Source organism: Pleurodeles waltl, chromosome 9, assembly GCF_031143425.1.
Source record: "Pleurodeles waltl isolate 20211129_DDA chromosome 9, aPleWal1.hap1.20221129, whole genome shotgun sequence".
In the NCBI taxonomy this organism is placed as follows: Eukaryota; Metazoa; Chordata; class Amphibia; order Caudata; family Salamandridae; genus Pleurodeles; species Pleurodeles waltl.
Genome location: NC_090448.1, coordinates 1136711809 through 1136783897, shown reverse-complemented (window position 1 = coordinate 1136783897; position 72089 = coordinate 1136711809).

The window sequence follows — 72089 nt, the reverse complement described above, 5'->3', positions numbered from 1 at the left end:
CTAGTGGAAGGCACAGATTAGAGGTGCAGACTAACAGGAGCTGACCGAAGCAACCCCTGCGTTCCCCATGGCCACCAAACATGTTATGACTTGTGTATTGGGATGACACACAGGGAGTGGAAAGGGTAGGTCAGAGGTTGGCAACAGAAGTCTTGTCTGAGCCATCCCATAAGTACACCCCTACAAAGACGGGCAAAACACTATGCTAGTTTGTGCGGCATGAGGCCATGGAATAGCAGTGCCGGCCCAACAGAAGCACCTGGTGATGAAGCATGACACCCATCTGGGTGCGTGAGGGCCCTTGCTTCTGATGAATCGGATCCCCTAATCCGCCTGATCAGCTTCCCACTAATCCTGCTTCATCTGTTGTTTTTTTTTCCCTTCCCCTTTTCCAGGCGGAACAGCACACTCCTTTGGTAACTAGCCACTTCTGTCATACCTGGTACTTTTGTGAATCTGCATCTAGGAGGAACCTGAAAATGCCTTCAAATATAGTGGGTGCAAAACAGGCTAATGTGCGCATTTATACAACTCATTCACCTTCAAATGGTGTGTATACTGCATGTGAATGGGAAGGTGGGAGGAACTATTTCCACATGAGAAAGAGCCAGGAATGTATCCAGCACAATAGCTACTGAAGAAGCGAACGCCTCCCCATCAATCTAAGAGTTTTTTACACTGGAGGTGATTCATCGCTCTCCACAGATCAGTCTTCCATCCACAGCTGCCATTACCGCCAAGGTATGAGTTAAAACCCATTTCACAGTCTACTTTTTTCATTTTAATTTGACATTTTTTACTTCCCATCTTTAGCATGGATTAGCAAATAATCATTAAAAACTCCCATCAATAATATGATTTTAGCTACCTTGCAGAATTGTTCAGACATTACAGCTTTTATTTCACGTTTGTGAGGACTGCATTGGAACAGTGACTTTTCGGTGTGTGGCCTCTTACACACTGATTTAAAAGGAAAGACTCGGGAATAATATTTAGATTACCTGGTATTACCTCCACACTATTTGGAAAGCATTAAGGACTGAGGGCTTTCAGAATAAATAGAGTTACCATGCAACTCCATGTCACCGGGAACACTAGGGGCTCGCTTTACTAACAGGTTTTTCAGATTCAAGTCTTAAATCTGCCTTAATCCATGTAGGAAGACCTGATTTACAGACATCTGGCATTAAACAGTCTTTATTCCATCTAAGAAAACATGATTTAAAGAGGTCTAGCACAAGGCAGTCTTAAGTCTGTCTTAAATCAGGGAACCCCAGTAAATCAGGCATTGGTATGTGATGTAAGACAGTCTTGAAACGGCCATAGAACTGGAAAAACCCTTAGTAAATCTGGTCCTGTGTTTTCAGTGCTGAGCTTTCATATACACACTCTTAAGAGAGATTCATACAGACGGAATATGCCTCAGTACACCATCCAGTTCTACATCTGTCCCCTCAATAAACAAATAAGCAACCTACAGATGTAGCCAATGCTTGAAATGAAAAAGTGCAGGTTCTTACACCCCCAGAGTACCTGTTGACTACTGAGAAGTGCACATGCTTACACTCCCAGAGTGCCTGTTTCCTACTGAGAGGTGCAGGTACTTACACTCCCAGAGTACCTGTTGACTACTGAGAAGTGCAGGTACTTACAATCCCAGAGTGCCTGTTTCCTACTGAGAGGTGCAGGTACTTACACTCCCAGAGTACATGTTGACTACTAAGAAGTGCAGGTACCTACACTCCCAGAGTACCTGTTGTTTACTGAGAAGTGCAGGTACTTACACTCCCAGAGTGCCTGTTTCCTACTGAGAAGTGCAGGTACTTACACTCCCAGAGTGCCTGTTGACTACTGAGAAGTGCAGGTACTTACACCCCCAGAGTGCCCTGTTGACTACTCAGAAGTGCAGGTACTTACACCCCCAGAGTCCCTTTTGACTACTGAGAAGTGCAGGTACTTACACTCCCAGAGTGCCTGTTGACTACTGAGAAGTGCAGGTACTTACACCCCCAGAGTGCCTGTTGACTACTCAGAAGTGCAGGTACTTACACTCCCAGAGTACCTGTTGACTACTGAGAAGTGCAGGTGCTTACACTCCCAGAGTGCCTGTTTCCTACTGAGAAGTGCAGGTACTTACACTCCCTGAGTGCCTGTTGACTACTGAGAAGTGCAGGTACTTACACTCCCAGAGTGCCTGTTTCCTACTGAGAAGTGCAGGTACTTACACTCCCAGAGTGCCTGTTTCCTACTGAGAAGTGCAGGTACTTACACCCCCAGAGTGTCTGTTTACTACTGAGAAGTGCAGGTACTTACACTCCCTGAGTGCCTGTTGACTACTGAGAAGTGCAGGTACTTACACTCCCAGAGTGCCTGTTGATTACTGAGAAGTGCAGGTACTTACACTGCCAGAGTGCCTGTTGACTACTAAGAAGTGCAGGTACTTACACTCCCAGAGTACCTGTTGACTACTGAGAAGTGCAGGTACTTACACTCCCTGAGTGCCTGTTTCCTACTGAGAAGTTCAGGTACTTACACTCCCAGAGTGCCTGTTGACTACTGAGAAGTGCAGGTACTTACACTCCCAGAGTGCCTGTTGATTACTGAGAAGTGCAGGTACTTACACTCCCAGAGTACCTGTTGACTACTGAGAAGTGCAGGTACTTACACTCCCTGAGTGCCTGTTTCCTACTGAGAAGTGCAGGTACTCTCTTATTAGAAAGCATTTCCCCTCTACTGAGAAGTGTACGCACTCTCACTTTTCAATTGAAAGAAGTGCAGGTACTCAGTGCCTGACAGTGCCTGCCCATGCAGAAGACCGGATATAGCCATGCTTACTTTCTGTAGTTTGCACTACTTGCCCTTTCACTGGCTGCTCAGCAACAAGTGGGAGGCTGTTGAAGGGGGGGGGGGTCATTGGTCAACCCTGCAGTATCTTCTTGTGTCACAGAGTGTGTGATGTCACTTGAGCAACCCCTGGCATCTTGGTGAATCGGCGTCCATGCACTTCTGGCAAAATATTATTTGTTTCCATTTTAGATACAAGTTATGCAACATTGTAAGCCAGAAGTCTGTCAATTTGCCTCCGCTGCTCTTCCGACCCACCCTGCAGGGGACATTATTGATCTGGTGTTATCTGACTGCCCTTTGATGATTAGCCCCCTGAGCCTGTTCTCTGGTTCGAGCATTTTCTGATTCCATTTAAGTGGATACTAGAGAAGTCTACTCAGCAGCTCGGTCCTGCTGGCTGTACTTTTTTTCGTGCCTGGAATAAGGTGCAGGTTGCTGCCTGGGTGGAGCTCACAGCTAACACCTCCCCTCCTCCAACTAATGATGCGGCCCTGGGCATTGAGACTGTCAGCTCCTGGCTTGGTGGCGCCCCTGATGTTTTGGGGCCACGGCAATAGGTACCGGAGAGGTGAAGAGTGTGCCCCCTGGCTTTCTGCTTCTCTGGTGGCTGAAGGGAGAGCCTGCAAAAAATGGAGAGAGTTTGGCGACGAGACTGTTCTTAGGATAGCAAATGTATCTATAAATCTGCCCCTAGGACATATCGTGCCTCTATTAAACAGGCACAGATCTCACATCTTTCGGGTTGCTAAATCATTTCTATCTCCACGGTCCTGCCATAGGGGGATCGTGCCCTCACAGGAGCTGCGCAATGGGTTGGTGGCTTTTCTCGAAACCAAGATTGACAACATCCAAAAGACCCGTCCTGCCTGAAGGAGCACCTGCTGCGTGATTTGGACAGTAAGCTTGTCCAGTTTGGGTCAATTTCTCTTGAGCAATAGGTTGAGGCCATTTTAAAGTGCAGACTAGCAGTTGCAGCTGCCACTGAATAGGGGGCTGGGGGTTAAAAAAAACACACACAAAAATAAACACATGCTCCTTTTGGAAACGCATTTGTCTCTCCGCCGTCCTCGTCCTCTTCCCAGCAGCACACAGGCTACCTCACTCACCTAAGCCAATCACGAAGCTGTGGTTACCAGCATGACAGCAGCGTTGTGATTGGTGTGAGCAGCCTGGTCCTGCGCTCACACCCGGGAGTGGAAACCTGTGCACTTTCTCCTCCCAGCTGTGCAATACAGCTGGGTGGAGAAATGCAAAGTGTGCATATCTGTTTGGCCGGCCCAAAACGGCTGGCCAAACAGACATGCGCACTTATGGTGCACTCACCACTCCTCCTTCAGCCCTTACCCAGCTCCCCCCCGCCCTAACCTGGCTCCAATTGAAAAATAAAATGATAATAACATTGCGTTATTGTCATTTTATTTTTCCTTTTACTGAATGCAGTGGGTGACGCTGCTGCACCTTAGCGGAGGAGCTGCCGCTGCAGACCAGGATCCCGTTTGGGTGCCTGCTCTCCTGCATTGCTGGCGGCTGTGGTAGATGTCATCAACTCAGTGATTCATAGAATTTTCAGTCTTTCTCTATCTTACGGTGTTATGCTAGCTGCTTGGAAAGTTGCCAAAGTGACACCCCTTCTTAAGAAACCTTCTCTTGATCCTAATACACTCAGCAACTAAAGGCCCATTTCTGTGTTGTCTGCATTTGCTAAAATGCTGTAAAAATTGGTTACTGTTCAGCTTTCTGACTCCCTACAGCAGGATAAATTGCTGCACCCGGGCAATCAGGGTTTCGTCCCCGCCATAGCAAAGAGGCGGTGCTACTAGAGATTTCTGACCACATTAAGTGGTCTTTAGATCAGGGTAAAAATGCAACACTTAAGCCTTTTGATCCATCTTCCACATTCTATAGGGTTCCCACTCCATGCTTTTACAGCATCTTGCTAAACTGGGTGGGGGAGACACGTCATAGGACTGGCTTAAGTCCTTTCTGGACTCTGGAGGACATTCAGTCTGGGCAGCACCTTTCACCTCTGAAGTTAAACCAGTTAATAAAGGTGTTTCTAACAACTCTTCATTGAGCCCTACCTTTATTTAGTGTTTTCATGTCACCTCTGGCCTCCTTAGTGGAGTTGTTTGACTGTGAAATAATCTCATATGCCAATGACACCCAACTGCTTTTTGCTTTCGAGAGGCCCCCATCTTCAAATGAAACGACCTTAAAGGATTGCATGTTTGCTATCTCTGAATGGATGCAGAGCAGTCAGCTTACATGTAACACAGATAAAATGGAAATTCTTCCCACTTGATGAATTGATGAGAGGAAATTTGGCCTTCCACCCTGCCGGCCCTCCCCTTCCATGGTTGCAAAAAATCTGAAGGTTACAATGGAAAATCATCTGTCCATGCAACCTTAGATGTCTGCGGAGGTGGTCAGCGCTTTGAGATGCTCTGTTCTCCTAGAAATTCACCACTAGGTCCACCTGTCCTCATCCCCTTCATCACTAGTGAGATATCACGCTCTCACGTACAGAACTAAAAAGGAACAGAGGAATGCTCATAAGTTCCCCTCCCCCTCTAAATGGGGGCTATATAGGTGGCATTTATCCAGCATTTCGCCTGTTGTTTTTCTGTCCTGCATCAGGACAAAGAGGACGAGGAGAGGTGGTAGCTCTGGCGGGGCCTGGGCGTACCGTTGGTTCGCTGTGTTTGACCGGCTGACATGACAGCTTGGCGGACGTGCTGACCGGGGATTGAGGAGTGGTGTTCCAGTGTTGTCACGTCTCCCGGCCTGCGGGCTTGCCAGGAGACACAGTTTTAAGCCTGGATGGACTTGTGCATTATGGCCATGTCTGGTCTTGACCTGGAGCATGGTGCCTAGCTTCTGGGTGATGGCAGCTTGCGCATGCGCCACTGGGAGGTGCTGATGCTGGCACAGGATGCTGGTGGTTTCTAGTTCATGGGGCAATGGAGCTTTTATCTGCCCAGTGGCATGTAAGTGCAGCATAGTGTTTTTTCTTCTTCCTCGCTTCTACTTTTTGGCTGTACGGTGTCGGTGGGGTGTGACTGCTGTTGAGGAGGTGACATGGAAAGTATTCTAGGAAGAGGAGGCATTTGGAGCCCTCTTCCTAATCTTCATGGGATTCTTCTTCCTCCCACTCTCACCCGAAGCATCTCAAGGAATCTTTGGATTTCATGTTATAGAGCCTCATTAAGGAAACTTTGGGAAAATTGCAGTCTGGGCCCATTCCACTCAGAGAGGTGTTGTCCTTGTCCTCTTCTCAATCCTCTGAGTCAGAGGAGGAGGTACAGGGGTCAGAAGAGCAGAATGGAAAGTATATTACCAGGGAGATGTTACCTGATCTTTTGGGCACGTAAAGGAGAACATGGGTTTCCCTGAGGAGGAAGTTCCGGACACTTCTTTGGGCTCACTCCTTTGCCAGTTCCAGAATTCAGAGCAGTTGGATGTTCTGGTGTATCCTTGTGTCTCTGAGGTCCTTAAGCAGGAGTGGAGGACCATAAGATTATCCTGCCCTGCTTCATAACAAAATTGTATCCTTTGAAGGAAATGCAGATTATGCAGCTGAATCTTCCTGACTCCATCTCCATCCCCCTTGGCCAGTCTGACGGGGCATACGTCCTTGGTGGAGTATGCTTTCATTAACGACTAAGATAAGAATGTGAATGCTGCTTCAAAGAAGGTGTTTTGGGCATGCGTTTGGCACTGCGGGCTGGGATTTATGGGATTTATGTGCAGCAATCTTTGATTTCTTATTTTAAGGCTCTCTACGGGTTCATGGTGGATGGGTCTGATTGCACTGGGGTGATGGAGGTCATCGAACATCAGGTGGAATATTTCTCTGATATCTCTTTTGATGTCATCAGGGCAGGGTCTCTGTCTGAAGGTGCCTGCATCTCGGCTCGGGGTAATTTGGTCTTGAAAGATTGATGCACTGATTCAGCACAAAAGGTGTCTGTTCTTTGGCTTCCTTTCCAGGGGACTCAGTGGTTTGAGGCAAAACTGGAGGAAAGACTGCACAAATTGTTCAAGGAGAAGCACTCCTCCTCCCTGAAGCAACCGGCCTCCGATAAACCTTCTGGCAAGCGCAAGTCGCCTTTCCCCAGCCTTCTCATCAATTCCCTCAGCATAAGTTCCTTAAAAGTAAAAACAAAAAGGCCAGTCGCCTCCTAAGCCTTGCTCCTGACTACATGGTGGTACCCTGGGAGGGGACTGTGGGGGTCGTCTTCGGCGGTTCCTTCCTCTTTGGGAGGCCTGTATTAGAGACGCTTGGGTGTTGGGTGTCCTGAGGTATGGTTACAGGCCCGAGTTCTCTGTTTTGCCAGCCCCCTCTGGTGTAACGCCCACTCCTTGGCCTTCAAAGGTAGAGAAGCACCTGGCCCTTTCTCAAGGCAAAGACTCTCTTCTCTTAATAGATGCCATTGTGGAAGTCCCTAGGGCACAGCATGTAAAAGGTCTTTATTCCATATTATTTCTGGCACCAAAGTTCACAGGGGATGGACTTGAAGGCTTTGAACAAGTTTGAAGTGACAGACTCTTCAGAGAATCATTCCTCTGGTTCTCAGGGATCACTGGATGCGTACGCTGGATCTGCAGAATGCGTATTACCATACTCCCATTCATCCTCTGCACCAGCACTACCTGATGTCCTTGTCCCATTCACAACTAGTGAGATATCACTTCCTCACGTACAAAACTAAGAAAGAACAGAAGAATGCTCATAAGTGCTCCTCCCCCTCCTACTGGAGGCTACGTGGGTAGCACTTACCCAGCATTCCGCCTGGATTACCAGGCCCCCAATCTAAGATGGCCGGCAGCTCGCGTGGGGGGGTAGGGGCATGATGAATGAGATGGGGACATATGGACCAGGATTAGTTAAGAGTACTGGTAAATTATACAAAATTAGTACCAGGTCCCCCTGTCCTCATCCCCTTTATCACTAGTGTGAATACCCAAGCAACGTTCCCAGCCTTCATATAGAAACGCAGAAGAAAAACAGGGCAAGAAAATACACCAGAAACCACTTGAACATTGTAGCATCATCAGTGATTTATTCAAGATAGACAAAGGAAACAATCAAGACACAACAGACTGTACCACCCCAACCCAAGGTTGGTATCATCACATAACACATTCTGCAACCCGTAATGTCTCACAAAAGAATTAGGGGAAGCCTAGGTAGCAGCCCTACAAATTTCTGAAATGGACACCCCTCTCAACTCCCCCCATGAAGCAGGACCGGCCCTGAACCCCAGCTGGAGGAGGACCAATGGCCACAGTATAAGCCAAAACAATCAACTGCTTGATCCAGCAGCTGATAGACAAGGAAGAAGCCTTGCACCTTTTTAAGAGGAACCAAAAGAAACAAACAATCAGTCTTACAAAAAGACTTTGTCCTATCCAATTACACCAACAGGGCAAGACACACATCCTACAGGGACCATTGCATCTCTGAATCAGACTCAGTGCCATCCCCCAAAGCTGGGAGAAGCACATCCTGTGATCAATGAAATTAGGAGGCCACCTTAGGAACAAATGAAGGACCCAACAGGAGAACCAAACCATGCCCTGAGAAAGAAAGATATGGCTCTGAAGCCATCAAAGCCTCCAACTCCCCAAGCCACCTTGCAGAGGTAATGTCCACCAGGAAAACAACCTTGAGTGTGAGAAACTTAACATCCACCACCTCCAACGGCTCGTAAGGGGGAGAAACCAATGCCCTCAGAACCAAAGGCAAATCCCAAAGGGGAAGCAAAAGCCTAACCAAAGACCATGCCAGGCAACAACTGTGCAATAAACGAGCCACCAAGTCCTCAGTATCTGTCAAGTTCCCCCAAGGGGCCCTGAAGTCCTGGAAAGCAGCCAATTGTGCCCTCAAAGTGGAGACTGCTAGACACTTCTCAAAATTGTCCCGCAAAAAATTGTAAAACATCACTCAATTGGCAAGCCAGTGGGGACACCTGGAGAGGCGTACATTACTGCTGTAAACAACCCCATACGACCTCAAAGTGGAAGGCTTGCAAGAATTCTGGATGGCCACTGCTAAGTGCCAGGGCAACATCTTTTCCTGCAAACCCTACCTCTCAACTTACAGACTGACAGATGGAGCTTCAGAAGGGACAGGAGGGGGATAGACCTGAGAGGAGAAGGAAAACACATGAGCAGCCAGGGACCCTGGATCGCCAACAGCTTGAGCTGGGGAAACCACAACTTTGGGGCCAAAAAGGAAACACCACAATCATGATGGTCTGATTTACAACTTGGCAGATAGGTTACTCCATCACAACGGTGACAGATATCCCATCTGCCAAAATCTAAATCCCATTATAGCCTATGGCATTTAGATTTCGGCGGACAGGAAATCCATCACTTTTTTGACAGAGTAACCCGTCTGCTAATTTCTGAATCAGTCCCTATGTCTTCCACCAACAACCTGGCCAACAAAGGCACTTTTAAAGGCACCGGGAGAAAGGCATACAGAAGACGATTTGGCCCTGGGAGAGTCCACGGGAACCACCTGCCCCCAGGCCCCTTCCTGAGCCCCCAACAAGAACAAAACCTGGGAACCTGGGCATTGAACCAGAAAGCAAAGAAGTCGAGAAAATGCACACCAGACTTCCAGATCAACTGATGAAACACCACCCTGGCAGTGCTTAATTTGTGCTTGTTGTTTCCGGTGCTGAGCACCGGCACTTGTTTGTGAGGGCCGGGGCTTATTCTTATGCCTCAAGCATTTGCTGCGAGCAAAAGACACATATGGGAAAGACGGAAGAAGGAAAAACTAAAAAGCGTCATAAAGGGAGAAAGTAGAAAGTTGCAGGATGAGCTGAAGGGGCAGGGGTGGCCGTAAATGGATTGAAGAGGCCCGAGATGGCTCACTATTCAGTGCTGGCAGATTTAATTACAGCAGCCTCGTGTTTAAGAGAAGGGCTTTGAGCACCGGCATCTCTTTATTTACAAATTAAGCACTGCACCCTGGTCAAGGACAACTCCTGCGAAGGAGGAAACAACCTGCTGATACTTTCCGAAGCTTTGCAAGGTCGTCTCAGGTGGTTCAGAGCACTGCTGCCCGGCTTATTATGCTTTTGCCCAGTCAGACTTCAATTTCTCCTATCCTTAATTCTTTACACTGGCTGCCTGCTGGGAAATTGATTTTATTTGAATCCCTTGTTCTAGTTCACAGGGCAGTGCTTCAAGCCAGCCGACGCTATCTCGCGTGGATTTTTCTGTTGTACTACCCCTCCAGAGCGCTGCATTCGGCTTCTGATGCTCTGCAGGCTGTGCCCTGCATTGATCGTCTAAGGAAGGGAGGCAAAGCGTTTTCGTTCCTAGCAGCCAAGGTGTGGGATAAGCTTCCACAGGATCTTCTGAAGCTTCCTCTAGAGGACGTCTTCCGAAGGAAACTGAAAACTTGACCCTTCTCGACCAGTGAATACGGTTTTGGGCTTTGGGGGGTATCATTATGCTTTCAGTACCAGGACACTCTTCAAGTAGCCTTGCGCTCTACAGATCACCAGCATTCATTCATTCATTCATTCATTCACTAGACTGAGATACTTAAGGTATTTGCAGCTATAGCGTGAGCATCAAGGATATAAACTCCCCCGCTTTACTTGTGTCCCTAATGTAGGCCTTTTGTGGAGCACTTCCAGTGAGCCAGCGTGCAGCACACATTCCATGTGTGAGTTGTGTCTATGCTGACAACACCACACAAGAAGCATACAGGTGCAGTTGCCTGTGCAGAGGGGCTCCCATTTGCATGAAAATCTTAGGGAGAGGTGGGATCAGTTTTCTCATCCGGCTCCATTTTAGAATTAAAATCCACTGAATTGAGATAGTACATGTGTTTTCTGGTGTTATCTCTCATGTAACAAGTGAATCTTCTTAAGTAGTGTAGACTGGATGACATTGCCAAGAGTCACCTAGGGTGCCCCTGATGGAGGTAGTAATCTGTCCATGCAGAGGCATAAGGATGGCAGTAAGGGCCATATATACGAACACTTTTTCCATAGACACAGAATGGGTAAAAACCTTTGCCACATCTGGCCCTAAGTGTTGTCTCTCACTCCAACCTACTGGCCAAAGAGTCATGGGGTTTGAAGAGGCAGCTAAATCAGTATTAAAATTGTGTCCATGTACGAAAAGCACCACCCTTCTTTTTTAAGCTTCAACACAACACTGACCGTGGCAAAAGAACTCCAGCTAAATTAATTGGGGAGCTTTTCAGTGTTTTTTAACGTAAGCAAAACACTTTGGGGGTCATTACGACCTTGGCGGTCTTTTCAAAAGACCGCCGAGGCCGCGGGAGACAGAATACCGCCATTGCCGGCGGTATTTCTGTCTCCCTATTATGACATTTCCTCTGGGCCAGCGGACGGTAACAGTGTTACCGTCCGCTGGCCCAGCGGAAATGTCACATCAACATTGCAGCCGGCTCGTAATTGAGCCGGCGGCAATGCTGATGTGCAGCGGGTGCAGTAGCACCCGTCGCACATTTCACTGCCCGAAATTCGGGCAGTGAAATGCGCGACGGGGCTATGCCTGGAGGCCCCTGCACTGCTCATGCCAAGTGCATGGGCAGTGCAGGGGCCCCCAGGGGCACCCCAAGTCCCCTTACCGCCGGCTTTCCATGGCGGTGTGTACCGCCATGGACAAGCCGGCGGTCAGGGACTCATAATCCCCAGGGCAGCGGTGCATGCACCGCTGCCCTGGGGGTTATGACCGCCAGGCGGAATCCTGGCGGCAAAGTGGAGGGGCCGGCGGTATGGCCGTGGCTTTTCCGCCACGGTCATAATTGCTGGCGGAACACCGCCAGCCTGTTGGCGGTATTACCGCCAACATACCGCTGGCCGCCAGGGTCGTAATGACCCCCTTTGTTCCACTTCACCTAAACAGAAACATTGATTTTAGTTGCAGGAAAACAGAACCGAGCGCTGCAAAAAGAAATGGAGGAGTGGCACATTTTGTTATATGTAAGATGCTGATAATTAGCGCCTCGGGACGGACTAGCACTGCATGCGCCGTTTATGTAATCCGGTCCTTACTTTCACAGGCCACCCTACCCACCCAGCCCCAGCCCGAAGAGCATCAGGTGAATGCTCGGATCTTCGTTTTGTAAAATGTCAGACAAGTAATGAAAGTTCCGCGGCTCCCGCCTCGCCTTTCGCAAACTTTATTGACTGAATTTAACAAATCTTCTTGGAAGTAATTATCGGAGGGGGGGAAGGCATTAAAAACACATCTTTTCTAATCTACGATCTGAGAACACCGCTCCTGGAGCTCTTAAGAGCAATCGACATTATATCAGGCGCTGCACAAATGTGCCAATTATTCAAAGAGCGCCTCGTCTCCTCGCCGCAGCGCTTATCTCTCTGTACCTCTTCCAGCAGGGAAAGAACTCAGCAAGAGCAGGCGGCAGAAAGCAGACCCGTGGCAAACAAAAAGATTTCAAAAAAATCTGAAAGAATTAAAACAATCTACAGGTGCGTGGGTAATAGGCCTGTTTACCTCACAAGATTTTTAATTCTATTTTCATAGATACATCATTTTCCCTTTTTAAGTATACATATCAGATTGTATTGGTGTGTGCACTGACTGACTTTCTAGACTGTTCTGTGTGCACAGAACTCATTGGCCCAAATTTAAGAAGGGCCTAGCGCCATCTTAATTTTCCTGGCGCTAATGTGGCGCTAGGTTGGCAAAAACGCTGCGCCAAACTTACAAAGTGGTGAAATGCACGCATTGCACCACTTTTTAACCCCTTGCACCACATTGTGCCCGCACCAGGCATAATGTATGCAAGGGGGGGCTTTCGTCCATTAGGAGGCCCAGAAAAATGGCGTAGTGGAATCTACGAGATTCCACTGCACCATTTTTTGCGTAATTTTTAACGCCTGCTCGGTATAGGCGTTAAATTGATGCACACCATTGTTTATAATGGACCACTATGTACTTTGCAGGATTAGCAGCAACATTTTTGGCACTAATCCTACAAAGTACCACAATAGCGTCAGAAATGGTGACGCTATTGATCCTAACGTGCGCCATGGTGCGCCGTATCATTAATATAGCGCACACATGGTGGTGTTGGGGGGGGGGCACAATCTGGGCCAATGTATTCCTGCATGGTGAAAGAAACGAAATGACAAATTAAATTCTGTCTTTATTGCATCAGTAGCAGGTGGTGTGTCATATATTGCACCGAACATGCTCACGACTCTCTTTCTGCTATCAGCACGCTGTGTGTTATTGAACTTTAACAAACATACAGGTGTTTGCATGCTGGCACAGGCTCTAGGAATTGTTCTTCTTGATGGTGACAGAAGTGCAAAGATTTGCACCTCCATCCATCAAACGTCTGTCTAGCAGGGGCGGCTGCTGACTTTCTAAATTGGTGGGGCACAAATTCTTACACGTGCCGTCCCCTTTTTGAGAGGGCTCCAGCTTTATGGAGGAGGGCTTCTCACAGAAAATTTAGAAGTGGCAAGGCAAAAAACGGAACAGGTAGAACACAATAGACGGTGGCAAGAAAGGGGTGAGAATGGCACATGGATAAATAACAAGGAAAATTGCTCAGTTTGTTACTTTTCCCAAAAACACTATTATTTGCAGTGCTATCAATGCTACAAGGAGCAGACCGGACATTGCTGCCTATATTTAGATCTCTGGCCTAAAAATGTCACTGCGCCACCATACGAGGGTGCTCAACAAACAATCTGCGCTGACCGGAGATCATAGATGGTACGTGGCACATACCCAATGGCAGAGGCACTCGGACAGCGCTGCCACTGCCCCTTCTAGTGGAGGGGAGTTGAGGCACTGTGTATATTACACCCGAATGGCCAAAATGGGGTGGTCGCTAATTAAGCTGGCCACCCCAATCCGAGCCGGCCCTTGCTCAGAGGACTCACCTCAGTGTAAAATCCACAGCCAAGGTGTGCTGCATGTATTATATAAAGTTTAGTGTGTTCTATCTGCTTTACATGCACTGCATTTTAAGTGAGCATTGTGAGAACTACTGCACACGTGACCATTTTACGCTGTTCATTAGACATGCACTACTATGTGAATTGTGTACAGCAAGGTTTTGCGTTGTGTAAAAGTCCGGCTGTACTGAATGCAGTGTGATATGTCCGTACTGATCACCATGCGTTGTGATCTAAATAGATAAGAAGTTGTGGGCACCACGCGTGTACTTTGAGCGTGCAGTTTACAGTGCCCATTGTGCACAGCGTAGAGGATAATTGTTGCTTAGCGCACTATACACCATGATCTGCAGGCTGAGTGCAAAAGCTGTGTGCACAATATTTAAAAGGCACCACGTTCACGGTGATTGTTGTCTCAATTATTTCACTGTGCTTTGTGCAGGGCATGCTCTGCGCAGAATGCAGTATTCCTCGTGCCCAATGTACTACACAATCAGCGGGTGCAGCATCCTGTGTGTGCAACAAGTCAGGGGCACACTGCTTACTCATACTTCTGGTTGCTGTTGTTCCAATGCACGGCCTAGCAGCCGGCCACCGCCTAGGGACTTGACTCCTGAGCTTGCCCTGCTGCCAAACATTAGCCAACGATTTGCTATGCATGTGCTAACACACAATCACGTCTACAAACATTCCTGCACACACAGTCCCTGGGACGCATACAAAGACAGTTACACAAATACACACGTGCACTCCCCGGCACACAAAAACACACTTGTACGAAGTTGGAGGCTGCCGCACAACACATACGTGTTCCTCTTCGACATGAGGGCGCACTCATTCTGCAGGCCCAGGCCCACTCATCTAGTCCTAACGCATCAAATGTTGGCCTTCACTGGCGCTTCAAATTGCTCCTCTGCTGGAAGTGCTTAGAAACCTAATTAACAGTATGCTATTTAAACACGCAAATATTAACTTGCATGTACATCCGTGACTCGGGCAGTATACCGAGTGGTTATTCCTCCACTGAGGGAAAACGACAATAACATTTCAACATTTTTTCATTTCAATAACTTAAATGGTCTATTAGCACTGAATCCATCACATTGGATACCGCGGCTTGAGACAAACGGGCAGCTCTCTCTGTACCAGTACTTTCACTTGTATTCCCTCATGCACAGTGTCGTTATTCCCTCATGCACAATGTCGTCAGCTGTGCAGCCCGAATCAGTCCAGCTTTCAGAACCAATCAAGACACTGCTCTCATGTTTTTTTATGAAAGCATGAAATATGAGAGTGCTACCAGTATGAATTGGAGCGGGCAAATCCTCCGCTCCATAGCAGACTGGGGGCTTGATACATTTATGACCCCAGCGCTCGTTCCTCCCATCATGCGAGCGTCTGGGAGACGGACAGTAGACTTACCGGTATTTCCTTTGGTGTGGTAAGTTTGGAATATGCTTTATTATTATTATTTTCCCTTATGCGGAGGCAATTCTTGCCTCTCTTGATTCCCTGTAGCCATTCTTGATTTTAAGCAGAATCCTTCCCTGTATTTTGAGTTGAGATAGTGATCCCACTATTATTTGAGGTGCTTGTACATCTTAACGCTATCCCCTTCTCTTGCATCTTGTAGTTTTTGCTTCAAAAATGCCACTGTTCGCTCTCCTAACAGAGTGTGACTACAGGGGATGCCCTTCCTCCGGCAACTCCCAGACCAGAGGCAATTCGCCTTATTTTTCAGGGTAAGTCCCCCTACCGCTCAGTGCATGTTTGTGTGTCACGTGATTTACACTGCATCTGATCACCTCGTGTGCTGTGTTGTATGCTGTGTGTAGTGACACCTATTCACCACATTTAAAAAAAAATCTTTTTATTCTTTTACCAGACCTACCCTAACATGAACAAACAGTTCAGGTAGGCCTATTATTCTATTTCCACTACCCGACAACCATGCTGCCATGCTTTCACCCTTAGGGGATCCATGACCCTGACGAATGCCACTGACCTTCCAGCACATAGAGAGGGCAGAAACATGTTGGTCCTTGTTGTTTTTTTAGACTCTGTGAGTCATTAATCTCAACTGAGTCCCAAGCATAAGTTTTAACCTTACCTACATACACCTTTATTAAAGTATCCTACTAACTGTGACAGGTGACTTGTAAGGTAATTTTATTCACACCCCATCTGGATCCCTGTAAAATATCCAGTTAGATTCACATTTCAGCACTCCCTCTGTAGTTCTTTTAACAACGAGGTTGAGTCCGCCCAGGTAGTATCATCTTACCTGGGTGGGGCTAGGTGGTCAAATGATGAAGCATGACACTAGTATGTGAGACCACCTAGTCCGTAAAAGGAACTCCCTCTTGTAGATACAGCCACAACCATATACACCCTATACTCAGCCCTTTACCTAGCAATTACGCACTGAGCCAGCGCCTCCAGATTAGGGTTCACTATTCCAGTCCACCCTAACTGATCACCCCACACCTTTAGTGGTATATGAGCAAATTTATTAGACTGATAAGTGACCAACAGAAACACGACTGAATAGCAAAAGACCATTTTCTCCTGTGGGTTATTGCAACTTTGACATGGATGCATTTGCATTTGCAATTTTGCATAAGTAAGAGATATTGGCTTTGACAGTGCTTGTTTATTTTACTAATAAATTTGGCGTAATAGGCCTGTTTATTTACCTCACAAGATAGGGATAAGAGTGGATTCAATTACATTTTATATCCCAGGACAAATTGTGTCAGTGACCTTCATTTCTCATTTAAAGAGAGAGCTCCGAATTCTGACAATATTAACATCAAACACACTAATAACATAAAATATCAGGAAGTTGCACCTCTTTTGAAAGGGGTGTCATGCAATATCCGATTCTGGGGATTAGGCACACCTCTGGATCGAGGAGTGGACATCACACTGGGTTTAAGGGTTGGAGTTCCTATCCTTTAGCAATATGTTCTAATGGTATTTGCTAGTGAGCGGCCAAACTCTTCCTTAGGAGAACATCTGACCAATCTAAAAGCAGGAGCACATAACATCAATTTGAAGAAGGATGAATTATTTATCAGAAGATAAACTGAAGAGCTTGAGGTCTTTGGTATTACATCTGACATTAGAAATGCCTGTCTAGTAAATTTAATTTGAGAGTCCATCCTGTATCCAGCTCAATTATGATGTACTTGCTATTGTGGGAAGGGGGGACTCCACAATGTTTACACCCCAAAACTTTACTTCAGAAGAACACCCACAATTTGAAGAAACAGAGACTGTGTAAACCCTCAATTTCATGAGGCAATGTGTCCCTGAAATAATACACCCCCAACACATCACAAATACCAGACATACAGTCAATTTAAGTAAAAAGGCCCAATCAATTACTGAGTTCTAGATCAGCAGAATAGTTTAAAGGATTTATTACAAACATTAAAAAAGGAGGGACAAAATAATTGCCATAAAGGCTTGCAACAAATAGAGCAATACAGAGAAGGGAATAATCAAAAATGTCTGAAGTCCCAAGTGGGCAGCAAACTCAAGAAAGAAATGGACAGCATCTCTAGCAGCATCTAAGTCTTCAGGAAATTCTTGTGGCTCAGCCTAACATCAAGGGTTCATATACACTATTTTCACATATGAAAATAAAATCACTAAAACTGCAGAATCATTGTGGTATGATCAAAAGTGTTACATTCTAAGCAAATAAGAGCATCGTTTTATTAAGCGCCATACTGCCTTACCATCTAAGTACTATCCCACCACATAAATACCGATAATTCCCACTCAATTCTAATGTCATCCGGAGATGGTGGAACACAAATGAGAGCAAACTATAATGAATTAATACAGTGAGCTAGCCGAAAGGCCCGTAAAGTAACGTTACAGTTTTGTGACCAAGTCGGGGAAGATTCATTGAGAACACCATGAAAAATGCTCATGGAAATGAACACACATGACTCTGCTTGCTACAATATTAGTGTATGTATGTGTTATAAAGTGTAAAACCACACTCTGGTCATTGCTAATAATGCACCAAAACGAAAAATGCGCAAAATCCTTAACACTATTAATTGGCATATTCACTTTTTTTAGGAGAATGAGTCTGATTCACACTGATTAGACCATAAGACTTACACCGTGTAGCACACCTGGCTTACTCCTGAATTCTAGTAGTATATCTGAAGTACAACAGAGGTCCTTCAGGCTCACTATTGAAGTCCAGAAGTACGGCACACCTGTCAACAGGCACACCTACTGATAGCTAAATCTTTGTGAATCCAGCCTTTTCCTGTCTCTATTTCCTGTCCTTGGTTGTAAGTTGTGTTGAAATCTTCTTTAATTGTTTTCTTTGTTGTGCATTTTTATGTTTTAATTTTGTTGTTATTTTGCATTGTGTATATCATTGTGTAATCTTCTGTTGTTTACTTTAGGTTTGTCAACAAATCCTGATACCTTTCCAGCCAAAAGCATTACAAACCTTAAAGTGCCCTGTGAGCAGCGGCCTTTAATCCCTGTTTAAAGTGGTACAATAGTTCGGCTCCAGGTCTTCAAATATTTAAGCTACAAGTGAGACCTGAAGGGCCTCTGCAACCGGTGATAAATTAGCACTTGCAGGACTAACTTTATGTGAAATGGCCCTCTGTGTCCATTGCACTCCAACGTTTAAAGCAGCAGCCAAAAAGTGCTTAAAAGACTTGTCCTTATTTACATGTAGATAGGTAGACAGCCTCGTACCAGCCTTCTCTGAAAGTAAAACCATCAGTTCAAGGTCTCGTACTCTTGCATCTGGATCGTGGTAACACTCTACTCCATGGTCTCCTTCACTCCACATCCAGCTAGAACTCCATTGGCTCCCTTTGCCAGCAAGCACCAGCTTCAAAACCAGCCTTATCATTTACAAAGCCATCACAATCTGCACCCCCGCTGATCTTGCATACAATCTCACTGTCTTTGGTGGTTCCCATATCACCTGCAGCCAGGACACCATCAGACTGCACATTAAGAAGTGTAAAAAAGAAAAACCGAGGCAGCAGATCTTTTTCAACTGTGTCCATGATCAGTTACACCATCCACATCTGGTCCACCCAACGCTGCTCCAATTTAGGATAGACTTGAACACGCACTCTTCAAAGAACACTGCATAACAATGCGTTAAACGCCAATAAACCACATACCTCTCCTATCAGCTGACTTTATGCCTGTCTTTAACAATATACAGTGCTCCACTGCCTTTTGGCTTGATTCACACTCTTAATATAGCACAAACATACATGCATGCTGCAAGAGTAACAAAAATCGGTTTATTAAAGTGCTGCCCCAAGTCAATCTGAAAAGGCAGGATCCAGTTCTAGACAGAAGATAAATTTGCGTACAGTGATGCAATTAACCTAAACTGAACACTTTTACATAGCCAGGGAATCAGATATTGAAAATAGTTTTAGCCTGCCTGGCAGTCCATTTCTCAGCTTTTCAATAAAGGGTTTGTCAAATATTTAACCCCTTCGCTGCCAGGCCTTTTCCCCTCCTGTACCGAGCCTTTTTTTGGTTATTTTTGGCAGTTCGCGCTTAGGCCCTCATAACTTTTTGTTCACATAAGCTACCCACGCCAAATTTGCGTCCTTTTTTCTAACATCCTAGGGATTCTAGAGGTACCCAGCCTTTGTGGGTTCCCCTGAAGGAGACCAAGAACTTAGCCAAAATACAGCAAAATGTTTTTTGTTTTTTTTTAAATGGGAAAAAAGGGCTGCAGAAGAAGGCTCGTGGGTTTTCCCCTGAAAATGGCATCAACAAAGGGTTTGCGGTGGTAAAATTACCATCTTCCCAGCTTTCAGGAACAGGCAGACTTGAATTAGAAAACCCAATTTTTCAACACAATTGTGACATTTTACAGGGACATACCACATTTTTACTATTTTTTGTGCTTTCAGCCACCTTCCAGTTAGTGACAGAAATGGGTGAGAAACCAATGCTGGATCCCAGAAAGCTAAACATTTCTGAAAAGTAAACAAAATTCTAAATGGGGTCATTTGTGTAGATCCTACAAGTGTTTCCTAAAGAAAATAACAGCTGAAATAAAAGAATATTGAAATTGAGGTGAAAAAACCAGCAATTTTTCTCCACGTTTTACTCTGTAACTTTTTCCTGCGATGTCAGATTTTTTAAAGCAATGTACCGTTATGTCAGCTGGACTCTTCTGGTTGCGGGGATATATAAGGCTTGTAGGTTCATCAAGAACCATAGGTACCCAGAGCCAATAAATGAGCTGCACCTTGCAATGGGTTTTCATTCTATACCGGGTATACAGCAATTAATTTGCTGAAATATAAAAAATGAAAAATAGGTATCAAGAAAACCTTTGTATTTCCAAAATGAGCACAAGATAAGGTGTTGAGAAGCAGTGGTTATTTGCACATCTCTGAATTACGGGGTGCCCATACTAGCATGTGAATTACAGGGCATTTCTCAAATAGACGTCTTTCTTACACACTGTCTTACATTTGAAGGAAAAAAAATTGAGAAAGACAAGGGGCAATGACACTTGTTTTGCTATCCTGTGTTCCCCCATGTCTGCCGATAAAAATGGTACCTCACTTGCGTGGGTAGGCCTAGCGCCTGCGACAGGAAAAGCCCCAAAACACAACATGGACACATCACATTTTCACAAAGAAAACAAAGCTGTTTTTTGCAAAGCGGCTAGCTGTGGATTTTGGCCTTTAGCTCAGCCGGCACCTAGGGAAACCTAGCAAACCTGCACAGTTTTGAAAACTAGACACCTAGGGGAATTCAGGATGGGATGACTTGTGGGGCTCTGACCAGGTTCTGTTATCCAGAATCCTTTGCAAACCTCAACATTTGGCCAAAAAAACACTTTTTCGTCTCATTTCGGTGACAGAAAGTTCTGGAATCAGAGAGGAGCCACAAATTTCCTTCCACCCAGCATTTCCCGATGTCTCCCAATAAAAATGGTACCTCACTTGTGGGGGTAGGGTAGGCCTAGCGCCGCGACAGGAAAAGCCCCAAAACACAACGTGGACACATCAAATTTTCTCAAAGAAAATAGCTGTTTTTTGCAAAGCACCTAGCTGTGGATTTTGGCCTCTAGCTCAGCCGGCACCTAGGGAAACCTAGCAAATCTGCGCAGTTTTGAAAACTAGACACCTAGGGGAATCCAAGATGGGGTGACTTGTGGGGCTCTGACCAGTTCTGTTACCCAGAATCCTTTGCAAACCTCAACATTTGGCCAACAAACCACCTTTTCGTCTCATTTCGGTGACAGAATGTTCTGGAATCAGACAGCAGCCACAAATTTCCTTCCACCCAGCGTTCCCCAAGTCTCCCGATAAAAATGGTACCTCACTTTTGTGGGTGGGCCTACTGCCGGCGAAAGGAAATGCCCCAAAACACTATCTGGACACATCAAAATTATCAATTACAAAACTACCTGTTTTTGCGGGGGCACCTGCGTTTTTGGTCCTGGGCTCAGCAGCCTTCTAGGGAAACCTACCAAACCCAGACATTTCTGAAAACACCAGAGGGAGTCCAGTGAGGTGTGACTTGCGTGGATCCCCCAATGTTTTCTTACCCATAATCCTCACAAACCTCAAATTTAGCTAAAAAATCAAATTTTTCCCAAATTTGTGTGTGGGCTCACCGCACTGGGACACATTTCATACCACCCAATGTTCCCCTCAGTCTCCCGGTAAAAATGATACCTCATTTGTGTAGGTGGGCCAAGTGCTTGTGAAAGGGAAGAGCCAAAAACATGTTGATACTGAGGGGGAACCAAAGGGGATCCAAAAGGGCAGTTTGCAAAAAAACCTTTTTAGGCTGACAAGTGCAGCAGAATTTTCATTGGTATAGATGAGACAATGCTGGGTGGTAGGAATTTTGTGGATTCCTGCAGATTCTGGAAGGTTCCATCACAAAAACACGGGAAAAATGTGTGATTTCCAGAAAAGTTGGAGGTTTGCAGGGGATTGTGGGTACAAAAATGGTGCGGGGTGCATGTGGAACACACCACCCTGGAATCACCCAGATGTTTAGTTTTCACATGTGTCTAGGTCTTGTGGATTTTACTACATGGCAGCGTCCCAAATTCCATAAAATGCAGCCCTCACCATTTCAAGAGGGACGATTTTGAGAGTTAGCCAAGCTCTCAGGGCCCAAATGTAAAACTAAAACCCAAAATAATCAAATGTCTTCTTGCTTGCTGTGGGATAAGATGTTTTAGAGTGCGGGGGAGAGCTGAAATACTGTTACCCCCTTGAGTTGGGGTGGGGGCATAACCAGGCCAATACTGGTTGGTAGCCACCACCCCAACATTTTTTTTTTTTTAATTCCCTGGCATCTAGTAGACTTTCTGCCCCTGGGGTGTGGATCAGGGGTAATTGTCCCATCTGCCCACTAGTGGGCAGAACAACTTTGTCCCCATTTATTTGGGGTGGGGTATGGCCATACCCCCACCCTCTTATTTTTTAAAACAAAACTTCCCTGGCCTCTGGTGGGCTTTCTGCCCCTCCCCCTTGGGGGCAGATGGGCCTTCCAAAAATAGGGCCATCTGCCCCCAAGGGGAGCAGATATGGCCAACAGTAATGTGCCCCCAGGGGAGCGACCCTTACCCAAGGGGCTGCCCCCCTAAAGAAAACACACGCATACACACACACCAATCCCTGGTGCCTAAGTGGTTCCTGCCCCCATGGGGGCAGATTGGCCTAACAAAAATCGGTCGATCTCCCCCCAGGGGGGGCAGAAATGGCCTAAAATAAATTCCCCCCCCCCCCCCCCCCGGGAGCGTCCCTTGCCTAAGGGGTCGCTCCCCAACTAAAAAAAAAAAAAAAGAAAGATTCTCCCTGGCGCCTAGTGGATTAAGGGGCAGAAAAGGCCTTGAAAAATATTGCCCCCCCCCGGGGAGCGACCCTTGCCCAGGGGATCGCTCCCCTCATGCCAGTTTCCATTCTAAAAGAAATCCCTGGTGTCTAGTGGACATTTCAAAAGCCGGATTGCTTTACAATCCGGCTTTTGAAATGCTCTGAGAGACTTCAAAGGGAAGGAAATTCATTTCATTCCATTTGAATCATCTCAGGGCCCCCATCACATGATCATAAGAGAAATGCTTTGCATTTCTCTTCCGATTGCGCTGGAAGCTGAGCTGAGCAATGGGGAAGTGGCCTCTGAAGAGGTCAGCGCGCATTTGCGTGCTGACGTCATCAGACGTCACTGGGGGGGCCTGGGGGTCGGGGGTGGAAGGGGAAGGGCTTCCCCTTCCATCCCTGCCTTGGGGAGGTGGGAGGGAAGCCCACAGAGGGTGCGTTATCGCTCCCTCTGAGCTCAGTGCCCAGGACGTAATGGTTACGTCCTCAGCACATGAGCACTGTGCCGCAGGACGTAACCATTACGTCCGCGGCACAGAAGGGGTTAAATAAACGTTGGACAGCTATACCATCCCAGATGCTTTAATACTTGCAGATTGATGACTATGGTGGTCATTCTGACCCTGGCGGTCTTTGACCGCCAGGGCGGAGGACCGCGGGAGCACCGCCGACAGGCCGGCGGTGCTCCAATGGGGATTCCGACCGCGGCGGTAAAGCCGCGGTCGGACCGGCACCACTGGCGGGGTCCCGCCAGTGTACCGCGGCCCCATTGAATCCTCCGCGGCGGCGCAGCTTGCTGCACCGCCGCGGGGATTCCGACCCCCCCTACCGCCATCCAGATCCCGGCGGTCGGACCGCCGAGATCCGGATGGCGGTAGGGGGGGTTGCGGGGCCCCTGGGGGCCCCTGCAGTGCCCATGCCACTGGCATGGGCATTGCAGGGGCCCCCGTAAGAGGGCCCCTACATGTATTTCACTGTCTGCTGCGCAGACAGTGAAATACGCGACGGGTGCAACTGCACCCGTTGCACAGCTTCCACTCCGCCGGCTCGATTCCGAGCCGGCTTCCTCGTGGAAGCCTCTTTCCCGCTGGGCTGGCTGGCGGTCTGAAGGCGACCGCCCGCCAGCCCAGCGGGAAAGTCAGAATTACCGCCGCGGTCTTTCGACCGCGGAACGGTAACCTGACGGCGGGACTTTGGCGGGCGGCCTCCGCCGCCCGCCAAGGTCAGAATGAGGGCCTATTTCTTTAAAAATCTTTTTAGATTTGGGCACAGGCAAGACACTCAGGGCCTTATTACGAGGCTGGCGGTCTTAAGACCACCAGCCTCGTGATGGCAGTCAGACCACCGCAGACAGGGTGGTCCGACCACCCCACTATGACCGTGGCGGAGCCACCAAGGTCAAACCGCCGACACTGCCAGGCTGCAGTCAGCCTACAGCCTGGCAGTCCCGGTGCTTTTAATCCGCCATGGCAGCGCTGCCCTGGGGATTACGAGTCCTCATCCGCCAGCGTTTCCATGGTGGTAAACACAGGCATCGGCGGTCCTGTGAAAGGACCGTCAAAGTCGTAATTAGGCCCGCACTCTTTATTGGTTTGCTTCCTTGTACCTTTACAACATGACAAGTGTAATGCAGGCAGTGAGTGTCACAGATCATTTCCTTTGTTTATGTGATACCTAATATATCATCAGACGTTTTCTTGTAAAATTGATTGTTTTCAACTTTATAGGTCAATTACATGACCTAATAATTTATGGATTAGAATGGCTGGTCACAAAATATTAGCAGCAGCTTAGAAAACACTGGTCCTTGACAAATGGTTTACCCTTATAAACCACTTTGTGACTCATAAACCCGAGCTCAAGAAAACTAACATATCTAGTCTTTGGTAGTGATGTCACATGATATAAGTATGACAAGTATAACTGGAAAAACAAGCAACTAAAAGGCCGGGCTATTGGCTCTGCTAGTACTTTTAATTTCAAATTCAAGTTATGACCCATGCGGACCTATGGCCAGCAATTTTGCAAAGGTTTAAAGAAAATTTGCTCCAAGATGGGTGTTGATGCACGTGCATGCGTCATAACTCGGGTGCGAGTGTGCGTCGTGACACATGCACACAAATGCATAGCGATTCAATGTGTCCTTTTTTAATTTACCTAAAAAAATTATCAGGTTTATTAATCTAACATGGCAGACAGCCATGTTACACTGGTAAATTAATGGCAAAAAGAAAAAACATCCATAGGAGCGCAAAAGAGAAATAAACAACTGGCTAGTCATCATTTTGCAGATGCAGAACCCACATAAAAAATAAAATGATAATAAAAAGGAGATAATAGAAAAAAGCATGGTAGAATGGAGGGCGGAGTGCATCAGGGAGAGCATCGGGGGCATACTGGGGAGAAAAATAGAGTGCTCTGGGCGGCGGGGTACAGAAAAAAAATATCAGCAGAGAAAGGAAACGGCCAACCTAGCACCATTTTGCAGCTGCCGAGCTCTTGTAAATAAATGAACGAGTACTGAAAGCATTGCATGGCATGGTGGCAAATGGGGTAGGGAACAGTGGAGGGTGTTTAAATCTAGCGCATGGGGCACAGAAACACATTTACTTCAATGGAGTGCTAAATGAAAACTGAAAAAGTGTCCCAACAAGTCAGCAGTAGAAGGATGCAACTAATTAGTCATAAGATTGTGAGACAAAATGTCTCCTAAGAGGGGCAAAATCAAGAATACAGAGGAAAGCCACTGAGTAAAAAGCAGAAACAAGAAAGATAAAACTCAGGAACCCAATCATGAGGAAGAGGATGACAGGAATTAAATCATGAGGAAGAGGATGACCCAAAACCCACTCTAAGTATATGTGAATTGTTGGAAACTATAGATCTTGACAACAGAAGCTAAAGTAGTTTATAGCCAAGAGCTTAAGATGGAGACTTCTTCAAACATGGGACACCCTCAGCAGCTTGAAAGTAAAGCCCACAATCTCTCATTCTGGAATGAATAAATGAATGAATGAATTAATTAATTAATTATAGCAGTTGTATAGAACCCATTGCCACATAGGGACTTTTGATACTGGTCTTTAATACTGCCTGCCTAAACAAGTACATTTTTAGCCTTTTCTCATAGATTACAGGAGAATCAGAGTATTTCATGTTAATTTATTTTAATTTATAAGTATAATGTAATTAAATACTGAGGGACTATAATTAAATGGTAAACGTTAAGTCACTGTCTATGTATAATTTAAATGTATTTAGCATTTAAAATGAATAGGTTTTAGAATCACTTATTTAATTTAATGTAACTGAGGTTATTGTAAGTGTATTGAGAGTTAAGGTAAAGTAGTTCATTTTATATTATTTTATTTTTTGTAAATTAATCATGTATTAGGGTAGAGAATGTATATTTGATTTAATATAAATTATGGGTCAGAGTAGGTGTTAGTTGTTGAACTACATGTAAATAATGTAAACTCATTAAAGATTAAGACCAGCATTAAGGTTACTTTTAAAATGAAATTTAAGAAATTTGAAATATGTTAAATGAAAGTATATCATAACCACCTGCCTTTATTATTTTAACTCAGCTTATAATTGAATATGGCACTATACCTAATTGATTGAAACATATTTATTTTAAGTATATCATATTATGAAATCTGGCACCTATTTTAAAGTAACCTTTATTTTCAATGGAATAATCAGAATAAAAGTAAAATCTTAGAATTAGTATTGGATTAGGTTAAAGATAATTGTTTAATACCATGCAATGTAATTTAAGTTACTTAGGGCCAGATGTATGCAGCTATTTTCTGGTCGTAATTCTGTGAACTGGGCCGTCTGCAACAAGAAAATAGCATTTTGGTATGTACTGATGCTATTTTGTGATGCAGTAATCTATTTACCCAATCACAAAATAGGTTTGTAGGATGCTACTTGGAAGAGGCGTGCCAAGGTCGTCCCTTCCAAATAGCGGGTTGCAGTGGTATGTAAGATTGTTTTGCAACCATGAACTGGGTCAAAAAACAATCACAGTTACCACCAACTTCAGGTGTAACCCATTTCAAATGGGAAGGGGTACCCCAGGGAGGAGGCCTCTTCCCCGTTGTGAATAGAAGTGAAAATATTTTTTTAGAGCAGATAGTGGTCCCACTGACCACTGCTTACTCTGAAAAAATGTTTAAAAAACTTTAGTTTTTTTAGTTTGAAATGCATTCTGTTTTCCTTTAAGGACAACTAGCTGCATTTAAAAAAAACTACTTTATTTAAAAAGTAGTCACAGACATGGTGGTCTGCTGTCCCCAGCAGGCCACCATCCCTGTGAGTGCAGCCATTCCCAATGGGGTCACAAATTGTGACATACCTTATGAATATTAATGAGGTAGGTCATTTGCAATCCTATTGGGAATCGTTAAATGTGTCTGAGACACATTTGTCCATTTCATTTTGCGAGTCTCCAATTGTGATTCGCAGTGAATCACAATTAAAGATTTGCATAATGAAATGGTCGTACACCTGGCCATAAATGGTTAGGATCATTTCTCATTTAAAGAGAGAGCTCCGAATTCTGATAATATTAACAGCAAACATACTAATAACATAAAATATCAGGAAGTTGCACTTCTTTTGAAAGGGGTGTCATGCAATATCCGATTCTGGGGATTAGGCACACCTCTGGATCGAGGAGTGGACATCACAGTGGGTTTAAGGGTTGGAGTTCAAATCCTTTAGCAATATGTTCTAATGGTATTTGCCACTGAGAGGCCCAAACTCTTCCTTAGGAGAACATCTGACCAATCTAAAAGCAGGAGCACATAACATCAATTTAAAGAAGGATTAATTATTTTTTGTGACATACCTTATGAATATTAATGAGGTAGGTCATTTGCAATCCTATTGGGAATCGTTAAATGTGTCTGAGACACATTTGTACATTTAATTTTGCGAGTCTCCAATTGCGATTCGCAGTGAATCACAATTAAAGATTTGCATAATGAAATGGTCGTACACCTGGCCATAAATGGTTAGGATTAGCATAAATACTACTTTAAGACTGGTAATTACATATGATATATTTTAATTTTATGTAGGAATAGAGTTAGAATATAAATAACCTAATCACATCTTTTTATTTATTTATAAAATACAATCTAGTGATTAAAATATTTAGAAATAGTAACTTTAGTTGGAAAATACTTTCAAAACTTTCTTGATAAAGCACAGGATGTCAATTGTATGGCATCTTTGAAGTAGTCCCTTATTGAGGTGTTGCTCAAATGTGAATTTACCTTAAAAAACAGAAGATAAGAGGCACTTGTCAAAACATGAACAGTCAATTTAATTAAACAATACGGCCGGGACAGCAGTTATAAAACATTTCTTTGGGTACAATAAAACACTTACAACATTTCTTTTGAGGTGAAGAATGTGAACTGTTGTTATGGAGTCATAAATAAGGTCCTGATAACAAATGCAGATGTCCTCGACCTTGCCTGGACACAATCTGGAAGTATGTGTCCAGATGTCTGGCCTGAGGGGCGTGTGGTCACTGAGTGTTGTTGTGTGCGCTGTGTTCTGATTGGTTAAGTGTTGCTAACTACATGTGCCGTCTAACTTTATGGTGTTTTTGGGAAAGTGCACACCCCTCTGGCCATGTGCGTTTTATTGGGGCCAATTTCTTGGAACCATTGTGGTGTTGCTGTGCCTATCTGTGGGATTTGATCTAAGTTTCCTGTTTGCCCGTTTGTCTGACGGCTACATGCCACCTCACCTATTAACTGTCAATCTGTAACCTCCGGCCCAGGTCTTAGAGCCTGTCGGACCACATACCTGGGTTGATGGAGAGTTCATGACGGGGGAATTTAATTGTGGTAATGGAACTTTGTTCTTACATGTGAATGTATCATTGTGTGCATCGGCATCGATCATTCTAATATTAAAAATCCCTCCACTCTAGTTGACTGTTCAACTACACTTTCTAACCCATACTTCATGACAGTCACATTGTTTGGGGCTTGTTGTCCCAGTTCCATAGCTACTTGCATTCTACCCAATTTGAGGAATGTGTTTTTACAGCAGGAAACTCCAGTTTGGAGGAAACCACACAATAACAATAATACAATGAAAACGGGCAACAATGACATGTGCAGACCAGTCAGCCACCGGAGGAGCCAGTAGAGCCATTTCGTAAACCACACCTGCTAAGGGGCACCTCTCTCTTCATGCATGTCTTTTTGTAGTTGGTGTAATGCTTGGATGGCAAGAGTCAGAGTCCCATTGTCAATGTCACTGCCAGGTAAAAAAGTGCAGCAAGAAGCACCGATCTTCGTGCATACCACAACCTCCATTGCGGTCATCACATACCGGTGTTGCATCACCATGAGGCGGAAGGCTGTCAGTTCTTCCTTGATTGCATGAAGGCCGAGCTCAGTGCTGTTCATCATTTTGAACACTTCCAACCTAATTATTTGCACCAGTGGGTGTTCGCTTTCGTCTGGACGATGAGGAAGGGTATGGACTCTCCTGTTGACACTTGTACTTTTGTTAACAGTCTGAACTCCTCTGGAATGTCCTTTTACTGAGCCCAGCCAAAATAATCAGCAGCTCTTTTTTCTCTAGCCTGATGCAACATAGTTGTCTTCTTCTTTAGCAGGTGCAGGTACAGTTCTCACAAATCTTCAGCTGGAAATGACGAGGGTCGGGTGTGTATGATGACGAGGGAGCAGAGGCCACGCTGTCCAAGGATTAGCTATGTGTAGACAAACTTGCTGCATTGCCAGTAGGTGTCCATCAGTGCTGAGGTGCCCTATTGCTTGTCCAAAATGTGCAGGTTTGTACCACAGTTTGCATGTACCCATAATAGACAGAGAATGTACACATGTGCAAAAATACATAACTTTCTGAACATCTTGGATGAAGCCAGGGAAGACGTCTGAAGCCCTCTGGTGGTTGGAGTTTCTTAGTTTTGAAAGTTCAAAAAAAGTTTGTGCTGCAGTGTGTAGTTCTTGATTTGGGATTGTTGATGGGGTACAGTTCTAGAAAAAGTTCACAATGCGGGTCGCAGTAAGGTGGTCCTGTTGAGATTATGTTGTCATTGAAGAAAGAAGTGATGGCACAATGTAAAGGTGGTGCACGTGGAGGCTGAATTACAGACCTGTTGAATAAGAGCTAGATTTGTTTGTTATTTGAGAAAACATTGCATCCTTACATGTTAACAGTAATTGCCTAGGAATTCATGTGTTTTTAATGATTTTAGTAAGGCACCAGAAGGGTGCCCTACTCGATGCACCTAATTTTGAAAAAATTAGTTATTGTTTTGACCGTATTCATTTTTTGGGGACATTGGGCCTCCCGCTTTTTGTGCCTGGCTAACTGTACAGTGGTAAAGCATTTTACAAGATGATCTTGTGAGCCTGTGAGTTATGTATTAACTGGTGCTTTGTGGGCACCACCAGTCCTCCAGTATCCTAGTGTGCATTGGGGTGTCATCGGAAAAGGCAGTGTTTTTGACCTACACAACCACGGGGAATGTATAAAGAAGAGGCGTGTCACACTGAACGTCGGTCATTATCGCAACGTGCCCTGAGGTCATATGTGTACTCCTCTAGTCCCGGCATGTGGCATACAACGTGACTCTCCCTAGTGGCACCAGGTGTTTTGACTATGCCCTTTTTCTTGCCTTCTTTTGGGCTAGCTTTGGGCTTCTTTTGATTGGTCTTTGGCTGCTGCCCTAGACCTTCACATGATTTGTTGTCTTAATTGTTCGGAAAGGGAGGGGATCGGAGAGTTGTTCCATGACCCCCTTGCACCTCTGATATTGTGGTGTCCGATATTTGGACTATGGCTCCCTCTAGGCAGTGTGTGTTGACTGATTTCTAGGCCTGATATGGGAATGAGCATTTTTATGTATTCTACTCAGATCGGATCTGTGATGGATCTTTTCAGACTCCCTTTTTTTCCTGGCATCCCCCCCCCCTCCCTTGGACCATATATTTCCCAGGATTTTTGGACTTGCGGTTCCCATCTGTTACTTGAAAAACTTTGAGGGAAAGAGAAGGCAAAATATTACTGCTTGGAGAGTATGGTGCAAGGCCAAGAACTCGTCGAAGTTTGCCCAAATTATGGGAATGGACTGGGGCGGCTGATTGTTCTGGTAAACCTCCACTACTGACTCGGTGTCATGCGGCACTTCGCAATCTGTCAGAACTCATGCATGTGCTGTGAAGGTTATTGTATCTTCGCTATCCCAAGTGTACGAGAAGCCTGGCTCCCGACACTGCAGGACAGCTTCATTTTAGGACCAAAAAGGGGACTTCCATCTAGCTGGAGGCCATTCGTTTTCTGGCTGCACTATTGTTGTTGGGACTGCATGCCAAAAAGATATTTCGGTCTTGGCTGGGTGCCCGGAAAAGGGGACGTTTTGATCTGGTAATTGGAGCCACCTCAATTCCTCTGTGGGTACAGGGACCTGGGTGCCTGCTTTTTAAGCACTGGTCGGGGAGCCCCCCTGCCTCCCCTTTGTCAGACTGCCCTCCCCCTGGGATGTGAGCAATTGACCCCACCCCGGGGGATCAGCAGCAGAGTGGGGCTTAGGCTTCCGCCGGCACCCTGAATGGTGGACTCTAGTGAGAGTACCCAATCGACAGAACACGTACAGTAGCCCTGAGATTTCCGAACACAAGTAAAAGTTGGAATTTCTAATTTCTCGTTGGTCCTTCTTTTGAGTTTTAGGTACAATGAATTTTAGGTGTGCATGAAATGGAAGCTTCGCACTAGGGCTTTTAACTTACTGCACATAGATTCTGCGATTGAGTGAAGCTATTGCTTCCCCAAACAGTTACCCATCCCAGCCATCGCTGTGGTCCCAGTCCTTTTTGGGCTGGGTTCCCTGTCTGTGGTTGCTGATGCCATGTGTTGGTCCAACTACCTGACCCCTATTGGACTGACTTCCCCGCGGCTGAGTATAGGGTGCGTTCAGGTTTTCCTGGGCTCGGTATTGCGGGTGGAAAGTTTGTGGAGACTGGCCCCAGCTTATCAACTTCTGCATGTGATATGCAGCATCTGTCGGCCATGTGCCCCATTCTGTGGCAATAATAACATTCTATAGGGTCGGGCTGCTGCCAACCTACCTGATTTCTGTCATTATAGCTATGTTAAAACCTAGGGTTTTGTGTTGGAGCTCCCTTCAGAACTGGTGCCATTTGCATGCTCACGGTCAACGCAGATGCCTTGAGGGCAGTCTTTCTGAATTACCGTTGGACAAACTTACCAGTGTCCCTTTGGGCTTGCTCCTGTCTTTCCCTGTCCTTTTCTTGATTCTTTTTGTGATAATCTAATATGTGAGCTTGTATCTCACACCAGGGTTTGGTGTCTAGCCCTATTCCGCTGTCCAAACTGCTTTGTATTTTCGGTGGGCAGCCCCTTTTTGAGGATATTGTGAAAGAATATGCCCTCGGGGGCCATATTGGTCCATGGCTGTCCTGTCTCCTGTTGCCACCATACTCTCATCCTTACTAGAAAATCGATTATGGTCTCCCCAGGTTTCATGGTTTTTGCCATTAACCCTCCTATATCTGGGCATTTAGGGAACATTTCCCTCAGGGAAGTCCATATTTGGTGCCTGCTTGAATTTGATGCAGCCCTGTCATGCTCAGTGTTTGTCAGTATGATTTCTGAGATGCAAGCTTGGGAGAACACCATGTTAATCTGCTCTCCTATGAGACTACTTAGCAGACTTTTAACATCACCTATCGCTAGGGTTATTCCTGTGGTGTTCTTCTCGAAGCATGAGATCCATTTCCCCACACCTTCCTAGCTAGAAGCACATGTTCAACAAAGGTGGCAGCTTGGCCTTTAGCCCTTTCTAGTCCATCTGAGCCCATGGCATATAGATGGTCCCTGAGGTGCCCTTCTGCAGTAGCGGGCATATTCTCATTTTGGGCAGCTCCATTGGTTTCTCCTCAACATAATGTTCCCATCTCCTTAGACAACCCTGCATGTAAGGGAAGTTCCATTTGGGATCTCCCCCTCCATGCCCGATGCAGTGTTCCGCAACAGCTATGTCCTCAGGTTCGATGGATACCCCATCCTGTCAAGGTCTATCATACTGGTCACTTCCTTCGGCCCAGTAGGCTAGCAGGTGACAAAAGGGTCTGCAAAAATCTGGCCTTCCTCTTGAGCTACCACCTCTCCTGGGGTTAGTTTATCTGTCCTGTGCATTCGGAGGAGCAGCTGACCCCTTTGTCACTGCTCTGCTCGTGCACACGCAAAGGTGCCATCTTGGTTCTCCTGCGTCTAAGTTGAGTTTGCACCAGGCTACCTTGATCTTTAATTTTCTGGTCAGTCGCTTTCCTTCAGTGGTGCTCGGGTGAGGCTTGGACCCCAGTCAAAATCCTCTCCTTTAATTCTACCTCAGATTCTTCCTCAACTAGTACTCTGTACCTACTCCTGCTCTCTTCATGTGAAGGGCTTGCTGCTCTACTCTCTCGTTGGGCTTCCAGGGTGTGAGCTCTCTCTTTCTCTCTCTCTCCTAGTTCACACCTTTCCTCTAAATCCCACCTAGACTGCCTCCTTCTCTGAGCTATGTGCTGTTCTTCTTAGTTGTGACCTGCCCTCAAACTGGCTTTCTGTTGGTTCTTCAGCTACCTGGGCATATCCTGTGGCCCCCTCATCGTCATCAGGTCCTGGATGACTGGGGCCCCTTTCCTCACTCCCACTAGTTGTCTCACTGTCCAGAACGGCTATACATTTCCCTGTCACTTGGTTGTGTTCCTCGGAACCAGTGGGACTGCGTGTTCTCTGTGCTGCTGAGGTTTGGGGGCTAAATGTGACAGATGGGTCGGTCGAACTTCGTGGAACTCTAACGCTGGACTGGGGTGGCTCTTGGATTGCCTGGACTTGTTGCCTTGTTAGTCTGTCATGGCTAGACCTAACAGCTTGTTGTTCAGTAGGGGCCCCTTGGGCTCCCTTAACCAAGAGATTAGTGTAACCGAATGCAGGGATAGCAGGCATTGAGAGAGCACCTCCATATCTGTATATGACGGGGGAGGTGTGGACGCCTTGGTTGCTGACTGTGGGGTGGTGTTATTGGTCTGGGCTTCCTCGAAGATGGCCCATAATTGTAGTAATGCTTCCTCTTGTCCTTTTGCCCTGTGTATTTTGTCCTTATGTGTTTCCTCATGTGTTAATTATGTTAGTGTCAAATGTTCCCTCTTTTGGTCAGGGGAAGGCTTGTGCCTTAGTGTGTGTGTGTGCAATTCGCTGCAAAAGCTTGTTAAGCTTTTTAGCCTGTGTGGGGATCCTAGTTTACACATGCTTTAGATGCGATTCCATGCTATATTTCATAGTTTTTTAGGGGACACTTACCCTTCTCGCATTTATGATTTTAGGGGATCTTAAGTAATACAAGTCTAACTTTTCTTGTTTTAGGGAATCTTAAGCTTTAACTCTGGTAGTGAGGAAATATATACACAGGATTGCTAGACCTAGTGAGCTCAGTGTTATTTACAGATGCATCAAAATAAACATTTAACAAACACAAATAGCAATGCTTATGAAGGGGCAGAATCTAGGAGAGGGTGTAGTTGTTAATTAAAACATTTGAAATTTGGTAACAAAATAGCAAGCTTTACTTTGGTATCAAATAGTAATATGTGAGAATTAGCAACATCTTCATAGCACATTAAATTATCGACAAAACACAATACTCAAGACAAAGCACAGTTACATTAATTTACCATTACCACAATATCAACACAACACCATTTCAACTGACACAAAGAAAAAATTGACAAAGCACAAAATGGTGACTTTGTTAAAAGCACCTTAGCTCACTCCTTTCCTGTGACCATAAAACCTCTGCACAGTACACAAGACTAAGTGAGCCTGATAATCTTGTCGATATTGGCTCCAGGATAAGATAACAATTTATGCAGAGAAAAAGGGATAACTTCCACAACTATATGCCCTTCTTGGGTAAACGCAAGCTATGCTTAATCTCCTAGATCCAAATCTTTTTTTTTTCCTTGAATGTGAATTTACCTTAAAAAACAGAAGACAAGTGGCGTTTGGCAAAACAGGAACGGTTAGTTTAACTAAACATTACGACCGGGAGAGCACTCACAGAACCGGGTACTGAGAACTATCTCTCAGTCGGAGTGGTGTTTTATACATTTCTTTGGGTACAATAAAATGCTTACAACATTTATTTTGAGGTGAAGACTGTGAACAGTTGTTATTGAGTCCTAAATAAAGTCCTGGTGACAAATGCGGGTGGGCCTCGACCTTGCATGGACACAATGTGCGCCAGCGATTATGTGTCTAGATGTCCAGCCTAAGGGGCGATTGGTTGCTGCGTGTTGCTGTGTTCTGATTGGTTAAGTGTTCCTAACTGCATGTGGCATGTGGCATCTAACTTTATGGTGATTTTGGGAATGCATGCACCCCTCTGGCTATTTGTGTTTTATTCTGGTCAATCTCCTGGGATCATTGTGGTTTTGCTGCACCTATCTGTGGGATTTGATCTAATTTTCTTGTTTGCACATTTGTCCACAGGCTACATGCCACCCCACCTGTGCCTTGTCAATCTGTAACATCCGGCATAAGTCTCGGAGTCTGCTAGGTCACATACTTTCTTGCAGGGTTGATGGAGAGTTCATGATGGGTGGAATTTAATAGTGGTGATGCAACTTCTTTCTTGTGTGTGAATGTATCGTTGTTTGCATAGGCATGGATTATTCCAATATTAACAGAGGTAATAACATGCATTTAATCTAATTGTCATAGTCATATGCTCAGGCTAACCTTTTGGTGAACATAAAGAGTTTTATACTTTATCTTGGCCTACAAATGGCTGGCATATAGAATACCTCTTGAAGCAAAGTGCCTGCACAACCCTGCATTATCAACAATAGTACCTTTGGCACGCTTTACTAATCATGACTAAAATGAAAAAAGTTGGTGCAGTGAAAATATGAAACAGAAAATTATTGCATGTGAAAGAAAGAATGCAATATGTGATGATTCAGTTACTTTTGATATATAAAGAAAGTCCCAAACAATCAAAAGCGTGAAATGAATATGTAATACTCTTGTGGGCAGAACCAAAGCATACACTATGGCCCTCTTTACCCTGGCGTAAAGTGGCGGTAATACCGCCAACAGGCTGGCGGTAATTACCACCAAATTATGACCATGCTGGATGGATCTCCGATAGACAGCCACTTTACCACACTGACCTCCCGGAAACAACAGGCACCACGGCGGTAGCCGCCTACAGCCAGGCGGAAGTCAATGTTCTGCCCACCATATTATGACATGCCAATCTGCCACCTTTCTGGGGCGGTACCAACGACATCAAAAGCCTGGCAGAAACACTGCACAGAAGTGAAAGGACTCACCATTGGAGACACAGGGAACAACCACGCCACCATAGAGCGCGAGCTGCATGTCTTCCACATGATCTTCTATGTGCTGCTCCACTACGAACACCAATGACCGTGAAGACGACGACGGTGACTACAGCCGCCTAGCACACAAGGGAGGGGGGAGGAAAACGTCAGTGACATCCATACGCACTGCACAGAAACGACATACACACCCCATATACACAACCAGATGCACAAGAAAACAAGTTAATCCCCCTAAATCGCTGAATAATGCAAGGACAAAACGAATTTACTGAAGTGAGCGTAATAAGATCAACACAGTATAAATAATAATTTAGCCAATGTAACAGATATTTACAAATGTACAGAACAAGGTACACTGCCCAGTCCTCAGTTTGCATGGGCCACATTGCCATAGAGCAAAGTCCAAGGCCCCACTTGTCACCTGCATCAACACGGAGAGAACAAGAACACTGCAGGGGCATCAGTTGGGAAATAGGCAGGCACCTCAGGGGGATAGGAGACCAGGGGGGGCACCTCAGCCGGCAGATGGAACAACACACCTGGTTCTAGAGGGGGCATCATGCCCTGTGCTTCGTCCTGGGGAGTGCAAGGCCACAGTCTCTCGAGTGGGTGATTTGCCCACATGCTCTGGAGGGGGCAACATGCCCTGTGCTTGGTCCTGGGGGAGTGCAAGGCCACAGTCTCTCAAGTGGGTGATTTGCCTACATACTCTGGAGGGGGCACCATGCCCTGTGCTTGGTCCTGGGGAGTGCAAGGCCACAGTCTCTCAAGTGGGTGATTTGCCCAAATGCTCTGGAGGGGCCAACATGCCCTGTGCTTGGTCCTGGGGAGTGCTAGGCCACAGTCTCTCGAGTGGTTGTCTTACCCACTGGCTCTCAAGGGGGCATCATGCCCTGTGCTCTTGATCCTGGGGAGGCTGGGGTAGGTGGGTGTCTTACCCACTAGTTCTGGAGGGGGCATTGTGCCCTGTGTTCTTGATCCTGGGGAGGCTGAGGTAGGTGGGTGTCTCACCCACTGGTTCTGGAGGGGGCATCATGCCCTGTGCTCTTGATCCTGGGGAGGCTGGGGTAGTTGGGTGTCTCACCCACTGGTTCTGGAGGGGGCATTGTACCCTGTGTTCTTGATCCTGGGGAGGCTGGGGTAGGTGGGTGTCTTATCCACTGGGTCTGGAGGGGGCATTGTGCCCTTTGCTCTTGATCCTGGGGAGTGCAAGGGCATAGTCTCTCAGGTGGGTGTCATACCCACTGGATTTGTAGGGGGCAGGCCGCACAGCACCCCATGGAGGCAGGATTACATACCGTTCGCCGGCGGTGACGGCTGATTAATGGTGGCGGTGGTGCTGCTGGTGGGGGGAGGCTCCTGCCCATCCCCTGCAGCCTCGGATGGCTGCCCACTAGAGGTGGCGGTGCTGGTGGTGGGGGGAGGCTCCTGCCCATCCCCTGCAGCCTCGGATGGCTGCCCAATGGAGGTGGCGGTGCTGGTGCTGCTAATGTGGGGAGGCTCCTGCCCATCCCCTGCAGCCTTGGATGGCTGGCCACTGGAGGTGGCGGTGCTGGTGCTGCTGGCGTGGGGAGGCTCCTGCCCATCCCCTGCACCCTCGGATGGCTGCCCATTGGAGGTGGCGGTGCTGGTGCTGCTGGTGGGGGGAGGCTCCTGCCCATCCCCTGCAGCTTCGGATGGCTGCCCACTGGAGGTGGCGGTGCTGCTGGTTGGGGGAGGCTCCTGCCCATCTCCTGCAGCCTCCGACGGTTGCACAACCATGGTTGGTGGTGGGAACTCCATCACATTTCCTGCCCCTTGCCCTTTCTGCCTGATAGTGCTGGCTCCTTGCTCTTCCTGACAGTTGTGGCAGGCTCCTCAGTCTTCCTGGCAGCAGCTGGGGCAGCCTCCTTAGTCTTCCTGGCAGCAGCTGGGTCAGGCTCCTTAGTCTTCCTGGCGGCAGCAGCTGGTTCAGGCTCCTTTGTCTTCCTGGCAGCAGCTGTGGCAGGTTCCTTTTCCTTGAGGCTGCCTGGAGCAGGCTCTTTAACTCTCAGGACATGTGCCCTGGATCCTTTCCCACCACGAGTGGGTGTGGTGACGACTGGGTCCGTGGACTGAGTGGCTGAGGTGCTTGGCTGGGTTTTTGCCACACGTGCAGGACGGGTGGAGGGGTAGGGAAGGGGTAGGTAGAGGTCAATGGTGGATAGGAAATGTTTTTTAGGGACACTGGGGCAGGAAGAGGGAGAAGGTTTGGGAGTGGAGGAAGAGGGAGTAGTTGTAGGAGGTGTCTGTCTGCCGATTTTGGGTGCAGGTGCATGGGCTGGATGCTGTTGTGAGGTTGTGAGGTGCTTAGGTTTGTGTACCTTGGGAGGGGGGGGGGCAGACACAGTGGGAGAGGACACAGGGGACGTGTGCATGGCTGTTGTGGAGGTGTCTACCAGTGAGGTGTGTGTTCTGCTAGGTGTGGTGTTAATGCTGGTGTAATGCATGCAGGTGTGAGTGTAGACGGAACTGGGAGGGAGGAGGAGGAGGAGGGGGACGCAGTCGAAATAGTAGAGGTTGGTATGTCTGCATCTGGATGGTGTTTGTGTGAGTGCCTGTGGGATGAAGTGTGGTGCTTGTGTTTGCCTGAACCACTCTTGTGGGTTGTCTTGTGTGCATGCTCGTCTGACTGTGTGCTTGGGATAGGTTGGGGTGGAGGAGAATTGGATTGGGAAGAGGAAGTTGTAGGGGGGGGGGGTGGAAACAGGGACAATGGCTGCCATCAGAGAGGAGGCCAGAGCCTGGATTGATTGCTGTTGGGCCACCAAGCCAGTGTGAATGCCCTCCATGAATGCATTAGGCTGTTGCATCTGGGCTGCCAGCCCCTGGATAGCATTCACAGTGGCTGACTGCCCTACCGAGATGGATCTCAGGAGGTCAATAGCCTCCTCACTCAGAGCAGCAGGGCTCACTGGGGCAGGGCCTTAGGTGCCTGGGGCGAAGGGGATGCCCACCCTACTGGGTGAGCGCGCACGGGCAACTCAATGAGGGGCTGCTGGGAAGGTGGTGCTGATAAGGGGGGGCGGATGTACCTGTAGCTGGGTTGGTCACAGAGGTGTCTGCCATCACCAGGGAGCTTCCATCGGAGGAGGTATCTGTCTCTGAACTGTCCCCTCCAGTCTCTGCCGTTGTGCTCCCCTCGCCCTCTGTCCCACTGGTGCCCTCACCATCGATGGACTCTGCCTCCTGGGTCCTGTGGGTGCAGCTCCCTCCGTCGCCTCTGCTCCTCTGCCAGATGATGCTAATGCAGATAAGGACAGGGTGACAAAACAAGAAGGGGGGGGAGAGACAAAGGATACACTTGGTCAATGGCTGCACCAACACCACAGTTGATGTACACAGCACCCTCACACACAGGGAACAGGCCTACGCAATATGCATTGCACTACCAGTGATATTGCTAGCCACCAAGGCATGGGGAGGGGCACACACTGGCAAATTCAGCACACCTGCGACCCACGCAGCCCTGACCAGTAGTGGATGCCTACGAACTAGGTAGCTAAATTTGCCCTTCAGAACCCTAGCCACCAGGGAACCTACGCTGCAATGTCAGGCCTGGCCTAGGGGCACCCACTGACACACATCCACCACCCGGATACCTCCCCATCAGGCGTTAGTAGTAATGATGGGCACTGTACTCACCCCCTTGTGGCTGCTGAGATGGCCTCAAGCACCTATCCAGCTCTGGATAGGCCACCACCAATATGCGGGCCATCAGAGGGGGTCAGGGTTTGACGGGCACCCCTTCCTTGTTGGGCCATCCCCAGCTGGGCTTCTGCAGACTTCCGTGCCCAGCGTCTCAGGTCCTCCCACTGTTTCCGACACTGGGTGCTCTGCCTGCCGTAGACCCCCAGGGTCCACACGTCCTTGGCGATGGCACACCATATACCCTTCTTTTGATGGGCGCTGACCTGCAGAGGCAATACAGACAGGAAAATAGTATTAGTCAGACAGTCCTGCCTGTTACACTTATGGCCCACCATACCCCTTCACATCACCATTTGCACACACATGGCCCAGCACACAACCAATACGCTGCCCAGAGGACATCCACCCACCCCCTTACAAGAGGCTTTCACACACACCACCCCATGCATTCATGCCACATGCATCGTGCCTACAGTGTCCTCACCTGTTGCTCTGGAGGCCCATACAGCAGTCCGTACTGGGGTAGGACCCCATCCACCAGCCTCTCCAACTCCGCCAAAGTAAAGGCAGGGGCTCTTTCCCCAGTCACACGGGCCATCGTAGGTTCCAGACACAGGTCACAGCAGCACATGCAGTGTAGGTCCTCTCCTGTTGAAGTTCATGTAGCAAGTGAGGAATCAGTTAGAAAATGGCGGTCACGTCCATGGCGATGCATACCATCACCGCCAGTGTAGCTCACCACTGGCCACTGTAACCCATAGGGCCCAATGTTACCCAATGAGGAGTTGCACAGCGGTTCCCGACCTCCTCCCGCAACAGCGGGATTAGCTCACTTCCAACTGTCCCTCCACACAGGACAGGAGGACACCATTTCCAGGGTGGGGGGGCAAGCCCTGGATAATTGCTGCATCACTGTTTAAATTTTGACATACTGGACAATTCACACTGACCCATTACAAAGTAACAGCATGCAATGTTCTGTTGTAGCCCAATTGTTCAGTTTGTGACCGGCTCCTCACTCTTTTGCCCCATAGATTGCTACCGCTGTGGATGAATAGGAGATGGAGACGTACCCCCGTGTACAGACCCCTGGTGGACTTGGCAACACTGGAGGACAGGCACATTATCCTCACCTATAGACTGGACAGGGCCACAATCACAGAGCTATGTGCCCAATTGGAGCCCAACCTGATATCTGCTATCCGTCACCCCACTGGGATCCCCCCTGTTGTGCAAGTTCTATCAGTGCTCCATTTCCTGGCAACTGGTTCTTTCCAAACGACAGTGGGCTTGACAGCAGGAATGTCACAGCCAATGTTCTCAATTGTGCTGACAAGAATGTTGTCTGCCCTGAATAAACACGTGTGCAGCTGAACTGTATTTCCCCAGGTGGAAGATTTGGCCACAGTGAAGGCCGAGTTCTATGCAATGGGACATATCCCCAACATAACAGGGGCGATTGATGGAACACATATTGCATTTGTGTCCCCCCCCATCAAAATGAACAGGTGTACAGAAATTGTAAGAGTTTCCACTCTATGAATGTACAGATGGTTTGCTTGGGGGACCAGTACATCTCCCACGTCAATGCTAAGTATCCTGGTTTGGTGCATGATGCCTTTGTCCTGAGGAATAGCAGCATTCCAAATGTGATGGACCAACTACAGAGGCAGAGGGTGTGGCTAATAGGTGAGGCCTGGTCCCCACCCAGTATATGTTGGTGTATGGGTATGGTGTGGGCCATATGGGATAGTGTGTGGCTAAATGTTGTCCCTCAATATTTGCAGGTGACTGTGGTTACCCTAACCTATCTTGGCTGCTGACCCCTGTGAGGAATGCCAGGACAACGGCAGAAGAATGTTACAATGAGGCACATGGGCAAACCAGAAGGATTATAGAACTGACTTTTGGCCTCTTGAAGGCCAGGTTCCGGTGCCTCCATCTAACAGGTGGATCCCTGTGCTACTCACCCAAGAAGGTCTGCCAAATAATAGTGGCACGCTGCACGCTGCACGCTGCACGCTGCACAACCTTGCCCTGAGATGCCATGTGCCTTTTCTGCAGGACGAGGAGGCTGGAGATGCCCGTGTGGCAGCAATTGTCCCTGTGTACAGTGAGGATGAGGAGGCAGAGGATGAGGATGAGGGCAACAGAACAGCAGTCATCAGACAGTAGTTCCAATGACACACAGGTAAGGCAATGTTACTTCACATTTCATTGTAATTATTTTTAATATCTGTGGCACTGGCATGCTGTTATTTCCCACCTCTATGCCTACTTACTGTACCCTTTGGCAATTCATTTTACAGATGTTGGTGCCTCACAATAGTTCCTGGTCTGAGCACTGCAGCCAGCTACAGGTCATTAACAGCTGTTCATTTACTGTACAGTTGAATTGCATTGTTTGAACCTGGTTAAATGAATACATATTTGAAACATTTGACATACTCCATACGTCTGTTTTTTCCAAGGGTGTTTATTGAAGTGCTAAGAAAAAGAGGGGCAAATACAATGGGCTGGGGTGATAATGGAGGAAAGTCCAGGGTATTGTTCCAGTTTATTTGTAGCATTGTCCAAGGGGACACAGGATGGGGAGCAATAGCAGTTCAAGGTGGACAGGGTGACTGTGTGGGACACAAGGGTGACAATCAGGAGAGTCTCATTTCCTGGCGGGGGTCTTGGCAATAGTCTCTGGCTTCAGTTTGGATTGCAGGGAACGTTTGCGGGGTGGTTCTCCTTCTGCAGGGGAGGGGTGCTGGTGGCCTGTTGGTCCTGTGGAGTGGCCTCCTGTCCACTAGCGGCAGCAGAGGTGGAAGGCAGTTCAGATATCTCGCTAGTGGCAGGGGCCCGCTCTTGTGAGACTGCCTCCCTCATAATATTAGCCATGTCTGCCAGCACCCCTGCTATGGAGACCAGGGTGGTGTTGATGGCCTGCAAGTCCTCCAGATCCCCTGGTACTGTCCCTCCTGCAGCCGTCTGTTCTCCTGCACATTGTCCAGGATCTGGCCCATCGTGTCCTGGGAGTCTCTGCAAGTGCCTCCTGGAGAGTCGGTTCCCTGGGCCTGTCCTCCCCCTGGTGCACAGCAGTCCTCCCAGTTTCCCTGTTGTCCTGTGCCTCTGTCCCCTGAACCATGTGCCCACTGACCCCCAGGTCCCTGATTGTCTTGGGTATGAGGAGTGCCATGGGGTCCCTGTAGAGATGGACACACTGCTGATAGACGTGTCCTGGGTACAGAGGTATGGGTAAGCTGGGTGGGTGCTCTGGTGGTGTTTCCTGATGGGGGAGGGTCTGTGGTGGTGTGTGACTGTGCCTAGGTAACTGACTGTCCAGAGGTCCCTGATGGGCCAGGTTGGTCCTCCAGATCCTGAAGTCCAGAATTGCTGTCATTACTGTGGGCCTATCCTGCGAGGGGTCTGGTTATTGCTGGCACCTCCTCTCCGGTGACATTGCCTGGGGTACCTGTGGGGGTGTAAATGCTGTGTTATTGTTTCTGTGTCTGACATATTGTGCCTCCTTCGCTTGCCCTCTTTGGTTGTATTTGCCCAGGCAGTTTTCACTTGTGTACATTGGTATGTGGTGGGATAGCTGATTCCCTCTAGTGTGCATGCTATAGTGATAGGTGTTCATGCAGGGCTGTGAGTGGTGTCCATGCATTGGTATGGCATGCAGGGCTTGGCACTGGAATGAGTGAGATGTGATGGTGGGGTGTGTGGGATGGAGTGGAGTGGAGTGATGGGAGTGAGGGTGGGGGTATGTGATGGCATGCAGGTAAGAGGGTAGTAGTAGTATAGAGTTGACTTACCAGAGTCCAGGCCTCCTCCTACTCCAGCCAGACCCTCAGGATTGCCAAGATTGCCAAGACTTGCTCCTCCCATGTTGTTAGTTGTGGGGGAGGAGTTGGGGGTCCACCGCCAGTCCTCTGTACAGCGAGCTGGTGTCTTGCTGCAGTGGAACATAGCTTCCCCCGTAGGTCGTTCCACCTCTTCCTGATGTCATCCCTGGTTCTTGGGTGCTGTCCCACAGCGTTGACCCTGTCCACGATTCTCGGCCATAGTTCCATCTTCCTAGCTATCGATATCTGCTGGACCTGTGCTCCACATTGCTGTTGCTCTACCCTGATGATTTCCTCCACCATGACCCTTAGCTCCTCCTCTGAGAATTGGGGGTGTCTTTGTGGTGCCATGGGTGTTGTGTGAGTTGTGTAGGTGAGGGTGTGTTGGGGTGTGTGATGTGGAGTGTGTGGGTGATGTATCGGTGTAGGTAGTGTGTGGCTCTGTTTTTTTCTGTGGCCGTGGTGTCTGTCTCGTGCCAATGGTTTGTAGTCATAAAGCGTTGTGGGTAATGTGGGTGTGTGTTTTATAGTGGTGTGGGTGTGGTTTGTGTATGTGTGTCAAGTGTGTGTTGTTTGAATTGTCCAATGTGGTGTTGTTTTGTGTGTGTGTATTTTGAGCACAGTGGTATGTACCGCCAATGGTTTACCTCCGTTGAATGTTCATCGTGGTGATTTGTGGGTCATAATGTGATGGGCGTTGTTTTGTTGGCTGAACGGTGTGGATTTTGATACCGCCAGTTTAACACTGACCTTTAGGCTGGGGGAATTGTGTATGTGGCTGAATAGTGACGGATTGGTGTGTGTGTGTCATAAAATGGTGAACGGATATCCGCGGCGGGATGTTGGCTGCAGTCAGCGTGGCGGTAAGTGGGATTTACCGCCAATGTCATAATGAGGGCCTATGTATTGTAATTAATTGGAAACTATAGGTTGGACCGACTGCTACTATGTGCAACCTGGAAACATGCCTAGGGCATCAGCTTTCCTTGGGGCACACAGATCATGCAGGAGTCATCTTCTGATCTGCTGTCAGTGAAAATTGTTCAGTGCATTTTTTTAGCTAGCTGATGGCTCCCTGGAGTTACATCTCCAGTATTTTCACCTCTCCTCCATTCTCACCTGTCTCTTCCACCGGGTTCTTCACCTCCCACTTGGTACTGGTGTGAAACTGCTAGGAGAAGATTCAGGTAAGGTGGGGGAGGAGAACAGAAATGTGTGCTCACAGCAGGCTGGTCACTGCTCTGAGCCAAGGACTGACCTGTGCACAAAAATGACCTACTAGAATGATGATCAGCAGAAGGGAGGTAGATAAGAGCCACCAGCACACCATGGAGAGGCAGGACCGGACCCCCGTCTCCTGCCAACTATGTATCTCATGATAGCGGAGGACCCCCCTCTGCCAGAGAGAGATCAATAGGGAGTATGATGCTTTGAGGAGCAGAGAGCTCCCCATTCCTTGGAGCACACACCCATGCAAAAGCCACAGACGAGGTCAGTTGGGTGGTAAGGCTAAGCCCAAATGTGGGGTCACAGCTCTAAATTTGCTGCACGTTCAGTGTGGGTATTAAGTTATATGTTATCTCTTTGTACTCCGGCAATTGCAATTCTGCCTCCCCTCATTATAAATGTAGTGCAACAAATACCAGAATGGAAATCAAACAAGCATTGGCAAACCTAATAGTCCTGGATTCGGCAAGCTGATATGATTTTGTTTTAATAAAAACTAACATTAAAGAAAACATGCTACTGTGTAAATGTGCTGGTCATACGTTTGCAATAAAATTTTAAATTAAAAAATGTAACAATTGGAATCATTTTAGCAAGCAGCTTTACTTAGAATGGGTATAGAAACCCTTTTTAGTTTCAATTCACATCTCAGGAAAATAGGATTCTTATTGGTGAGAGAAAATGTACTATTGGTTTTCAATTTTTGTAACCTAAAGACACAATTTAAACATGCAAAGGTGACTCAAAGAAAGATAAAAAATAAAAAAATGGATAGAAAACAGCAATGGCAAAGTAAAGTATTGGCCCTCCAGACCTTAGAAAGTGCTCTTTTTTGGTAGATGTAGAGTTGTGACCAGGAACGCAAGGCTGTCACATTACAAGAGTGCCAAAGGATGGAATATGCTGACACATGGCTCCATGCTATATGCTGTGGTGGGTGCAAGCAAAATGTGTCTAACAGTTGTACCGACCAATGGATGAAGATGATTGACCCCACTTCCTTCTATGCATCATCACAAATTAGTATTTTTATTGATGTTTCATTAGATGAGGCTGGTGATACTTAATCATGTATCTACTAAGCAATGCTAATTGTTTTCTTTTTAAGATCTTCTCAGGCAAGTGACAGTTATAGACCATGGTAAATAAAGCAGAGGTGCCATTTGTCTCATGCAGACACAATGGCTACACAAATAATTTTTGGGGTAAACACAAAACAAAGCACTCTAGCAGCAGTGCAAGCATCGTGAACCATTACAGTGGCTCAGTGAACTGAATGTTCACTGCTGCCATAGGAGTAGATCTGGAGAGCACTAGTTCAAATCTTAGCAAAGCAGAGTCAATCGTCCATCCTTCTGAGGTCAGTAAATTGAGTGCCATTAAGAGAGTAATAATAACATGTTATTTGCAGCTCTTAGAAATTGAAGCATTGACGAGTGAGCTACCATATAAAATAGGATTGTTAGACACATAACTGCAGACAGCAGTGCAAGCATACCCACTTGACAGATAGCACAGACAGCAACAGTGTAGTTTTTTGCGTATACAGGCAAGCTCAGCAAAGGTAGCAGCAAAGCATCAGTCCCCGATGTGCATGGTACATCACTGATAGCATTAGTGTAGGGTCCCTTCACACACTGACCAGGTGCAGCAAAGACAGCAGATCTACATGCTTCTCTCATACCCTGAACACACACTAAGCACAGCCAGAAGCAGTGCAGGCTTCCCTCTGCCTCCAGCTGCAAGGGACCCTACAGGGGCTTGATGCCCATTGCAACATAGAGTGCGGGGTGTATGATGTTGTGGCAATTCCCCCTCTTCAACCGAATGTGCACATACGTTGAAAGGAGGGCCTCTATGTTGAAAGTCTTATGATGACTTAGGTATTACCTGTAGGCCACGCGCCATGATCAAGGGCTTAATATGCCTATTCCAGAGACCAGTGTGCAATTTGAACGCCACTTTGCATTTCAACCCCACTGAGATAGCTTTGTGGGTTAGTCACTCACTGCAGAAGTTGATCTGTGTATACACCCATGGGCTATAATCCCCACAGAGGTAATGTAGTCTGCTATACTTTCAGGGTTGCCTACATAGGAGCATCATCCATTCAGTTTTGGAGTAGCTATAGGTTGTCACATAGATGATATGGAATTCCATATAATCTCTAAGACACAACATATTACTCACCAAGTTGGTGAGAAAGGGCTATTACCAATCCATATAGTACAAAGTCTGACTTTTTGGCTTAACTTGTATTGTTTTGAAACACAAAACATAAAGAGCACAAACATGAATAAAGTTACAGGCACAAACCAGGCCCCAATATAAACACCATGGAGTTACACAAGTACTTAATTTCACCAAGTTCTCATCACTCCGCAGCAAGGGTGGTCTTGGGGGGGCGCAAGTCTACCATCACCTCCAAGTTCCTGACATATATGTCCCAGATCAAACCCCGTCCCGTCACTCCCCTGTCTGTGAGCCTCCATAAGGACGTTTCCCTCTGCATGCACCCATTTATGTAGCGCACGCAGCCAACACAGCTTTTCGGGGAGTGCCTGTGATTTCAAGGACATGGCAATATGACACTTGAATAGGGCGAATACCAAGCCTACAAAATTATGTAGATATTTGAATCTTTTATCCCTTGAGTGTATACCCAACAGGCAAGATTCAGGTGTGGCTAGGAGCATCGCGTTGACCAGTGTCGAAGTTATCCCCACAATCTCTGCCGAGGTCGGTGCTAACACTGGGCACTCCCTCACCATGTGGATAAAGCCAGCATCCAGCGATGTCCAGAACGGCAAGTACCCTCTATAGAGTTAAGAGCCCCATCCACATTCCCATGCAGGTGATCTGCATCAGTGTGGAACACCGTTATACCCAAGTACTTAAATGTAGTAAACTGTCATGTAAGCCTAAATGGGGGCAGTCCACCCCTGTCTTTGTAAAATAATCTGGTAAAGAGGGAACAAGCAAGACTTAGGCCAGTTTACTCTAAGGCCTGATAATGCCCCAAATTTCATCAAAACGGCCATCAAGACGGAGGGTGAATCTCCAGCGTCACGCAAATCAACAAGGGCATTGTTGGGTATAGGGAGACGACATGGTATACACCCTGTGCCTCTATCCCCCACACATGCACTCATGAGCGCAGTGTACAGGCCAACAGTTCCATGGCCAAAGCCAAGATCATCGACGATAGAGGGCACCCCTGCTGTGTGCCCCACTGTATGTTAAAACTTTCAGATATCAGCTGCTCTGTCTCGACCCACACCATCGGTTGGGTGTATAATGCACATAGCTACTTCAGGAATCCCAGGCTGTAATGCATCACTTCCAGGGATACAAACTGGTAACCCCACCCAAGAGTGTCAAAGGCCTTCTCAATGTCCAATGAGACCGCCAATGGGACCCATCTTCTGGCCAGGAGGTGCCCCAGTAGTCTGAGGAGGTGAGGGATGGTAAGAAAAGTATTACAGCCTGGAATTAACCTGTTTTGATCTGCATGCACAAGAGTTCCAACAAAATGCAGCAGCCGGTTCGCCAGAACCTTACCCAGTATTTTATAGTCGAGGTTCAGGAGTGAACGCAGTCAATATGACTGGACGTCCAGTGGGTCCTGGCCTGTCTTGAGGAGTACTACTTGAGGGGCTCCTTAAGGGAGTCCAGTAATCCACCCATCTGACACATCTTGTTATACATCTCAAGCAGTATGGGAGACAGCATGGCATGGAAGGCAGAGTAATACTCTATAGTGAGTCCACCCATGCCGGTGCCTTACTTTGAGCAATCTGTATCATGACCAGCCGGCTCTCCTCGATCTGTAGGGGAGCATCAAGCTTCCCCCTTTGTAGCGGGTCCAGTCGAGAAAGGGGGAGCCCTCAAAAGAAATCTACTAACAAATCAGCAACCTCCGTATACAGCACCCAATAATAAATAACAAAGGTGTCATTGAGTTCTGCTGAGTATTACCGATGTACCCCCGTCTAACTGGAAAGATCCAATCGGAGATCGCAAACGGTCATCCCTGACCAACCACGCCAGGAGCCATTCTGCCCGTGTTCCTCACCAAGTAGATGGGCCAGATGGTGCTTGTAATCTAGTTTCCCTGCCAGTACTTCAATTTCCCAGTGTTCCTCTTGAAACCTGCATGGAAAAGGTCTAGCCTTGTGTGTAAGCTATGCACCGAGGAGTAGAAGGTGTACTCACTGCTTTATAGGTGGTGAACAAGCCAGATGTCATGCAATCTACTACTGCTAGTCAGCCAATCCTGAAAGTGCTGGGTCTTCTTGCAACAGCTTGCCCCTGCCAGAGGCAGAAGGTAAGGATGGGCTGAGGCAGTACAAGAAAGCAGAGTGACCAGCATTTGGAGTGTAGCCAGCGAGCAGCTCAAGGGGCATATCATGTAAGTAGCCTTCCACTACGACATGCCCACCCTCTGATTCCACCCTATGCGTTACCACCTCGAATGGGACTGCCGGCTAAATCCAGATATATATCCCTTATTATATGCTGACGTCGGCATACCATACTCCTGGCCTCTTCACTTCATGTGAAGTTTTTGTAGTTCTGTCACTGTCATGTCAATTTCTTTAATGTACACTAAATGTGTATGGTGGCCTTTGAGATAGGAGTGAACCTGGTGCTGCTTAGTAGGAGTAGCCATGCCCCTCACATTCCACATCAGCCTATTGTATTGCGGTATCAAACTACAGAGCCATGTAGCCAAGTTGTATATGTGTCACTGTCAGCCCCCTGTACATCGGTCCGGTGAGGCATGCAGCTGCGGTGTTGGCCAGCATGGTGCATCTGTGTGTAACTCTAAAAATAGAGAGATCTTTGCAAACAAACTCACCCCACCCTCCCTGTTTTCATGCACCAAATGGTGTCCGGCCATCGTATAACCATTCTAAACACTGCAAACGAATAATGAACAAAGTATCAATTCTAGTCCAGTATGGTAGGTACACTGAGGTTCGTAGCAGGCAGAGTCCCACAGTTCCTGGATAATCGGGCCCTCCATGACCCACAACCTGGCAGGCCCCCACCTTTCTACCCCCTCCTCCTGTGTCCCCCGGAGCTCTGTTCAGTGCACAGCCAGCCCAGCCCTACATCATGGGCATGGGCCTTCCCAGTCTATGGATACAGGGTCCTTATAGCAGGTCATCTGTCAGGTGAGGTGTAGGATCTGGCCCAGGATGTTCTCCCGTGGGGGAATCTGTTGTATTATATGTGTCTGAGGCAGTTTCGGAGGCATGATCCATTTAAAGCACTGCAAACGGGTTACGGTTTTGATGCAGCACATCTGCTACCATCTGTTCCCACTCCCTGGTGGCCTGGGCAGTGCAGGGAGCATTTTGCTGCCTGTTTGTCCATTGGGATCAGCCAGCCTTCCGGCTGTGGGGCCACTGGCAGTGGTGTCGCCAGCCCTTATGCTTGTAACAGTTTCCAAGCATCCTCAAAGGATGAGTAGAATCTGGTATCCTCTCCCTCAATGACCTTAAGCCTCGCCAGGAAGAGGAGTGCATATTTCAGTCTAAGGTTCCGGAGTTGTTGTTCAACTGTAGCGTAGGCACTGCAATGATGCTATAACATGGACACCAACCATTGATCCAGGAACAGATCCACTCTGGCCTCCACCCCTTACTCTGGGAATCCAAGAAACCAGACATTATTCCACTATGAGCTGCTTCTACCACCCTTCCCTACAAGTCTATAATGTCCACCCGCATTTCCTTTAAGTGAGATTGTAACTCCTGCACTGTGGGGCGCATTGAGGTTAGAGTGGACTCCGCGTCATCCACCCTCTCCACCAGTTTCTGGTGATGAGTTAGGAGCAAGCCCATGTCGACATGCACAGAGCCTATATTCGACTCCAGGGTGCTATTAGTGTCCAGGATGGCCTGCAGTATCTTTTTAAACTTCCTGAGTGGTTATGTAGTGTAGCTTCAATTTGGCATAAAACATCACCTCTCTCTTCTCATCCTTCTTCATGAGACAGGAGTCTGTCCCAGATAGAGGAGGTGGGGGTGCCTTGGGAGGTTTAGCCTTCACCATCATCTTATGCGGAGGGGCTCAGATCCAGCAAAGTCATTTCCCACATGCCACTGTGCTGGAGGTACACCAGGCCCCACGTAACAACACACACTCCTCAGCTGGCAGCAGAAGACCCCACTACTTCCAGGGTGCCCAGGCGTTGCATTCAGGTGAGGGCCAGTTGTGTTGTCCACTGGTTCCAAGGGCAGTATATATGCAGAGGTACCTCCACCTCCAACACCTCCTCTCACTAACTCTGCACCAGTGCAATAGGGCTACTGCTGGTACCCAAGGACCATAGCCCCCTTCAGCCCAGGCAAATGTCCACTTGCAGACCCACACAGACACCACTCCGGGACAACATCTCCATAGCGGGCCCGTGCCGCGAGCCCAGTGTACACAGTTCAAGCTCTGGTTTGCCATAAATGTCCTGGGGCCTCCCTGTGGCCCGAGGGCTCCCACAGGGTTTTCAAGGAGTCCCCCTTCTGGTAACTCCTTGTATTTAGGGGTCCTGCTGCTGAAGTTAGGTGCCAGGAGCATGAGGGATGGATGAGATTCCCAGCAAGATGTGGGGCTATGCCGGTGCATGCAGCAACACCCTGCCAGTAGCAGGACTACGGGAGCTGCTCTGGATTTGGGCCTCCTCCTACTCAGAAGCTTCACTGTTGACTTACCCTCTCCAAGGGGCCAACCATCCTCCAAACTGTAGGCACTGGGGCAATGGACAGATTGGGCGCCAAAGGCCTCTACTGGTGGCACTTTGCACTCCTGAACTCTCCAGATGCACCACAGGATTGGGGGGCAGTTATTGCTCCCCACTTCAAGAGGATGTTGCTGGGCTGGGAGTAACCTTCACTCACTGCTGCTGGGACAGAGGACCCCATCCGGTTTCGATGGGTGCCAGCATTTTCCCATCAGGGTGAACTCAAATGTTCCATTTGCTCACCTCGATGTAATCCAGGTCACCCAAGGGCTCCATGTTTACAAGGGGCTCAGTGAGGGTCTGTGCAGTCCTGTTAGGCGCCTCTGTGGCTAGCCAAAGCAGGATGCATCAGGGTATCTTTCAGGCCCAGCTAGAGCTCTTGGTTACGCTGTAGTGATGTAATTTTAGTTGTGTTTTTAGGCATGTTATTTTAGCAAATAGGCCTGCTGCTTGTGCACTTTAGACTGCTTGCATTTCATTTTATTCCATTTTATTCTTTTAGAAACTGTCACATTTGTGGTGATGTTTTATTGTCCATTATCTTGCTGTTGTTTTGCCTAGGAATGCATTTACATTTCTTAGCACAACATTCTTTCATCTGTGCTTTTCTCAAGGCTGTGACAAGATATGGTTGCCGGCACAAAGCGGTACATCGCATCGCTAACATTTCACAGAAACATACATATTTATACATGGGGACACCTTTCTCAGAGCACTAGCTGTTTTATTATATAACATCTCTCTGCCCCCAGTATATTAGAGGGACGTTCCATCCAGATGACTGCCATTGCATGATGTTTGACTTCACAACAGCTGCTTGCTGAAACGGCAGATTCCCTGGCCTATGTAGGGAAGTTGTCTCAATAGACAACAGGCTTCTTCACTACTACCTACCATACTCAATTATGGGGGATGATGTCTTCCCAGGGGGTCCTGAAGGGCAGATTAGGGCTTATCCTGCTGTACTCTAACATAGAACATTAGTGGCATAGGTAGGAATCATACATCTCGCATGGTGACAGTATGGTGGGACTTGTCTTGTTTCTCACTTTTCTTGTCATCCTATTTTTTGTATGTTTTATCATCCTAATTAATGCAGTCCATGTCTTTTCATCTAGAACGCAGCTGATTCAATACAAAGTATTGAACTATTTTCTGCTTCTGTTTGTCTTTGCATCTGTGAGACAAATGTAACTGGGAGAAAAGGATAAGATTTGATCGACCACAATTTCCCTTAGAGGTCACAATGTCATGCACCCGGCTGCCACAAATCACCCCTGCTTTTGGGCATAGGTGAGGTGCTGCTAGCTAGCTGGAAACGGATTGGGCTGACAGTTGTCACATGATGCGGGATCAAACTCAGTTCCCCACAAATCAGGTGATGCTGCTGCACAAATCCAGCAGTCTCATTGGTACAATGAGGGTCAACATGACATGGCACCGTCAACGTTTGACCAGGCACTTATTTTCAGACCTTCCTGATTATGTCTGTGTCACCACGTGCTAAAGGCACCTCAATACTATATACGGAGGCATCCGTGGTGTTGAGGATTTCCTCCACAGCTAGGTAGGTATCACCTATTTGATGCTGTAGGTGGTTCACGCTTGAAACTTAAAAGGATCAATCCCCATTTGATGTCCTTACCTCTGAACAAACTTTACTCAATATAGCCAACCCGAACTGGGTGGTAATTGCACTAAACATTTGGCCCCCTTACTAAGTATTTACCACAACATGGCCTCACGGCTCACGGGGTGATGTTACTTTTGTAGTTTAGCCTCATTCAGCCTATAGAACAAAAATAGTTTATTCTTGGGTCACTTTTCCAGCAGTAGATGGGAATGGCAACACAGTTCACAATTACAATATAGCTATTGTACCTGCACAATATGGAGCATATGCTTATTTAGAGATACCTCTATCTTTTCAAGACCACCATAACTTACTTGATAGCACCCTACCCCATACACCACTATATGTTAGGCTTGGTTCTTTAAAAGTAATGAAGGCCCTACGTGGCCACAGTTAGCCACATATACACCACATACTGATACAGGCACCTTGGCGCTAGCCGAGGTTCGCTGCATATATAACGAGCTAATTAAATATATAGACCATTAGTACAGCTTGTAATGCAAACATTAAATACCAACTCAACATGCTCTGCGCCAGTGCAACCATATGCAGTCACACCAGACTTTAACCCTGCCACTGTCCATTCAATTATGGGTAAATTGCCCGCCAAACTGGAATTTTGGTTAGCTCAAAAAATAAATGCACTGAAGGCAGTGTTTCCCCATACGGGACCTCACAATACACTTGGAAATCTCAATATATGCTTGCCATTTGGGATTGTTCTCTTGGTGAATAATTGCAACAGATGGGGCATGGTTTTTGCCACGCTGTATACTACAGCACACGGTACTCCAATAATTGCTCATTTTCTTGAAGTGTTAAAACAAATACAGGATGAATATGAGGCTGCCCGGGACCTGAATTTGGGGATGCAATAATATTAAGTAATCTTGAAGGAGAAGCAGTAGCTTTGGCTATACACCAGTGATTCCGGGACTTCCTCAACAGGATCATGAATGTGAGCTTCCAAAGATTATCGCCAGGACCTACTATAGTATTGGTCGGGATAATCGGGGAGCCAGAACTAGTAAGCCATAAAGAGTAAATCCAATAAGGATTCTACTAAGCAAGTTCTAAAAACATTGGGATAAACAAAAACAAACACCTAAAAAAGAAAGGGGAGAATCTCTGCATTCGGAGACTCCTCAAAACTGCTATAACCTTAGAATTTGAGATAGTATAAAAACTCCTGATAGATATCAATATACTGATACACAACAATCTTGTTCCTTTCAGGACTCACCTGATAAATGCAGTGAGAGAGGTAGGTGGTCAGAACAGCGAATTGAGTACGTGAAACTGAGAAAGGAGACACAACACTCTTTAGAAGCTTCTGTTAAAAAAGAAGTGAAACTTCCCCAACAAAAACCTCAATATAAAAAGAAGAAGGTGGCACTGATTTCTGTAAGAAATGCCACTCAGGATGAGACCTTTACTGAGAACAGGAAATGGGTACTGGCCCTGCTAGACAGCTCAGCAGAGGTTACAATAGTTCGCCAGAATCTTCAAGAGCATGAGGAGGTGAAAGCAACTGACGACTTTTTAGAAGTTAAGACTGTGGATATGCGTGTCTCCCCACCCCACAGGGTGTGTAAACTAAAAATACAATTAGGAGATATTGAGTGCACAATTGATTCTATCTTTTGGGATCTCGCAACTCCCCTTTATGGTTTTTTATTGGCCTGAAAAAGATTGCCCACCAGAATGTGTCTGTAATCTCCCATATGGGGAAGAGGTAATTGAACGGTTTTCCCGCCCCTAGTTCCAGTAAAGCTCAGGGAGGCTTGTGCTATTGATTGGGCGTTGGAGCAGGCACCTGCGCTGTATCACAACCATGTAGGATGGGATAAAGATTCTCCCTACCATTTAGGTTGAAACCACCACTTCAACCCCAACATTCTATTAAACATGAAGCTGAAGCACCAGTGACGGAACTCCTCAGACATCTAGAGTGCTAGGGTATAATTGAAACCTGTGTCTCACCAATGAACCAGTTGTTCCCCATAGCTAAACCAGACCATTCCTACAGAATAGTCTTAGGTTATAAGATTTTAAATAGTCATGCATGCACATTTGCCATTCGAAAAGCACACAATACAGCACTCATTAACAATATGGTGCAAAAAAGATATAAAACAAACTTGGATATTTCAAACATTTTTTTCTGCCAAAACATAGCACCTTAAAGTAGGGATTTAACAAGCTTTAGCATTTTAGGTATGCAAAAAAAGGTTTTGCAGACTCCCACAAGGGTATAAAACAGTCCAGGATTGTTTTCAGCTCGTGTTACTTCAAATTTACACAACATTGACCTTGAAGCATTGTCCTTCATAGATGATATCTATCTTATGGATGATGATCTTGTTCAACATACAAGACAGGTGAACCACACTGTTGTTGTATTTTCCAAATTAGGCTACAAATTTTACTTAAAAAAAATAAATAGCCTTTCTTAGTGCCCTATTTTGGGGATATGAACTATCAGATGAAGGCATGATCCTAACCCCCCACTTTCTAGAAAAGTGCACACATTTGAAACCACCAAACACTATCAAAAAGCTTTAGTCATTGTTGGGCTTTTTAAACTTTGGCAGAATTTACATTCCAGATTATGCACAACGCATTAAACCATTATATGATCTATTATGTCCTGACTTTTCAAGTAAATATTAAACAGACAAGCACATACACATTCATAGAGCATTACAACAAGACATGCTTGCAGCAAAACAGCCACACACTAGGAACAACAAAATACATTTGCTCATCATAGTAATTACTGGTGTTTACACTTATGTAACTTGCAATGAGGGTGATACTGTCCATATAGCATGCAAATCACATCTGTATTCCACAGCTGAACAACCCTTTGCTCGCAAGGAAACAATTCTGACTGCTGTTCAGATGGATGTCATAAAAGAGAGACCTCTGTCCCAGGGGAAACGCATTATTGTCGTATCTCCGATTCCAGCCCTTGAGGATGTCACAAAACCCTGCATTCCTAACGCGAAAGCACTACATCCATGTTGAATTTGATGGGCAACGTCTCTGACAGCCACTGAGGTTGACTATGTTTTTGACCCTAAATTACACACTCAAGAATTTCTTCAATATGAACTAGAATACCCAGTTCCAGCAAACAACTTTCCCATTGACCAATATCACACAATTATTTACACTGATGGTACAGTCTAACTAGCAATAGGCACTAAACATCAATACTCCACCGCCTGTGCAGTTGTGAGTGGCTACCTGAAGGATGGTGAGTTCCATCCACAGCATACTTACACGCAGACCTTAGGGGACTGCACTGCACAACTAGCAGAGCTTAACATTCTGTTGATGGCACTGGAACACAGGGACCCAGGACAGTTAACATTAATTGTCTATGATTCGTACTATTGTGTCAAGTCCTTCAATGAATACCTGCATTACTGGCACTAGAACGGGTTCAGAGATTCCAAAGGAAACACCATCAAACTCAGATTATTGTGGGGAAAGTAGAGGATCTGAAAGAAACGACCAATGTTCATGTAGTTCATACATTGGGACATCAATATGTTGGAATACACATTACAGGCAATACCTTGGCTGATGAAGCGGCCAAGTCAGCAGTAACTACGGCTTCTGAAATAACCCATTCACGTACGAGGTTGGATGATGAAACATTGGCTGCTTTGAAAGCTCCGGCTAAGAGCAAGCCCATGCCAAAGGCATATCCTGCCAAATATTCCTACCGCATATTGTTAGAGTGTGAACATTGCTAACAAAATTGTGTGATTAACTGAAAGAAAAATTTGCATTTAAAAATGCAAGGCTGAAATGAAAATGAGGCCTACACTGATAATTGACACAAATATTTCAAAAATTAAAATAAATCACTGTCTAATTAAATGTATTTTTATGTTTTGCTAACTGAGAGTAATGAAAAAATAATAATTACAAGTTCAGAAAATAAATAGTTTGAGTTTTATGAAATGGTGTACCGCACATTTTACTGTATTTTTAAAGAGGCCTATGTTAAGCTAATTCAGAATGAAATAATGTAATATTTAGAAATGTTGATGGCAGTGGAAAGTTTCCTGTTCTTTCTGAAACATCCTATGTGATGATCTAATGTTCGAGAGAAATGTTCTCATGCTATAAATTTTATAACATTTTATGTAACTTCCTGATAGATAATGTTCCACAGAAAACAATGGCATTCAGTAGTTTAATGTAGTTGAAACATTTTATCTCTGCAACGGAAACTGGTGAAGACAGTGGAAGAAGCTGAACCAATGAGAGAGAAAAATGAAAACAAGAATGCAAGGAAGAAACGTGTATTAGCTGTAATTGGTTCTGCCCTAACCACCTCATAGTTTGACCAATGGTAAAGTTGCTTGTAATTTTCTGGGGCTTTAGTATAGCAATGTTTAGATGATGAGAGTTCAGATGTATTCTTTTGCTGAAGCAGATGTATTCTCTCTTGCTCAAGAGCAGACTGTTTCTTTTCTTGCTGAACACAAAAATAATGTGCTCTGTGCCACTTACAGTTCAGATGCACTAAGGCCAAATATTATTGAACTGTTCTCATATGTCACTGTCCACTGAAGATGACCACAAGATGCTCAACTGAAGAAGACTTCGCTGCCTGCTGAACTCATTAAGGAGAGGTATAACATAAATGTGCATTAGTCTTTCTTGCAGGGTTTCATGTTTTTTTTCTCTTCTAGAAACCCAACTGCTATTTGTGTTAGCGCCATAAATAGATGTTTTCCAGATTAGGTTTTGTCTTCTTTTTCTTTTTGCATGAATCCCAACATGTTTAATCTAATTAGGGTAATAGTTAGAATGTCACATTCTGAATTTGGCTGCGCAAAATAACGGATTGTGAATAACACATCTGTGTTAACTCAATGCATTCAATCTTAACTGTGCATCTGATATTGTTGTTATTCTGTATTGTGATTCTCGAGTGCCTAATAAGTCATATTCTGTCAAAGCTGAGATTCTTTAGAAGGTTTGGTCAACCTGTCTTATTCATGTATCTTTATAATTTGGTTTTGTGCTTTATTTCCGTGATCTTAGCATTGTTAATCTTAAGGGCAATAAATGTTTGAACTTTACTAAACTGGTGTGGTGATTCATGGCCAAATAGGTCATGGTGCGTATAAATTATTGACTCTAATGTTGATTAATTATGGTATAGTTTGGTTTTGTTTATTGTTGACTTCGTTTTGTTGAGAGCCAAACACTCACACTTATCTGAGTCCAAAGGTCCCTATAAATGAATTATCCAAACAAATATAATTTAGGATGCACCCACAATATTTAGCCTGAATACTGCCCTAGTAACAACACTAGTGGTAGGTGATCCTGTGATCCCCAACTATGATCAAAGATCTGAGTTGATTAAAGCAGTGCATGATGGTGTTGCTTCCCATGCTGGTGTGGTGGCTACTTTTTCTCTACTACAAGCACATGGTGGCCAGGTCTATACAAACAGACCCAACAGTATGTCCTTTGCTGTGACAACTGTCAGCAAATAAAAGGGTCCACCGTCAAATGCCCACCGCAGATACCCCTCTTAATTTCCAACAAACCACTACAATGTGTGTACCTGGACCATTGTGGTCCCTGGACACCTGATGGTGCATACAAATATATTTTAGTCACTGTCGACTCATGCTCCTGATTTCTATGGGTATGGCCACAACGCTCAGCTGACGCTCAAACTGTTATTAAAGATTTGCAAGTCTTCATTGGCATGTATGCAGTTGGAAGTCTGCCTGTGATGCATTGTTCCAATCTGCTATGCTCATGATGCGTTCTGTACACACCTCCATTGTTCTCTGCTCAGCCAGTGTGTGATGTCATGGAATGTTGGTGAGTGACTGGAGGAGTGAGACAGTTAGAGAGAGTGGGCTGAGCACAGAGAATGCTGCTCCTGGTGGGTTTTCCTTATTAAGTAACTTGTAACTTAACCTGTAATCTCTTAAAAAAATCTGCAACCTCTATCCTACGTGAACTGGCTACCTGACTCCTATTTACCAAGGAGGAGTCTTTGAATATAACACTGGCAACGATCTGGAAATGAACCTATACTTAAGGAAACTCATGAAACAAAGGAGTGAAGGAACATTGAGAGTATAGGAGAAGAGAATAGATGAAAGAAGAGCAAAAGTAGACGCCCTGAACCCCACCAGTGTCTTAACCCATCAGACAGCCTACAGACTGAGAGGGTGGTCTACTTAACTGTACACAGATGAACAAAGATGCTGTCAAGCAGTCACTGTTTTTTATCCAGGCCTTTTGTGCCTGGTAGGAACTGTGTCAGATTTGGATTTAATTGGTTTGATATTAAATTGACTACGAATACTGAAGAAGTGGCCTACTGAACTACGCATGCACACAGTTGGACAAAATAAAAAGTTGACCTAATCTGTGGAGTGGAGTGGTTTAAAGTCAGCATTCCTGGTGGTGAGTGGACTGGCAGCGGGAATGACAGTATGAGAGAGGGCAGAATAGTATGTATAAGATGTCGCGTGCCAGTGTTTGACGGCTTCCATTCTAGAATGGCAGGAGAGAGATGATATATAGCAGTTGACAATCGGAGGAGCACCAGGATAGTTGTTAAAACCTGCTCTCTATAATAAAAGAAATGTGAACTTACCGCAAGAGTTACGATTTCTCTTCCACAAATTGGTGACGAGCGGACCCAGCACAGTGTCTCCACTTCACTCGTCCCCTGACAGCTGCAGGATAGCAGGTTTTGTGTGAGCTGTCGGGCAACTGTGTGCCGGATTCTCAGTACCCACTTCCTCTGAAGGCACACCAACACTTGGTAAGACTTAGTTTTGTCGAAGGCATTTTGGGACATTGTGCCAAACTTTTCTTGCGTGTCGTTTTAGAAAAGGCTGTTGCGTGACCCGGCAAGCCTGTCTGCCTTAAACCTCCTGTGCACACTGCACTATGTTTTCTATGTGCATTACTACATTCAGCTCCTTTTATTCCCATGGCAGGTGAACCAGCAATTAAATGGTCTGACTGGAAGGACTATTTCCTAAATTATATAGCTGCCATTGAAAATGAAAGTGGGGAAGAATTTTCTAATGTTAGGAAAAAACGAATCCTATTACACAGCTGAGGACCCGAAGGTCAAAGAGTGCATACATAAATGGAGAAAAAACACAAGAGCCGCTGATGATCCTTAGGTGTTCAAACATGCATTGGAAGATCTGGATTCAAAATCCCATTGTAGTTGATGAATCAGAAGACGAAGCCTGTATTCTGAGTATTAACGGCACTGTGTTAGGAATTGATGGGCAAAAAAAAGGAAACCGATTTGTAGTGTAAACATTGGTGGTGTGCAAATTCAAATTATAGCCAATTCAGGGTCATCATATAAAATTATATGTAAAGAGGTTTGGGAAGAAAAATGTGCACTATTTGTAAGGAATGGCCTATCACCTTCCAGTGTATGTCCAGTTACGTTCACAGGGGAAAGAATTCCCATATTAGGATAAAAAACATTAACTTTCGAGCTCAAGAGGTCAAAGGCACAAGGGACACTGTATGTAACAGAAAGAAGACCACCAGTATTGGGGTGGATAGACCAGGGAGCCCTTGGCATAATAGTAGATCCCAATAGCAATAATCAAGTATCGTCACTGGAGGAACCTGGGAAATGATTACAAGAAGAGTTACTAAGGAAATTTCCAGAACTATTTTCAGACAAATGTTGGAAACAATTAAAATGTAAACATAAAATAGTAGTGAAGGATGGAGCAGTACCTGTATCCCACAAAGTGAGGAGTATTCCAATGAAAGTAATAGAAGCTGTAATGCAGAACTAGCTAAATTGGAAAGCAGTGGAATTATGGAGCCCATAGAAAATACAGGATGGTTAGCTCCCTTAGTGGTAGCATGGAAATCCAACAGGCAGATCAGACTTTGTGTCAACTTAAAAGAACTGAACAAAAACATTGTAGTGGATAAATTTCCACTTCCAAAGATAGACGAATTATTAGCAAAACCTAAAGGTGTTCAGTGGTTTTCCACAATAGATTTAGGTGGTCATTCTGACTTTGGCGGGCGGAAAGTCCCGCCGCCAGAATACCGCTGCGCGGTCAAAAGACCGCCGCAGTAATTCTGAGTTTCCCGCTGGGCTGGCGGGCGACCGCCAGAAGGCCACCCGCCAGCCCAGCGGGAAACCCCCTTCCATGAGGATGCCAGCTCCGAATGGAGCCGGCGGAGTGGAAGGGGTGCGACGGGTGCAGTTGCACCCGTCGCGATTTTCAGTGTCTGCTTGGAAGACATTGAAAATCTTGGTGGGGCCCTGTTAGGGGGCCCCACGACACCCGTTACCGCCAGCCAGGTTCTGGCGGTCAAAACCGCCAGAGCCAGGCTGGCGGTAAGGGTTTCGGAATCCCCATGGCGGCGCTGCCTGCAGCGCTGCCATGGAGGATTCCCTAGAGCGGCGGGAAACCGGCGGGACACCGCCGGTTTCCCGTTTCTGACCGCGGCTGTATCGCCGCGGTCAGAATGCCCAAGGATGCACCGCCAGCCTGTTGGCGGTGCATCCGCGGTCCCCGGCCCTGGCGGTAGTCTACCGCCAGGGTCGGAATGACCCCCTTAATGTCAGCATACCATCAAGTTCCCCTACACCAATCAAGTAAGAGACTAACTTGCTTTATTACACTTTTTGGCTGTTACAGATTTGTTTGCATGCCCTTTGGACTTACTTCAGCAGTGTTTTCCAAAGGTTAATGCACAGGTTTTTCAGTGACTTGGAGAGTGTTACGTACTTCCAGGACAATATACTCATTATGGGTGAAGGACAAAAAAGAACATGATTCTAGATTGATGCTAGCAATAAAAAGACTTGCTGCCAATGGACTGACAGCTGAAATAAAAAAATGCAAATTTCCTATGAAATCGGTGACGTACTTAGGGCATAAAGTTAAAAAGGAATGGTAATTCACAAAAAAGGCATTGTGACTGCAATTAGGGAAGCTCCTGCTCCAGTATCAAAAGATAAGGTGAGGTCTTTCTTAAGACTAGTTGAGTTTTACTCTAAATTTGTAAAAAACCTTTTCGCCAAAACCTATGAGTTGAGACAATTACTTAAGAACAAACAATAATTTATGTGGAATGATGGTTTAAACCAAGAGTTTGAACATATTAAACATGAAATGTGTTCAGCTATTCCCTTACAAGGTTTTGACAATTTAGAGCAAAGCATTCTAACCACTGATGCTAGTGATAAAGGGCTCTGTGCTGTTCTAACTCAAAAATCAAATGAAGATATAGAAAACACAATAGCATTTGCATCGCGTGTACTAACCCCTACGTAAGAGAAGTATTCTGTTACAGAAAAATAGATGTTGGCAGCCATGTGGGGTATGGAAAATGTTAGGCAGTATTATGGGGGTCTAAGTTCACCTTAAAGACTGACCATAACCCTGTAGTTAAGGTATTAACGTCCCTTGGTACAGTTAAAGCTATGCCCGCATTGTGAAAATGACATTAAGATTATTATTTGTCTATAATGTTGAGTATCTACCTGGTCACATGAATAACGTGTCTGATTTCCTAAGTCGGTCACCATTACCCTTGGATAACACTTGTGGAAGTGAATGGGATGAATACAGTGTAGCTATTATGGATGATGAGCAAGGAGATTCTACAGATATTGGGAATGGCATTATAAAAAAAAGAGGATTGGACGATAACTTATGGAAATGATGAAGTTTTGAAAGTAGTAATGGAATTCATTACTAAAGGATGGTTGGGTAAAAACAAGTTACCGAGAGAATGTCTGAAATGATGGGAAGTTAAAGATGAATTGTCTTTAAATGAAGAAGGATTTGTCATGAGAGTTGATAGGATAGTCCCCCCAAAGAACCTTAGAGAAATAAGCCTTAAACTCATGCAGGAAGGCCATCTTGGCATAGTAAAGTGAAAAAGAAGAGTGAAAGTGTCATATTGGTGGCCTGGCTTAGATAGTGAGGTTGAAAGAATAGTTTGTGCTTTATGCCAATGCGGACAAGTCCTTAAAAGTTTTTAGACTGGCTTTGGGTGAAAGCGGTTGTCTGATAATTTTTGGGGAGGAGTTAGCTATTGACATTCTAGGACCTGTTTTGGATCCATTGGGAGAACCCAAGTATATAATAGTACTACTGGATCTATACTCGAAATGGCCTGAATGTAAGGTGTGTGGGAAAGTTGATACGTCAAAAGTAATTTCGTGTGTGTCTGGAATATATTTGAGAGAAGGTATTCCTAGATTGATGCTGATTGATAATGGTCCTCAATTTGTATCTGAAAAGTTGAAAACTTCCTGGTGAGGAATGGAATAAAAGAGAACCACACCCCGGTATACCATCTAGATGGTAATAGTGCTTTTGAGAGATTCAACCGAGTTATTATGGGTTCCATACAGGCGGCAGTCAATGCGGGTGTGAATTGGGAAGAGGAAATGGGGAAGTATGATGTGGGCTTATAGGATAACTCCTTCACTTACTTGTAATAGTCCCTTCAAAATACTCAGGGGAATAGAACCTTTCACTAAAGACAATAGGGCTTGTATGAATTTGATGGTTCAGAGCAAATGGTCTCCTGCCATGTTCAATAGTAATATTTTGAAAGCACAAAAGGTTTGCATGAAACACTATGACCAAAGCCATAATGTGAAATAGGTAAAGTTATCACCTGGAGATTGGGTAAATGTAAAACTCAGGCTGAAGACAAAAAAAAGTGACAGCAAGTTTTCTAGTCCTCGACCAGTTAAAAAAACGTTTGCATGTTCAGCCTTATTTAGTGATGGTAAGGTGTGGCACATGGGTAGGTTAGCAAAGTTTATTGAGATTTTAAGGTGGAAACATGATGAAGGTATGCATTGTGGGTCAACTGCTACTTATGGGTAGTTGTGGTCAGAGGTTGTTGGTGATAAAGAGAGAATGGTAGGAAGGAATGGATGTGTAGTGGAAGATATGTATGGAGCAATACAAGTAGATAGAAGAGAAGGTAATTGTGATTGGAGAAATGATGAGAATGGTTCAAATGAACAAACTGAACTACCTCCAAACACATCTAACCACAGCGGTAGACCTGTTGTACAACCAAAAAAATCAAGATTTTGTCATGGGGAAATAATGTTTTGTAATACATTTTCCCAGACACTTTTGAAAAAATATTTATAGTGTATTTTTTATAGTGTATATAACAATGCATTGTGTGTTATTTTTGTTAAAGGAGCAGGATGTGGAGTATATGTAAGCTGCTGCGTGCCAGTGTTTGACGGCTTCCATTCTAGAATGGAAGAGGAGCTGTGATACATGGCAGTAAAAGATATGTGAACTTACCGCAGGAGTTACGATTTCTCTTCCACATGCAGCATGTGTCACCAAATTGGGAGGCTGACTTGTGAAGCACATTATTTTTAGAGCTAAGACTGAGGGGGTCATTCTGACCTCGGTGGTAAAAGGTGCTTACCGCCGGTCAGAAGACCGCCATAACACCGCCGCGGTAAACCGCCACGGTAATTCTGACCCGCAACTGGCAAACCGCCAAAAACCCGACATCAACAAAAGTCCACAACAGCAACGGCCAGTGCAAAACTGGCGATGACCGAACCTCCACCGTCACGCCAACAGAAATACGCCCATGCCATTCCGACCCACAAATCCCCTCAGCGGTCTTTCAACCGCGGTATTCCATTGGCGGTACACACCGACTCGGTCAAAATACACACACCTTTACAAAACAACTACCACATTGGACAAATCAAAATACACACACATACACATACACACACCACTCCCACACACCCAATTAAATATAAAACACACACCCACATCACCCACAAACCCTTACGACCACAATTGCGACTGAAGGACAGCGAAAGACAGTACAGCATAGAGTAGACCATCACACAGAGGCAAATCACAACATCACCCACACAATTTCCACGCACAAAACACCATACACCACCACACTCCCCACACTCTACAACACATACACCACCCCTCACCTCATCCACACCACCCCATGGCACCCCAAAGACACCCCATGTTCTCTGACGCAGAACTCAGGGTCATGGTGGAGGAAATAGTTTGTGTAGAGACCCAGCTCTTCAGGGCACAGGTGCAGCACACCACCATTGCCAGGAAGATGGAGCTATGGAGCAGACTAATGGACAGGGTCAACGCTGTGGGACAGCATCCACGCAATCGGGACGACATCAGGAAGCGGTGGAACGACCTACGGGGGAAGGTGCGTTCCATGGTATCAAGGCACAACATCGCAGTACAGCGGACTGGCGGCGGACCCCCACCTACTCCCCCAGAATTCACAGCATGGGAGGAGGAAGTCTTGCACATCCTGCATCCTGAGGGCCTCGCAGGAGTAGGCGGAGGAATGGACTCTGGTAAGTCAAATCTCCACTACTTCATTCCCCCCACCCCACCTGCATGCCAAATCATACCCCCACCCCCATCACACCAACTCCTTGCAAATGGCTCACCATCACAACCCACCCATCCCAAAACCTAGCCCTGCATGCGTCCCCAAAGCATGGACACCCATCGCCAAAGCATGCCCACTGCACACACCCATCACCCCCACAAGCCACCATCACAAAAACCCCCACGAGGGAATGCCAGCACTGGGGTACACGGCCACCCACCCATTACACGAAATGCCACACACAGAAGCAATAACCATACTCTTATACCCCTGCAGGACCCGAACGCCACCACACCGCCACGGAGGGTCCAGAGATGTCCATCCCACCCCCAGAAGAGGCCCCCAGTGATGACAGCAGCTCTGTCTCCCTGGACCCAGATGACCAGCCCGGCCCATCGGGGACCTCGGGACAGTCGGTTCCCCACAGACAGCCACAGGCTACACCAGACCTAACCCCCTTTGGGAACACCAGCACAGCTCCCACCCAGCGGGCCCATGCCTCTGTCTCCAGGACATGTCAATCAGCGGTGTGTCCACCACTACAGGGCACCCAGGTTGACCCACCACCCCAACAACAACAGGGACCTGGGGGCAGTGGTAGTGGGCACACCGTCCAGGGGACAGAGGCCCAGGGAAACAGGGGAACTGGGAGGGCTGCTGTGCGACAGGGGGGGGACAGGCCCAGGGAACCGACTCTCCAAGAGGCCCTCTCCTCCATCATGGGAGCATACCACCACTCCCAGGAGACGATGGCTACGGTACTGGCCAGGTTCCAGGAGATCCAGGTACTGCAGGAGGAACAGTACATGGGGTTCAGAGAGGAACTGAGAAACATTAGTTCCGCAATGGGGACCATCGTCGTGGCCCTTAACCAGATAGTCACCACATTGCGGGACCTTGTGGCACCACAAAGGGCCCCTGTCACTAGCCTGGACCAGGAACAGCCTACCACCTCCGCCGGCGCTAGTGGACAGGAGGCCCCCACACAACGACAGGCCACCAGAACCCCACCTCCTGCAGAAGAAGAACCACCCCGCAAGCGGTCCCTGAGATCTCACAAGAAGACACAGTAGGATGCCAAGACCCCCGCCAGCAAAGGATACCCCCTGATGTCATCCCACTGTCCCACATTGTCACCCTGTCCAACCTTGAACTGCCCCTGCTCCATCCTTCCACAGGCATATGGACAATGCACCTGTGAGACTGAAAACTGGTCTCTGCCATGGACATTACTCCACCATCACCCATCACCGTTTTACAATCATGTTCCTAAATGTAGCACTTTAATAAAATCACTTATTGCACTTAAAAAATCTGGAGTCTGCTTGTATTTTGAACAAATGTATTAGACATAACGGTGCAAAAATGTTCAGTTACATTGTGATGAAAACATACCACTGTCACACTACTATAGTCCATGGGCAAACAAAGCAGAGGTCACGCAGTGGGGCCCACAGCTCTGAAAACGGAAGGGAAAGTCACAACTCAGTTAACAGGAACTGGGGGGAAACTCAGACAATAGAGAGGCAGGAGACTTTAAGTAAATGTAAAATGGTGTGGTTGATTCGTACCTGTGTGCTACTGAAAATACTGTTGTATCACTGTGTCCCTGTTGTCTGTGTCGTCCCCGTCGTCTTCCTCTTCTTTACTCTCCACAGGCTCCACAGCTGCTACAACACCACCATCTGGACCATCCTCCTGCAGGAAAGGCACCTGGCATCGCAAAGCCAGGTTGTGAAGCATACAGCAGGCCACGAAGATATGGCACACCTTCTTTGGTGAGTACATTAGGGATCCACCTGTCATATGCAGGCACCTAAACCTGGCCTTCAGGAGGCCGAAGGTTCTTACTATAATCCTCCTAGTTCGCCCATGGGCCTCATTGTAGCGTTCCTCTGCCCTTGTCCTAGGATTCCTCACTGGGGTAAGTAGCCACGACAGGTTGGGGTAACCAGAGTCACCTATTAGCCACACACGGTGTCTCTGTAGCTGTTCCATCCCATAAGGGATGCTGCTATTTTGCATGATGTACGCGTCATGCACTGACCCAGGGAACTTGGCATTTACATGGGAGATGTACTGGTCAGCCGAACAGACCACCTGGACATTCATCGAATGATAACTTTTTCTGTTCCTGTACACCTGCTCACTTTCACTGGGGGGAACCAAAGCCACATGAGTCCCATCAATGGCACCAATGATGTTGGGGATATGTCCAAGGGCATAGAAATCACCCTTCACTGTAGCCAAATCGCCCACCTCAGGGAAAACAATGTAGCTCCGCATGTATTTCATCAGGGCAGACAACACTCTGGACAAAACCTTAGAAAACATAGGCTGAGACATCCCTGATGATATGGCCACTGTTGTTTGGAATGATCCACTTGCCAAAAAATGGAGTACTGACAGAACCTGCACCAGAGGGGGAATCCCTGTGGGTTGGCGAATGGGGGACATCAGGTCTGGCTCCAGCTGGGCACACAGTTCCTGTATAGTGGCTCGGTCAAGTCTGTATGTCAGTATGACATGTCTTTCTTCCATTGTCGACAGGTCCACCAGGAGGATTCCTCCATCTCCTCGCAAGTCCCAGCGGACGGTGCCTAGGAAGGACAACATGGAGCACAGAGTCAAGCAACCCACAGGTACGTAACCACAGCTTGCACAGTACACGATTCGCTATGCATTGAATGGCTTGTATGATTGGCAATGCAAGGCCTAGGCCTGTGTGACGCTGTAGAAATTAAGCCATGTGGGCCCTTGAAATGGCGGCTGCCTGACCTGTGAAGTGTGACAATGGGATGTGAGGTCAATGCGCTGGCGTGGCACACCGTGGCGGTAGGCGGTCGAAGACCGCGGCGCAAAGCAGCATTGGTTAACATTGAACCCTATGGGTCTCATGAGCCAATGACGATGTGCGCCGGCGGTCGCGGTACGCACCGCCGCGGTACGCACCGCCGCGGGCGTGACCGCCATTTTCTATCTGCTTAATCACTCGAGACCGGATCATCCACAGGAGACGACCTATACTGCAAGTGCTGCTGTGACCTCGGTCTGGAAGAGACAATGGCTGCTGCGACTGGGGAAAGGGCCCCTGCCTTCACATCTGAGGAATTGGAGAAACTTGTTGATGGGGTCCTCCCCCAGTATGCGCTACTCTACGGTCCTCCAGACCAACAGGTAACTACACAGGGAGCACGTTGTATGGGCTATGCCTGTGTTGAGTGGGGTGGATGTAAGATAGTGGGGAGGGGAGCGAATGAGGAATGCAACGCACGACAGATGAGAGCATGTGCCACATGGCAAGGTTGGGGAGGGGGGGCCACTCACATCGACCATGCAGAAAAGTGATGATATTTCTTTTCCCACCCTGTACATGTCACATAGGTCAGCACCCATCAGAAGATCGACATTCGGCGTGCCATCGCCAAGGACGTCCGGACCCTGGGGGTCCACAACAGACGGGGCACCCACTGCCGCAAGAGGTGGGAGGACATCCGCCGCAGGAGCAGAAAGACCGCTGAGGCTCTGCTGGGGATGGCCTCCCAACCTAGGAGGGGTGCCACACGGCAATTGACCCCCCTGATGTCCCGGATCCTGGCGGTGGCCTACCCCGATTTGGATGGGCGCGTGAGGACATCACAGCAGACACAAGGGGGTGAGTCTCAGCACATTCTGCTATATTAGCGCACAGTGGAGGTGTCTGGGTGGGGGAGGAGGGCTGTGGCTATCTCTAGGCCAGGGCGGTTTCCGTAGGCCAAGTCCCTCCGTTAGCCATGGCCCTGTGCCCCCGCCCCCCACCTCTGTAGGGTGCTAAGTACAGCTATCCATGGCCCGGGCTCACCTATGTGTGCAGTTGTCCTCCATAGACTTGTAGGCCAAGTCACAATAATTGAGTAGTGTACCCCGAGTGCGCGGCGTAGTGCAGGGGGCTTCTGTGTCTGTCCTCTCCGCCAACGATGCCGCCAATGCATGCACTCAACATGTCTTTCTTTCTTCTCCCCCCCCTTTTTTTTGGTTTTCCTGTTCATGTGTGCATTAGCATCATCAGGCGGAGGAGAAGTGGCATCGGAGCACGAGGGAGCTGCATCTCACATGGCCCCGGAGGGCCCTGCAACCGACTCCGAGTTCACCAGTGAGATGGAGGGCGAGGGGAGCTCCACAACGGGGACCCGTGGAGACGTCAGCGACACCGACACGTCCTCGGAAGGGAGCTCCCTTGTGGTGGCGGCAACATCCGTGCCCACCGCAACAACAGGTACAGCCGCCACCCAGCGCACCAGCTCCGCCCTCCCAGCAGCCCCTCAGCGTTCGCCCTGTGCCCGCTCGGCCAGGAAGCCGCGCATCTCCTTCGCCCCAAGCACCTCAGGCCCTGCCCCAGTTACCCCTGCTGCCCTCAGTGCGGAGATCATTGACCTCCTCCAGACGCTCACTGTTGGGCAGTCTACCCTTCTGAATGCCATCCAGGGGGTAGAAAGGGAGGTGCATCGGAGCAATGCATACCTGGCATTCATTCGGGTCAGGCTGCCCATCAGCGATCATTCAACGCTCTGACCTCAGCACTGACGGCAGCCATTGTCCCTGTCTCCAGCCTCCCTCCTCCAACTCCCTCCACCCAGTCCCACTCCCCTGTTCCTCTGCCTATCCCAGACACACCTACAGACCAGCCTGCACACACATCAACACCCAAGGGCAGCTCATCCAGACATAAGCACCACAGATCACACAAGCATTCACACAAGCAACATCCACATGCAGACATGCCAACAGCCACTGCCTCCTCTGTGTCCCTCTCCTCCTCGTCTCCCTCCTCCCTCCCTGTGACGTCTCCACTCACACCTGCATGCACACCACCATCAGCCAGTACGTCCATCACCAGCACACCCACCAGAGCACTCCGCACACGTGCAGTCACCACCCCCACTGCCATTTACACATCCCCTGTGTCCTCTCCCAGTGTGTCTGTCACCCCCTCTTCCAAACCACACAAACGCAGGCAGCCACCCACCCAACAGCCATCCACCTCACAACAGCCTCCGTCACAAGCACCTGCACCCAAAGACAGCACACTTGACTCTCCTACAACCACATCCTCTTCCTCCACTCCCATACCCACTGCACCTACCCTTCCCATTGCTCCTAAAAAGTTTTTCCTCTCCAAAATTAACCTCTTTGCATCACCTGACCCACCCCCTCCATCTCGTAAGAGTCCAAACAGCACCTCAGCCACCACAAGCCCTGCACCTACTAGGACCATAGTTCAGGGCTATTGGAGTCCACCAGCTCCTAGGGCCGGAACATCAGCCAGCAGCAAGGGGACAGCCAGCCCACCCCCTGGGAAAAGAACCAAAAAAGGGAAGGGCCGGCGCGACAGGCCTGAGACGGCTGCCCCCAAGGACACTACTTTTGCACCGTCACCTGGCACATCCACAAAGGGAGGCAAGGGCCCCAGAGATTCGGCGAAGGAGGGCAAGGGCAGCAGGGCGGACAAGTCCGGCAGCAGGCGAGCTGCCCAGGAGAGCCCCACCAGCCCCATTTCGGGTGTGACGGAGGACACCCACGGGCCCAGGACTCCAGCACAGGAGGGCCCCGCTAGCGAAAGGTCGGATGGCGACTGAGCGGGAATTATTGGCCAGATCTGGTTCCCTAGGAACACAAGACAAGCACCGCTGAACAGGGCCCCGCCGTGACAAGCACCGCTGAACAGGGCCCCGCCGTGACAAGCACCGCTGAACAGGGCCCCGCCGTGACAAGCACCGTTGAACAGGGCCCCGCCGTGACAAGCACCGCTGAACAGGGCCCTGCCGTGACAAGCACCGCTCCGCTGGGCCCTTACTGTCAAGCACCGCTCCGCTGGGCCCTTCCTGTCAAGCACCGCTCCGCTGGGCCCTTCCTCTCAAGCACCGCTCCGCTGGGCCCTTCATCTCAAGCACCGCTCCGCTGGGCCCTTCATCTCAAGCACCGCTCCGCTGGGCCCTTCATCTCAAGCACCGCTCCGCTGGGCCCTTCATCTCAAGCACCGCTCCGCTGGGCCCTTCATCTCAAGCACCGCTCCGCTGGGCCCTTCCTGTCAAGCACCGCTCCGCTGGGCCCTTCATCTCAAGCACCGCTCCGCTGGGCACCGCCGTCTCTGAACTGCTCCGCTGGGCCCTTCATCTAAAGCACCGCTCCGCTGGGCCCTTCATCTCAAGCACCGCTCCGCTGGGCCCTTCCTGTCAAGCACCGCTCCGCTGGGCCCTTCCTGTCAAGCACCGCTCTGCTGGGCCCTTCCTGTCAAGCACCGCTCCGCTGGGCCCTTCCTGTCAAGCACCGCTCCGCTGGGCCCTTCATCTCAAGCACCGCTCCGCTGGGCCCTTCATCTCAAGCACCGCTCCGCTGGGCCCTTCATCTCAAGCACCGCTCCGCTGGGCCCTTCCTGTCAAGCACCGCTCCGCTGGGCCCTTCCTGTCAAGCACCGCTC